The sequence below is a fragment of the Coregonus clupeaformis genome, chromosome 27 (assembly GCF_020615455.1).
Source record: "Coregonus clupeaformis isolate EN_2021a chromosome 27, ASM2061545v1, whole genome shotgun sequence".
Lineage (NCBI taxonomy): Eukaryota > Metazoa > Chordata > Actinopteri > Salmoniformes > Salmonidae > Coregonus > Coregonus clupeaformis.
In genome coordinates, this window is record NC_059218.1 from 11,707,477 (window position 1) to 11,779,565 (window position 72,089).

General features: G+C 41.7%; 4 protein-coding genes across 6 annotated transcripts in view; 2 read left to right on the forward strand and 2 right to left on the reverse strand.

Moving 5' to 3' along the window:
• arhgef28a (Rho guanine nucleotide exchange factor (GEF) 28a) overlaps positions 1 to 653 on the reverse strand; it is a 118,902-nt gene extending 118,249 nt beyond the window's left edge. The window contains exon 1 of the mRNA XM_041850502.2: positions 391 to 653. The gene's annotated coding sequence lies outside the window, so the exon portion shown is untranslated. The remainder of the gene's footprint in view (positions 1 to 390) is intronic.
• A 13,529-nt stretch (positions 654 to 14,182) lies between these two features.
• Positions 14,183 to 19,791, forward strand: ankra2 (ankyrin repeat, family A (RFXANK-like), 2). The gene is made up of 8 exons (XM_041850501.1): positions 14,183 to 14,423; positions 15,171 to 15,329; positions 15,586 to 15,651; positions 16,982 to 17,079; positions 17,306 to 17,431; positions 17,614 to 17,680; positions 17,869 to 17,937; positions 19,283 to 19,791. Exons 1-8 carry the CDS (start codon positions 14,189 to 14,191, stop codon positions 19,336 to 19,338), a joined length of 876 nt encoding a protein of 291 aa, XP_041706435.1. The 5' UTR covers positions 14,183 to 14,188; the 3' UTR covers positions 19,339 to 19,791.
• Positions 19,792 to 20,812: 1,021 nt separating this feature from the next.
• Positions 20,813 to 26,256, reverse strand: btf3 (basic transcription factor 3). 3 transcript variants are annotated; one of them, XM_041850497.2, is made up of 6 exons: positions 26,151 to 26,256; positions 25,048 to 25,116; positions 24,733 to 24,846; positions 24,296 to 24,497; positions 23,822 to 23,878; positions 20,813 to 21,154 (listed from the first exon to the last, which is right to left on the reverse strand). In XM_041850497.2, exons 2-6 carry the CDS (start codon positions 25,114 to 25,116, stop codon positions 21,108 to 21,110), a joined length of 489 nt encoding a protein of 162 aa, XP_041706431.1. In that variant the 5' UTR covers positions 26,151 to 26,256; the 3' UTR covers positions 20,813 to 21,107. The 3 variants fall into 3 exon arrangements, with proteins under 3 accessions (XP_041706431.1, XP_041706433.1, XP_041706432.1); XM_041850499.2 differs by having other exon boundaries at positions 26,086 to 26,177; XM_041850498.2 differs by lacking the exon at positions 26,151 to 26,256 and adding an exon at positions 25,998 to 26,071.
• Positions 26,257 to 35,182: 8,926 nt separating this feature from the next.
• Positions 35,183 to 37,327, forward strand: LOC121541465 (forkhead box protein D1). The gene has a single exon (XM_041850496.2). It carries the CDS (start codon positions 35,496 to 35,498, stop codon positions 36,513 to 36,515), a length of 1,020 nt encoding a protein of 339 aa, XP_041706430.1. The 5' UTR covers positions 35,183 to 35,495; the 3' UTR covers positions 36,516 to 37,327.
• Positions 37,328 to 72,089: the final 34,762 nt, after the last annotated feature.

The window sequence follows — 72,089 nt, forward strand, 5'->3', positions numbered from 1 at the left end:
AATACATTAGGAACTAACACTGCAGCACATCTTGTCATTGTATTGCATTTGTCACAAAGTGTTTAACAAAAACCTGGCTGGACTCAAGTGCCCAGAAAGAAAAGCTCAGGGTGTCAGTGGCAAATAACAGCAAAGGTATGGAAGAAACCTTGAGAGGAACTAGACTCTAGAGAGCCCAACCTCAGCAGTACACCGTGTTATATGTATTTATAACGCATTGTATCATCATCTGCCTAAAGAGTCAGCTAAACTATGCCAATTTACTATTGGAAGAGCGCTGGCATACAACTGCTTGAATTTTGAGTGGGGTTATATTTCACAAATTGTCTGTCTATAATTTTGCAAGACTAGATGCAAAGCGCTACATTGTGTTGTCGGATTTCACATTACCTGAGTCGTCCGCGCTCTGTTCACTAGACCTGTTGAAAGCGCTTCCTGTGTAGAAAATTGAGCGATCACTTTCCAACGTCCTATCTATCTCCTAAAAGTCTGAACGTTTACTAATTTCCCCAATAGGCAATAGTAAAAACGATAAATAACACCACAGTTTGCGAATCTATTCTGTGAAGTCCTCAGTTCGGCACGAAGAGTCTAGGCAAACTTTCTTTTTGGAAAACTGGGTTTCCCAAAGCACTGCTGCCAGCCTCGTTCTGTCGGCCCTCTCCTCCACCCCGCGTGGTTGTCCAGCCCCTCCTCCATCAGCGATAACCCAGTCTCTCATTAATGATGTACTATATGTACAAATAAGCACAATGTTTTTATGTACTAATAGCACAAACCCATGGCGCATCGAACTCCATCAATGCCACGCCCTTCTGAATCCCTTAACTCGATGCTCTCGGAGTTTGCTGCTGATTTGGATGTAGTTGGCTATTTTACAGTGAAAGCAAGGTAAATTCTCGGATAAGAGATTAACAATAATCTAGTATTTTCTGTATTGACTGGGGGCCTGTTGCACAAAAGTAGAATTAAGACATCCGGGATAAATGACTCAGCTGAGCTCAATGAAGCCAAAACATGTGCGTCCAGGCTTAATTGGTTGCACAAAGACCAAGCCAGGATGAGCAGACACGGATTCATTAAGCCAGGTGAAACCAATCCTGGATAGGTGCGCGCTCACGGCTCACTCAAATAGACCCCGCCACAGATCACAGATTAACTGATTTACCATGGCAACTAGAGCCGCGTACTTTTCCCCGTCGGAAGCACAAATCCTCATGGAGGCATACGAGGAGGTAAAAGATATAATTAAGAAGAAAGGCAACACCGCCACAGTGATAAAGCAAAGAGAAAAAGCGTGGCAAAGTATTGCAGACCGCCTGAATGCGTAAGTAGTGCACAATTACACACTCACCGCTCCGCTGAAACATCACAATTACAATTCAAATATTTAATTCACATCTCCAAAAATGCAGTTGTACTGTAATTATGAAACGGTTAAATTTTTAATTGAAATGCACTGCAGATATGAGTGAAATTGTGTAAAGTAACTCCATCACACTGTATAAAGCTATGATAAATTTTTTGATATTTTTACTGAAAACAAGACAAAAATACCAAGTAATTTTTTGCAGTGTGACTCCATTAAATGTGTGTGTATGTGTGTGTGTGTGTGTGTGTGTGTGTGTAGATTAAACATGAACGGGCCAAAACGGACATGGCAGCAGGTCAAAATCAAATACAAGAACATTCTGCAGAATGGTATGGTCCCTGACTAATATTTAACAAAGCACAAGCATATATTGTACCCAGAAGGTGCCTGCTCACACATTGTCTGTACTGTTTTAGCAGTGAAAAAGAATACCCACAGACAAGGCACGGGTGGTGGGTCACCAAAGGCTGACCTTACCCCAGCAGAGGACATGGCCTTGGAGCTAAATAAAGGCAGGCCCGTCTTAGAGGGGATCCCTGGGGGAAAGAGACGAGCATAGGTTCCTCCCAAGATGCCACCCGCTTCATTCAAGGTATGTCCTTCCATCTCTACATGGGATACAACCACATTCATATTGAATCAATTTGGACTGTCTGACTTTGGTTTACCTATTGCCTTGCAGTGTCTGGCAGCACTGTGTTCCTGTTAGAGCCACCAGCACAAGCACCAGACGATGCTGATCCAGTGAGTACTCCATCAAAGGCATACTGTAGGCCTGGCATGTCTTGTCTACTAGCTTCAATATGAATCCGATTAAATGTGATAGGGTGAAGGCCCCAGTGCAGCAGCAACAGCACATGATGGAGACGATGATGAGGAGGAGACCATCTCTCTGGATTCCAGAAGGCATGAGGTATCATGTTAAGACTGTGAAAGTACTATTTACTCTACAATGGTGAGGAGTCCTCATCAAAATCAAAAAATCTAATTTCTTTTACAGGACCCAGATGCTATACAGTGGGAAAACCAGCCTGGCAACATAGTGCGTATTAATAAAAGGACACCACATCCTGCCAAATTCCAGCTGCGCTAATTGTATTGTTCACAGAGCTCACAAGCTATCAGAAAGTTGTATGGCAACCACCTCCGGCGCCAAATAGAACTGGCAGACATAGACATTCAGTACAAGAAGAAAAAGATGGAAAATCTTGCACTGGAGTCCGAAATAAAAAAGAGGACAATTAGGAAACTGGACCTTGAAATAAAAAAACTTGAGAGGGAGGTGAGATATGCCTTCAATGTACACTGTATGCTAACTGTAACACAAAATGTATTAATCATTATTTTTCTTTCCTCCCCCAGCTCCAAGAAGATGACACAGCTCAAAATAAAAATTAGGTATATTCTCGTAAAGTCAAGTGAGCCATGACATATGAGCTCTTATTGTGAGCACACAGGACGGTGGCATCTTTCTAAGGTTTTTTTATTTTCCCAGCAATCAGTACAACCAAGTCATCGTTATAAGGCATCGCCCTCTTTTGCCCACCCCCAGCACCAGGTGTGGCCACTAGCCTATATGAAGGCCCAAAATTGTGTGTTCCTTTCTGCTCTGACAATGGCATGCCCATTCGTGCCGAGATGTGGTGGATGAAGAAGCACTTGTGCTGAGGGAGAGCCTTCAGGCGAGAAAGGGTCTTCAGGGACCGGTTGGACCCACTGGCCTTCCCTGATGACCATCTATATGAAAGATACAGGTTTTCTGCAGATGGCATCAGGTATCTATGCAGACTACTGGGTCCCAGGATTAAGCACCGCACTGCACGGAGCCATGCACTGAGTGTGGAGCAAATGGTTTGTGTGGCCTTGCGCTTTTTTGCTAGTGGAGCCTTCCTGTACTCAGTGGGGGATGCAGAACAGCTGAACAAGGCCACAATTTGCCGCACAATAAGGAGTGTGTGTCTGGCTATCAAAGCATTAGCAGATGTCTTCATCTCCTTCCCTGGCCACAGAAGACTCTGTGACATCAAAGAGGAGTTCTATAGGATTGCAGGTAAGAGGATCTACAAATTACAGGACAACTGTTAACACATAGTAGGATACTCATTACTTTGTGTGACAGGTTTCCCCAATGTCATTGGTGCAGTGGACTGCACACACATAAGGATAAAGCCCCTCAGGTGCCCATGAGGCCGATTTTGTGAATAGGAAATCCTTTCACAGCATTAATGTTCAGGTGAACATAACTTTTTGATATTGTCCATTGTCGAACACTCTGCATTGCCAGTGATGTGCATTGATTGGTGTAATATTCCTCATCTTATGATTTCAGATGGTCTGCAATGCTGACTGTGTGATCAGCAATGTTGTGGCAAAATGGCCTGGCTCAGTCCATGACTCCAGAATCTTTCGGGCCTCTGAAATCTATCAGTGCCTATCACAAGGTAAGCCACACAACCCCTATTTATAACCATCATGGCTGTGTCAAGAATATCACTGTGTTTATGAGGTAGTAATGGTGAGATTTTGTGTTGACAGGTGAATTCTCTGGTGTGTTGCTGGGAGACAGGGGGTATGGCTGCCAGCCTTTTCTCCTGACACCTTTCACAGACCCCCAGGAAGCACAGCAGGCCTACAACCATGCCCATGCCAGGACCAGGGCCAGAGTTGAAATGACCTTTGGCCTCCTGAAGGCACGCTTTCACTGCCTTCACAAATTAAGGGTCAGCCCTGTTAGGGCATGTGATATTACTGTGGCTTGTGCTGTCCTCCACAATGTGGCCTGCCTGAGGAAGGAGAGGGCCCCCAGAGTGCCACCAGCCATGGACTGGGACAATCCGGCAATCTTCCCTGATGACGACAGTGGTCGGCTGCTGAGGGACCAATATGTGTTGAATTATTTTAGTTAGTATGTGTGCTTTCAATTTTGGTTAAATATGTCCTGCGGTGGCAGAGGAATTTGGTTTTTTTTGGGTTCGTTTTTTACGAATTTGGCCTCTTATGATGTTTGTGCGGTATACTGTGTGTAATACAAGGCTGCAGGGAGGCTACTGCATCCATTCATTTGTCTGTTCAGTTGATGTGTATGGATTTGTCCTGCATTTATTTTAGTGTGCAGACATGCAGGGTGTGTTATATACAGACCTTTGAATGTGTATGTATCATTTTGTATAATATGCTTGGATTCTGTGCTTTCCATCTTGTAGAGTCACTGTGACTTCAGTTTCGAAAAGGAGCTGATGGTTTACCTGCTTTGTTTTGTCCTTATTCAATAAAGGAACATAATGTTACACATTGTGTTTTTATATTCATATGGAATGTGTATTTGTTTATATGACAGAGTACTAGGGCCACACTGAAGAAAAAGGATAAAGTCATAAATTTATGAGGCTGGTTCTTTCTGCAGAAAAGCTACATATTGTTTTTACAGTTTTGATACTTATGACAATGTGATACTTAATATTCTGGCACATCAGCATGTCTTTGTTTATGAAACCATACTGAAGTACAATTTCACGAAATGCCCCACATCTGTCATTTTAACAACTGTCCTCCTTTAAAACAACTGGTTACAATATTATGACTTGTGTTTTTTTCCCCTCTGTGGCCCTAATATTCTATCATTTTATATATAGCCTTATAGTCTATGGGAAACTGTAAATTATCTAATGATAGCAACATCATCTAAAAATCATTTTTTATCCAAAATCATTGAAATTAATGATCACAAACGTTTAAATAATGACAGTGGGTCTAGTTATATGTGATAACAATGTATAGTGAGCAGTGAAATAACTATTGGTTTCCATTTGTGGTGACTGCTGACTGACATTAGGGATGAGATTAAATAGATCCTGGAATTTAGCCTGGTCTGGAGCAGGCTAGCTCCACAGAATAAATCTCCATGGTAATTTATACCATAACATATCCTCCTGCCCCCTATCCATCTTTAGTGCAACCGGATTACGGATCAATTGAGCCAGGATCACCAAGATATCCTGGCTTAATCCCTTATCCTAGTTTTGTGCAACAGGCCCTGGGTTGATCAGTGAAGCTGCAGGTCTCCCCTCTACCGGTCACACGGAGAGCCACAATAACACCGTCACGTGTCCACAAACCTGGATGAGATGGGAGACATGCCACTTGATGTACCCTCTTAATGCACAGGTGAGGTTGTGGTGAGTGGGAGTCGGTTTGCTATGTACAAACAGTCTCTTCAGAAAGTTTTCATGCCCCTTGACTTATTCCACATTTTGTTGTGTTACAGCCTGAACTCAAAATAGATTACATCTTATTTTAAATCACCCATCTACACACAATACCCCATAATGACAACGTGAACATGTTTTCACTTTGTCATTATGGGGTATTGTGTGTAGATGGGTGAGAGAGAAAAACGATTGAATCCATTTTGAATTCAGGCTGTAACACAACAAAATGTGGAATAAGTCAAGGGGCATGAAAACTTTCTGAAGGCACTGTAGAATAGAAAATAAAATAATATGTTCCCTTATCAGTGCCTCCTGAAGAGACAGTAGGCATAGTATTTTTTGTCTTTTTTTTACAGCAGCCTGTTACATGTTAGAAAGGTAGCCTAATTATAAAGTAATAAAATAAGAATGAATCCGTACGGAACAGTTTATTTCCATGGGGAGTTGGATTTGTATGCCATCCAAAACACTTAATTTGCATGGGTAGGCTAGTGAGTGTTGTCCTTTCTATTGCACTGCTTGCCCTCCCATATGGTCTACCATAGGTGACCCAACCCCTTCCCATACTGAAAACATATCTCGCTGTTCTCCACTAACTTGTTGCTGCACTTGTGTATACAAGGTCATTACTCATACTAGTGCCCATAGCAACGGGAGGAAATGAGAGGGAGTCCAAATGGAGTCTGCCCTTCCTGCTTTACCCATTAACTCAAATTGAGCAAACATGGAGTGGAGAACTAGTTTAGGCTACAGCTCATTGGCAGCAACAACAGCAGTTGCAGTACAACCAGTATGAAAAATGTATGCACTCACTAACTGTAAGTTGCTCTGGATAAGAGCGTCTGCTAAATGACTAAAATGTAAAAATGTAACCATAAACAAATATAAAAGCTATGAGTAGGCCTATATTGCATGCAGGTTCTGGGGAAACAGTTGAATACCAGACCACTACAGATGTAGCATTGAGTACAGCTTGTAACCCAAATTCCCTGCAGCAATTATTCAGCTAAAGGAATCGAGAAATGTATGAAATGTAGACCAGAGGACTCAGCCCCTCGGATGAACACTTCATTCATCAAGGTTATTGGACTGAACCAGTTCTGCCATCTGCAGTCAAAATCACTAATCCCACATGTGCAACTGGACACAATAGATGACATGACTGCATATACTGTATGACACATTGTTTTCTCAAATGCATCTCTTATACTCAGTACATGAAAAATACACTTTTAAATATTATTATTTTATAAAGAACATTAAAAAAACACTTGCTGGTGCTTTAAGTACAATCAGACTTGCCAACTCATTGTATGAGTCACATTCAATAGCAACAATTTCAGTTCAGTCACTCATCATGAACTTCATTCGTTACAAGTCAAGTGCTGGTGTGTCAGATTGGTCTATACTGCCCCCATGTGTTTATTAGATTTCATCACATACTGGGATAAAATTATAACAAGATTGGGGTAGGTGGGCCCTAGGTGCAGATCTAGTCCCAGTTACCCAACACCAATTGAGTAAAGAGCTTGGGTGAAAACTGAAACTTAGATCCGTTTAACTTCCTCTTACACATCTATTGACGTTTATTTTTTATGTTATCCACATATATGTGTCATACATGCACTGTTTAAACAACACTATGGTTCTCTATTGGCCTGGTTGCCAGTCTGTTTCTGCTTTAGCAACATTTTGGGGTTTGGTTGCCACATCAATTTTTTTTTTATAAAGTCAAGAATGTATGATGATATATTATCATTCTGATTACATTTACTCACATAGATTACATGTGAAAGACATTAGAATAGATTGTGGTTGTGGCATTTTCCAGACCCATAAATGAGTATGCACCAATAATCAGATTTAACATAGTTCAGCCAGGGTTGAGGTCAGCTCGGCATCATTCTTTCAATAGCTGAGTGTTAGTTGAGTTAACAGTCAACTCACTAGGCTATCCTGTAGATGCAGTGAGGAGTATGAGTTATGGTCACAGCAAGAGAGCAGACCTATCACGCGACTGCCCTTCGCATGCTGGGGGAATAAAGCCACTATGGCCGGAGTTGCGTGTGATAACTGACAAAGATATTCGAGCGAGACGATTTGCTCCATGCTATTGACCTGGAAGCTTTTTATTCTCCAGACCCCCTGGTGTCCCTACTGTGGCAATGATGGACCACAACCCGTGGCCTTCTTCATTAGAAACTCTGAAAACAAACAAACAAACAAAACAATAACAACAGCACAAAAGAGGGTCCCGGGACAAAACCCCCTCTCTTTCTGCTGTGGCTGGTTGTGTTCTGTGAAATCACGTCATGGGCTACGGTCATCCAGCACCAAACAGCAGGAGGCAGAGGACCAGAGACGGGAGGCACAAAGGACCCAGAAGGAACCAGGCGCTGTGAGCAGGCCTGTTGGCACTGCTGGCAACAAGGCCCCAGAGAAGCCTGCTCATAGGGTTTTATGGACTGGAAGAAGCAGGTGTACCATCCAGCAGCATCCCAGATCACCCCATGCACCATTGCATGGTCTATGACTAGTTTCAAGTTTCAGTTTGAAGTTTTATTAGTCGTATGTACAGTATACGCATAGTATACTTCTAACCTGTACCCCCGCACATTGACTTGTACCGGTACCCCTGTATATAGCCTCATCATTGTTATTTTATTGTGTTACTTTTTTTTATTTGTTCATTTTTTACTTTAGTTTATTTAGTAAATATTTTCTTAACTCTATTTTCTTAAAACTGCATTGTTGGTTAAGAGCTAGTAAGTAAGCATTTAACAGTAAGGTCTACACCTGTTGTATTTGACGCATGTGACAAATACAATTTGATTTGATTTGATACATCGTCCAACAAAAGGATTATTGCAGGTTCGTTCTCGACAATGCAACAACAATAAGATTAACATGGTCAACCCTTGTTCCTGCCTGATCACTGCCTTGTTACCAGCCCTACTCCAGCCCCCTCTCCAACCCCTTTGTAAACTAAAAGCCCCCAACCCTTGACCACTACAGCTAGGCCATCCCCTGACCCTGTACGACCCCCATACCCCATCCTCGCTCCTCGACATCCCTGCCTCTTATTTCTACAAGGACATCATTACATTTGCCTTCCAAGAACAACAGCTTATGGTTATTTTTACTTGAGCAAATTCAGTTCCTACTTGAGCAAATTCAGTTCCTAAAGCTCTTCTTAACCTCTCAAAAACACATGGCTGGAAAGTCACACAAAACGTGTTTGGTTTGAGATGGTGGCCTGCTATTTAAGTTGATTCATTACCTCAACTTAAAGAGTGTAAAAGCTATCCCTGTCTCTCTTGGGGTGCTGTACATTTTTATTCATAGAAGAGGGAAAATAACATTTCCCTCCTCAACTTTAATTGTTCAGACTTATTATTGACCTATAAGGCTTTTCTCTTTGATCAGACAGCATGGTATAAGTGTATGAAATATATTGATGGTAACCAGTTGACCTCTGACCTAAAGGTCACGTGTTTCATTCATGCCCCTCAAGTGGTGGTAATCCCAACTGTAGACATGCACAATATACCTTGGCTGAATAGTGTTATTCACTTTGATACGCAATGATACATTATTATGAAAACATAATATTTGCTTTATTTGTGTGTAAGCATGCAGAAAGAGAGATTATGCACACACAGCAAACAGGTTAGAGGTTATTTAGGCTGCGTTCACACAGGCAGCCCATTCTGATCTTTGTTCCACTAATTGGTATTTTGGCCAATCACATATCTTTTAACATCATATCTTTTTCAGAGCTGATCTGATTGGTCAAAAGATAAATTAGTGAAAAAAAGATGAGAATTGGGCTGCCTGTCCAAACGCTGCTATGTCAAGTGTATGTCAATAGTGGAGGTTATGGGACTAATTAACTGCATAAATACTCCAGGGCAGGGGCTGAACAACTGTTTTCATCCAGGCAACATAAGCCTAATCACATACTTAGGAAATCCCCACTTTGCAGCAGCTTTGTAGACATGTGTCGATTAGCCTCACAGTCACCTCAAAATAAACAAACTTTGAAAGCCAAGGCCACATAAGAAAGTAAAGTTAACCAACAAACAATAGAAGGTGAAACAGATCTATTAACTCTACCAACGCCACAGTCATGGGTTACTTTCCAACAGGATAATCTTCTGGTAGAGGAAATTATGTAGCATAATGAATGTGACATTCACGTCTTATGATTTGCATTGCATACAGTTAGTTTCAGGAAGGAGTAATACCCAGAAATTATTGTGATGTCACAAAAGACCTGACTAGAATGGGTCGGTGTTCACAAACTATTCAGTCAACAATTCAAAAACAAACTATTTACCATGACCATACAAAAAAGTCCCTATTACTCAGGTATAAACAACCCAAAGAAAGAAAGCTGTGGTGAGATAATTGTTGATAGCAGGTTGGTTTTTCTTTTGATCCTTTGTATCAGATCAGATTTCCAGACAGAAAAATCGAATAATATCTATTGCTTGGCCAATTGATCCCTGACCAAAATATTAAGTTATTAATACGTTTTATGAGCTAAATTAGTGGCATTTGAAAATGACCTAGCCACATAAATACTAGCGGTTGGGATAGAGAGGTCTGACCCTAATTTCCTGATCTGGACAAGGGTTTAGCTGTGAAAACACTCAGACAAATAAACAAAAGCTAATTAATTTAGGACTACACTCCTCTATGGCAGGACTTGACAGATTACGGAGAAATATTTGGCATATCCCCCTAAATCAGATTAACATGTTGCAACTTTGACCAGTGAAGGGGAAAACCTCTGACCGCTCAAACTAATGAGTAATTCCAGATTATTCGAGCAGAAGTAACATGCTTCAAATGGTGACTTTGCAGCACAAAGGAAACACTTAAGATACAGTGGGGGGAAAAAGTATTTAGTCAGCCACCAATTGTGCAAGTTCTCCCACTTAAAAAGATGAGAGAGGCCTGTAATTTTCATCATAGGTACACGCCAACTATGACAGACAAAATGAGAAAAAAAAATCCAGAAAATCACATTGTAGGATTTTTAATGAATTTATTTGCAAATGATGGTGGAAAATAAGTATTTGGTCAATAACAAAAGTTTCTCAATACTTTGTTATATACCATTTGTTGGCAATGACACAGGTCAAACATTTTCTGTAAGTCTTCACAAGGTTTTCACACACTGTTGCTGGTATTTTGGCCCATTCCTCCATGCAGATCTCCTCTAGAGCAGTGATGTTTTGGGGCTGTCGCTGGGCAACACGGACTTTCAACTCCCTCCAAAGATTTTCTATGGGGTTGAGATCTGGAGACTGGCTAGGCCACTCCAGGACCTTGAAATGCTTCTTACGAAGCCACTCCTTCGTTGTCCAGGTGGTGTGTTTGGGATCATTGTCATGCTGAAAGACCCAGCCACGTTTCATCTTCAATGCCCTTGCTGATGGAAGGAGGTTTTCACTCAAAATCTCACGATACATGGCCCCATTCATTCTTTCCTTTACTTGGATCAGTCATCCTGGTCTCTTTGCAGAAAACAGCCCCAAAGCATGATGTTTCCACCCCCATGCTTCACAGTAGGTATGGTGTTCTTTGGATGCAACTCAGCATTCTTTGTCCTCCAAACACGACGAGTTGAGTTTTTACCAAAAAGTTCTATTTTGGTTTCATCTGACCATATGACATTCTCCCAATCCTCTTCTGGATCATCCAAATGCACTCTAGCAAACTTCAGACGGGCCTGGACATGTACTGGCTTAAGCAGGGGACACGTCTGGCACTGCAGGATTTGAGTCCCTGGCGGCGTAGTGTGTTACTGATGGTAGGCTTTGTTACTTTGGTCCCAGCTCTCTGCAGGTCATTCACTAGGTCCCCCCGTGTGGTTCTGTGATTTTTGCTCACCGTTCTTGTGATCATTTTGACCCCACAGGGTGAGATCTTGCGTGGAGCCCCAGATCGAGGGAGATTATCAGTGGTCTTGTATGTCTTCCATTTCCTAATAATTGCTCCCACAGTTGATTTCTTCAAACCAAGCTGCTTACCTATTGCAGATCCAGTCTTCCCAGCCTGGTGCAGGTCTACGATTTTGTTTCTGGTGTCCTTTGACAGCTCTTTGGTCTTGGCCATAGTGGAGTTTGGAGTGTGACTGTTTGAGGTTGTGGACAGGTGTATTTTATACTGATAACAAGTTCAAACAGGTGCCATTAACGAGTGGAGGACAGAGGAGCCTCTTAAAGAAGAAGTTACAGGTCTGTGAGAGCCAGAAATCTTGCTTGTTTGTAGGTGACCAAATACTTATTTTCCACCATAATTTGCAAATAAATTCATTAAAAATCCTACAATGTGATTTTCTGGATTTTATTTTCTCAATTTGTCTGTCATAGTTGACGTGTACCTATGATGAAAATTACAGGCCTCTCTCATCTTTTTAAGTGGGAGAACTTGCACAATTGGTGGCTGACTAAATACTTTTTTTCCCCACTGCTAGCTGGGTCAATAAATGTTTTTAATTTCATCTGAAGGGTACCATATACATTTCTACATACTGTACCAACCTACATACTCATTTACATTTACATTTTAGTCATTTAGCAGACGCTCTTATCCAGAGCGACTTACAGTTAGTGAGTGCATACATTTTCATACTGGCCCCAAGGAATAAACTGAAGTCACTGTGTGCGAGTGTGAAGTCACTGTGTGCGAGTGTGTGTCTGTTGCCTGTGAGGAAACAACTGGGAACACTTTGCCATTTTGAACCATTACGATGATAACGGCTATGTATGAGAGGGGATCTAGAGAGGAGTCCCTGCTATTGGGAGAAACTGCTTAGTGTTAGGGAGACGACACTGCATGGGGCCACATGGGGAGAGCAGTGGTGGGGAGCCTGCTGGAAATCCCACCACGCAGTGAATGAACAGAGCATTAATCATAGGGAGTGCATGAAGGAACGAGGCTGGCAGATATACAGTCAACTGGGGAGTGATGCCGTTGTGTTTCTCAATGGGTAGGTCTGGATGTGGGAATGCTTGTAGATGCATTCGATAAAACGTATGTCGTTCTTCCCAGTGAGTTCCACTCCGAAGCCCACTAGGTGTTCAGCAAGGTGTGGTGAATAGGAGATAAATGCATAACTCACTATGGGGAGAACGGCAGAAGGATCCCCTTTGGCCAAGCTATATTCTACTGCTCTATCACGTTAAGTTGAGAATGAAAATAATTAACTTAAAACATGTTTATGAGAGAAAATCATCATAGATTGGATAAACACCTAGCACACTTCTAATCTGCCTGTTTCTATCTTCTTTGATTTGGTTTACAAATGAGACATTTCATTTGATATACTGTATGTCATTCAAGGAAAATAGAGCAATTGTTCTAAAGAACCTGTGGTAACAAAAAACAAACATTGCATAAACCAACTTTTAGCATTTGACCAAACTGTGATCTTTGTGCTTCAGAAGGTAATCTCACAGCAGAGTAACCAGTGTAGCCTAATCTATTATCCAAGCTTTCGTATTAAAAGGGATTAACAAAAACATTGCAAAATGTCATGGTAAAACTTTAATTCACCCAGATTAGGTTTTTGGAGCTGACACACAAGTAAAACACAGGTCCCCAAGGCCTCAAAGATTTGTATGCGATAGGCGTACATTGATACAGGCCTCCACAACCAGAATATGGACAAAAAAAGAGGCCTGGTTATTAATAGTGTCATTCATTGTTAAATGTGCTAAAATACAAGAGTTTTCAACATTTTTTCAATAATTTTAGGTCTCGCACTAGAATAAAGCATTTTTTCGAATGTTTTATTGTTCACCCATACATGCTTTTACAATCTGGCACATTCTGAAAAAAAAACATTCTTAGTGCTCATGCGCGAAAAACAAATTCCTTGCACCACTGGTGGACATTACACAAAATGTGTTAGCTATTTAGTAAGAAATTATGTATTATTTTTATTATTAATGTAAATCACTAACAACGGTGTTAGGTTGCTTGTAATGGATTCTGCTGGGTCTGTTAGCTAGCCATGCTAGCTAGCATGCTCTTGTTCACCCAAGAGAGTTGGCCCATCTAAATTGGGCTAGCTAACACTAACATTAGTTAGTCAGTTGGGTCTCGTCTTTATTATGTATTTGAAAGTATTAGCTAACTATCAGTAATGGTAAGTCAGACAGCATTTGGTAGTCGCTAGCTAGGCCCTAGAATTGAACGACTAGCTATGTTGACAGTTACTGAAGCTAGCTAGCCTGCTAGTATCTTGATGATGAGGAATGCAAGCCTCTGGACTGATTTGATCCGATGTTTTTGCATGCATGTTGTTAATGAGGAATTATCCTTGTCTGTTTTCTTACAACCCACTCTCTCCTGTGGGATTTATGCATATTAGCGCTAACGTTCGGCCTACCCAATTCTGATGTTAAGTTTTAATCAATTCTAGGCTTTCACTGACTTCTATTATCCTATGGGACACCAGTGATGTGGTGAACAAAGCCTTATTAACCAGACAGTCCACATCACACTGAGTTGACCCTCTGACTCATTGTGTCACTACATAGTCATGGACAAAGGTTTCGTACCAGGTAGAACCAGTTCGGTCACAGAGGAGATGGAGGGGATATGTGTGATGCCAGATATGAGTAGCATCAAGTCGGAACACCTAGGTGGGAGTGCGGACAACACAGGTGCGCAGAACGTGGCCATGGGGATCAAGTTCATCCCGCCCAACCGCTTCGATATGAACGTGTGCTCAAGATTCGTCAAGTCACTCAACGAGGAGGACAGCAAAAACATCCAGGACCAGGTCAACTCCGACTTGGAGGTGGCTTATGTTTTATTTAAAGGTGCCAACTAACTACCAACTGTTGACACACTCATTCGTATTACAATGTGATTTCCATATTTTACCTTAGCCCAAAATGTACTCTTACGGTGCCTACCGTTACTCCTGAAGGTCCAAGGACCTTTTGTTATTTTCAGAGGTAGACTGGCTCTGGCAGCCAAAATCTCCATCTAAACGTGAATCGATTCTCAATCACGATACGGTTCTAGAAACATAAAGCCCTTTACTTTAATATCACATTAAAATAATTTCACAACTGCTAAATATAACCGGCTTTATCAGTTACAGCCAACAGTACTTTTCACTGACACGACGTTTCTGGCGGCATTCTTCCGTTACACACAGGTGTTGGGAGCATGCTAGAATCTAGATAGCTAATTAGCACAGGTGGTCCCTCGGTCTTCCGCAAACACGCGCTGTAACTTGGAGAAATGGCCATGTGGGAACAAACTCTATAAAGGTATTTATGAATGTACAATTTTTTACAATTCTTATTTCTCACTGATATGAAAGGTAAGGTTCAAATGCTTACAAAACCTTAGCGCAAGTGATGCGTGTTAATGTTCAGGCCGAGCGTTGGGGCTCTTAACAAAACTCCCCTGAAGAAGATGCCTTCGCGTCGTCCAATGATTTATGTGTAATGTAATGGAACTAAGAGTCATGATCAAGGGAAAATTTGACCCCAGATAAATCAGGAGGTATTTTACTGCTCAATTGTTTGATGCTGTGTCTCTTTTCCCTCTTTCAGCCGAGTGTAATATTCAGACGTCGCCCTCACCGGGAATACAAGTGCGTCATGTTTATACCCCGTCCACCACCAAACACTTCTCCCCCATCAAACAGTCGACAACACTCACCAACAAGCACCGTGGTAACGAGGTGTCCTCCACTCCTCTTCTGGTCCACTGTAAGTACCTGAGCTCACCCTAAGCTAAAGAATGTGCTTTCTTTATTGTTCAATGTACACAGACTTCTAACATGTCTTCTGCTTTATTCCAACCCCTCTGAAAGATAGAGGTCGGAGCAGTGGGCATCTATATGACAGCTTCCATCCTAGATTTGTCACTCATCACTTAGCCTCAAACATAACTACCACACAAAACGTACCTGAATCAAACATTGAATGATGGCTGCTTGACGTCTGACCTATGCGGCCTTTCCAGCCCTGTCCATTCACCAGCTGGCAGCACAGGGAGAAATGGTTTTCCTGGCCAGCAGGATTGAACAAGGTGAGGATGTCCTCAGGGTGGAGTTGTATTGGTTTGTTTGTTGTTATATTGATGTTGTCGGGTTCCTTAGAACCATGCAGTCAAACATACAGTGCCTTCGGAAAGTATTCAGACACCTTGATTTTCCCCACATTTTGTTAGGTTACAGCCTTATTCTAAAATTGATTCAATAGTTCCCTCATCAAATCTACACACAATACCCCATAATCACAAAGCAAAAACAGGTTAAGAAATTGTTGCTAATTTATAAAATAAAAACTGAAATACTACATTTACATAAGTATTCAGACCCTTTACTCAGTACTTTGTTGAAGCACATTTGGCAGCGATTACAGACTTGAGTCTTCTTGGGTATGACGCTACAAGCTTGGCACACCTGTATTTGCTGCACAGCTATTTTCAGGTCTCTCCAGAGATGTTCGATCGGGTTCAAGTCCGGGCTCAGGCTGGGCCACTCAAGGACATTCAGAGACTTGTCCCGAAGCCACTCCTGCGTTGTCTTGGCTGTGTGCTTAGGGTCGTTGTCCTGTTGGAAGGTGAACCTTCGCCACAGTCTGAGGTCCTGAGCGCTCTGGAGCAGGTTTTCATCAAGGACCTCTCTGTACTTTGTTCCGTTCATCTTTGCCTCGATCCTGACTAGTCTCCCAGTCCCTGCCGCTGAAAAACATCCCCACAGCATGATGCTGCCACCACCATGCTTCACCGTAGGGATGGTGCCAGGTTTCCTCCAGACGTGACGCTTGGCATTCAGGCCAAAGACACAATCCTGTCTCAGAGCTCTACGGACAATTCCTTTGACCTCATGGCTTGGTTTTTGCTCTGACATGCACGATCAGCTGTGGGACCTTATATAGACCGGTGTGTGCCTTTCCAAATCATGTCCAATCAATTGAATTTACCACAGGTGGACTCCAATCAAGTTGTAGAAACGTCTCAAGGATAATCAATGGAAACAGGATGCATCTGAGCTCAATTTCAAGTCTCATAGCAAAGGGTCTGAATACTTATGTAAATAAGGTATCTGTTTTCTATTTTGAATACATTTGCAAACATTTCAAAAATCCTGTTTTCGCTTTGTCATTAGGGGTACTGTGTGTAGATTGCAGTTTTCATAAAAAAAAAAAAAAACAATTTTAGGTTAAGTCTGTAACGTAACAAAATGTGGCAAAAGTCAAGGGGTATGAATACTTTCCGAAGGCACTGTAATTAACAGTCGTTAAGATAAGAACAATATGCACTCAAGAATGTCTATATAGGGCTTCACTGGTTGACTAGAAAGATGTGGAACATGTTACTGATTGCTTTGATGTTGTTGTTTGTATGGCTTTAGAGACAGTGATTAACCTGCAGGATGAGGAAGGCTTCACCCCCCTGATGTGGGCCGCAGCACACGGACAGATAGCAGTCGTAGAGTTCCTGCTTCAGAACGTAAGCACAATGACGTGTTGAGACAAATAACTCAGCAAACTACTTCATTCATTTGAACAACATGGTACAGAGATATGCAGCAAAATACAGTCAGATATTGTTTCAAAATGCACATACTACATAAAACACCACAAATTGTTGAAATCATGTTTCGACTATTAGCAATGGGCCGTTTAGACCCGACTTTTTTCTCACTTATGGTCTCTTCTATGTTCTCTTCCTTTAGGGAGCGGACCCCAACCGGTTGGCTAAAGGCAGAGAGAGCGCTCTGTCTCTGGCATGCAATAAGGGATACACAGACATCGTTAAGATGCTCATCGGCTGTGGGGTGAACGTCAATGAATATGACTGGGTAGGAAAGTTAGCTGATTCAGGATTTTAACCTGTATTCTTGTGTATGGCTTTATGTAGACAAATGGATATGCATCCCCTAAATCAGTGATGTGAATGTGGTGACGGTGGTGAGCTTCCCTTTCTGGGGGAGGCTGCCAGTTGTTGCCTGAATGTAATGCAGTGTTTGTGGGTTGGTTTCAGAACGGAGGGGCTCCCGTGCTCTACGCTGTCCATGGGAACCATGTACCCTGTGTGGAAATCCTCCTGGGTAAGGACTGACTGGCTGGCTGACTGACAGACCTTCCACTCAGCTGATAGACTGTACTTATCAACAGCAGTGGCGGTTATCTGAAACTGACTTTTTTTATGTTAAATTATGTTTAGATGTAGGCTGTATTTTGGTGTAGACAGGTCTGTAATCTGTCATCTGATGAATTCAAACCTTTCCTGTCACAGAAAGTGGAGCCGACCCCACCATCGAGTCCGACTCTGGCTTCAACGCTGTGGCAATGGGCCATAGGAATGGTATACAAATATGCATCTCATACATATCATATTTAGGCTATATACTTCTCATCATGAAGAACAGGTTCAAATATCATGACTATATTTTCACTAAAGGGGTATTATACTCTATGCATACATAGGCTACGTAAAGCAGAAATATAGCAGTTCATTACGTCTTATGCCCGGTCTACTTTCATAAAGATAGATGGTGCAGACAGACTATTCTATTAACTACATATTGGAATATTTTTCAAGAAACACAAGGGTATATGGTGACAGAGTTCCTTCTAGTCAGTGTATAACAGTAGGCAGGTTTCACTGCGACATGTGTAATGGAAACAGCAGCTATAGGAGAAATGTTCTAAAGACCAACATTTATCTGTTCGACTGCTTGCTAAATAAAAATGTAACTACTGAACAAATATAAACACAACATGTAAAGTGTTGGGCCGTTGTTTCATGAGCTGAAAGCACAAAAAGCTTATTTCTTGCATTCTATTCATGCTGGCTTTCCCGGGCTACCTGAGACAGAGCCTGTATGCCCTCCCACCACCTGTCAGCAATTTGTTAATGCACAATTTGCCTAAATGGATAATGGAAACATTCCAACCACTTCATTTTTATTAGACACTAGATTTTTGCGAGTGTTATTTTTAGGTGTGGCATTACGTCCAGCTGTTTTTAATCGACACAAGACCGTTACATGGAAATGCACCGTATCAGGCAATTGTCACATCTATTTTCTATGTTGAAATTTTCACACAAAAATAATCGCTGGACAAGTTAATGGACACATGGCTAGTAACCCCCGCTCTCCCCTACCACATCCTCTTACACAATCAGACTTTGTGGTTTGATACAATTATGCAAATGTAGCCAGCTAAGAATGATCACCTTCTGATTCTAACAGGATTCCGGTTCTGTTCCACTAGACCTGACTAGGATCAGTCAAACCAGGAAGTCAACTGTTTATGGTGTATGCCAAGGCTAGACATGTCATCTGTTATGGAAACAGATCCCACCCATTCAAGTCATGCTCAAACTAAACCCAGTAGCTGTCTTGGATATTTGTACTCTGGTATTAACAGAGACTTCATGTTTAAAATGGGTGTAATTCAATTATCTCCCAGCTTGAGGATAGCGTTCCTATGTCCTTTTCTTTGTCAATTCAGATTAAGTAACCTAGCTTTCCTATTGACCTTTAACCAACTCTACCAGATACTTGCCTTTTTGTTTTCATACAATACTAAAACTTTCAGATAGTTCCTTTTTTTTTTTTTTTTATTACTTCCACATCTCCATCTTGCATGATTTCTCTGTGAAGTGGTAGGTGATGGCTGAAATGCCTCTATTCTCTGATCAGTTCAACAGGTGATGGAGGCCCACCTACTGAAGCTGCTGATGGGGGTGCGAGAATGACCAGAGCCCAGGGAAAAGCCACTAACCTGGGGAACACAAGGAGGGACTGCCTGGGAATGGAAATACAGCAGACGCCATAATGAAGAAAGAAATATGGCTGAGGACAATCGTGAGGCATGTCTATGAGACTGTCTCATCTGTTAAGCTCATGAAGCATGTGGGAGTATTTATGGATAGACAGGCATCCCAAATGTCTGTTTTGGGTAGACTCCCTATTGTGTTTGGTTTGTTACAATGTAAATAACTTCTGAGCTAAATGTAAAACTAGTGCATAAACCCAAACGTTTGCACTAATCATGCATAGATAATGGGAGATGTTTGTGAAAGTCTTGAGTTAAGTGCACACTTCATTTGAGAATTCTGCCCCTCATGAAAAGGGTATTTTCATAATATGCCATTTAACAGACGCTTTTATCCAAAGCGACTTAGTCATGTGTGCATACTTTTTTTATGTATGGGTGGTCCCGGGGATCGAACCCACTACCCCTGGCGTTACAAGCGCCATGCTCTACCAATTGAGCTACAGAGGACCAGCATAGTGGGTCAATTTCCGCAACAACTAAGAGCATTGAAGCGCCAGGCTCAACTTCTATGCTGTTTTGGTGCCCTTGCTACCACGTAAACGGCATGCAGCGAACCCGTGCACGTACTGTGTGTGACAGAGCAAAGTCTCGCATCTCAATATCAATAATTTCGCACTCTAACACTGCAGTTGTGGTGAAATGAAGTACATTGAACAAAAATATAAAACGCAACATGTAAAGTGTTGGTCCCATGTTTCATGAGCTGAAATAAATCTCAAATTTTCCATACGCACAAAAAGCTTTTCTCAACTTCTTGTGCAGAAAGAAACCTGCACACTGCTCTTTATGAAGCTTTACGTATCGGCCTCAAGGCCTTCGTCAGAGCTTTTTCAAAAAATACGTAAAGCTTAAAGTAGCAGTTATGCTAGCAAGAGCAGTGTGCGGATTCTTTTTTTCTCATCTTAAACTGTTACCATGCACCTGCAACAAAGATAGCTCAGATGTGCGAGTGCCTTTTGAATTCTCAACTTGTGCACACATTTATTTACATCCCTATTAGTGAGCGTTTCTCCTGCACAGTCATGTGAAAACCATAGATTAGGGCCTAATGAATTTATTTTAATTGACTGATTTCCTTATATGAACTAACTTGCTGGTGCTGCCTTTTTGTTACTGTAAATGAACCGTGTAAACCATCTTAACCAAATTTAGTGCACAGATCATGTCCCATTTATCTGTACAAGTCAAAGTAAATGCTGTGCATGTCGGCTCTAGCGTAAATTACCTTCAAGTCACATTGTCGGCAGTCCAGCGCACTGCTGTATAACATGCCTTAGGATGAATCCCGACCATAGGGTGCAATTAAATGTTACATGAGATTTGTGTTAGTTTAAAGTACACATTAACTGATGAGGATAATCACCCATGTCCCCATAAAGTAAGAGATAATATTAATAATTGACAATAGCAAATGTTTATTCCAGGTATGATTGTTTCAGCCAGACTGCAAAGAAATCAGGTTTAGTAACATAGTAGAAACAGCTGAAGAGAATATGAAGAGCACGAACCTCAGACACTTCGTACAATCTCTCACTGACTCAAACTGGACACGGACACCACAGTGCACAAAATAGCATTTGGAGAATCGGTGGCAAGAACTAGAACTAAAAAAATTTAAAGAACGCCTAGTGCCCCCATCCAAACAAGTCAAGTCCTGTTGAGACTCCTGAAGGTCTGTTGATTTCTTTAGTTTGCCTCATCCTTGGAAGCCTCATCGAAATTCTCCACCAGATCTAAAAACAACACAAGAGCCAACGGTGGGTAAGGGACATGTCAGTCAGGTTAAGAAACAGGCCTAAATCCAAACATGCATGCCTCTTTCTACTGATCTCAGACCACTTAAGAAAAAAATGACAGTTTATCTGAAATGTGATCCCAGGTACAAGCTCTCCCTTTACACTCAGAACTCAAGAAAACAGATGTAAAAATCATGGCACTGAGGATCACAAGGAGGGTCCCATTTGTTCAATGAAATCTGTCGGGTCCATATTTGTCCCAGAGGGGTTGAGGGTTCAAATGGAAACAATTCCAAAGGTCTGAATATATTTTTTTGTGGGGGGAACACAAAGGGAAACTAAACTCCAGTAATAACATGATGGCATAGACCATTAACCCCGTGTCATCGGGCTTCAACCGTTTGTTACGTTTGAGAAAACGTTGGGTTACGGGAAAAGGATAGCCCTGGGAAACGCTGTGGGTAATTGTAATGGCAACCTCATGTGTTTGGACCCATTTTCTCCACAAAGAAAAGCAAACTGCTTTCAGAACTCATAAACAACGAACAATGTTTCTAACACTAAAGCCACCAACCATCACCATTTACTCTAGTCATTGTTTGATCCCCTGAGCATGACCCCCTTCACTTCCCAAAAGTAAGCAAACCTGCCAAGGTTTTATTATCAGAGGGAAAGTAAAAGCCCAGATGTAACTTATTCTGGAGTAAGACTTCAGGGAAAGTATAACATGAATACTAACTAGACATGTGGGTGATGTTGAGACATAGGAGCGCGACACTGAGCAAACTTACAAGAGGCTAAGAACAAGGTCCATTATTGAAGATACCTACACAATCCCTATGGTCAAGTACAAATAAGCAGAGAGGAAAAATAATGTGTCCATCCATGCCAAGAGGGTGGGAGTGGGACAGCATCAAATTTACTGCAAGAGGCTGGTGTGATTCTCTCACACCATTGCTGCACTTCCACCTAAAGTGCTCCACACAGTCTATGCTGTACGTAGCTCGCCACGTAGTTCTACGTACTTTTGTGCAGCTGAATTTTTGGGAACGCGCCGTAGCTCCATTTGCGTAGACTGAAATCACTGTGGAGAGCTCTTAAAAGGAATGGTTCACCTATTTTGAATGTTAGATTGTTTTTGTGCATCTGAGTGATGTTCTATCGATTCCCTGGGTCATTTCATGTTTATCTGAGTTATTGGCGTTCAAGCAGGCAGAAATCCGGCTGGTATGATGTAGCACTGTGATAAAGTCACTCTCACTACACTAGGAAGTTAATAGGAATACGACATTTAGATTGTGAAAACGTCTATCATACATGTCAGATTTCAATACTGGCCGATGTCATAACTCAGGAGGATGTCTTCTCTTGAATGAGCCATTGATCATATTTTTGCAATATTCCTACCTCAAGAAATGTGTAATTTAACAGAGGGTCTAGCACAATTTTCCTATTTGTCTGCCTCTTCAGTCCAGGGTGCATATCATGGTGCAGTTGCCAGAGATATTAGAGAAAGGAGATAGGAATCCAATGAATGAACGTATAACGCCCCACCCAGCCAACTTGCGTTCATGTTGACATGCTGCGTCACACAGTTGCAAAGCTAATCGTCATATAAACTGATTTTGAGAAGGGATTACATGTCGAGACACGTGCCCATTTTCCTCGAGAGTACGCAACGACACGATTCCAAAGTTACACGATATTACAGATAGCAAGTTAATTCTCACATCTTGGAAAAGATTTGTAATGTTCTACTTTTTGTTGACGAAATTCATGCCAATGTTGGGTTTTTGAGCTTGCGCCCAATGAACACCCATTCACTCCTTGAAGGAGAGCGCACCTTGTCCCAGAATCGCCAAGAACGCACCGCTCGGCCCATTGACGTAGCATGGGCAACATTTCCCCATCTCCTCAAAAGTATATCTGCCGTTGCGAATGTCAGACTCCACTCTGAGGCACATCGATCTGCAGGTTGAACATGGTGAGATTGTAGACTCCTAAATTGATAGTGCAGTTTGTTTAGGCGATTTTACAGCTAACTAGCTACTTTACATGCTGATATTGTTTTTGATATTATTGTGTGTAGCTACGTTTGCTAGCTAACTAGCTAGATACCTACCTAGCTAGCCAGCCCATAGAGAGCATTGTATTGTGGATTTTGTAGTCGACCTGAGCTGCAACAGACTTCCACAACGATTTCCCATGTTGCTACCAACCTTATTATAAAGCCAAAATGAAACATCTGTTCACAAAAATATTGTTCTCACAGTGTTAACACTGTAAATTAAAGGAATTTGTGGTTTTGGATCTTTCCTTTAAGACTTACCCCACGCCAGTGTGTCACTAGTGTAATTGTGTTTCCATCAGGTGTGACTAAAGACTTGGGGTGAGCAGAATCAACAACTTTTGCATCAAGACAGTTGCTTTGTGAGAAATGGTTAAAGTTCAGTTAGCCATTTTTATGTAAATGCCAGCTGAAAAGTACCAGTGGCCTGACCTTGGCCCAAAGTCAGAGCAGGTTTGCCAGAGCCATGGTGCCGGCCCACATGGATGGAAACAGAAAAGTCTGAGCCTTTTGGGTAAAACACTGGGGTAAACCTCAGATTGAAACTCAAACAATCATGACCTCAGCACTTTGAGACTACTCTTCATATGACTCACCTGGAACATCATCATCCTCTTCCTCTATGGGGGCGATTGGTGCTTTTCCATCTCCAGCTGTGAGGAAGACATAAGAGATGTTACAAACTTCTTGCAGAGCAATGTACAAATGCCTCTGGTCTTCAGGAAGTTGTATCCAATCATGATGAATAACAAATAGTATTTCTAAACAAATGGCATTTCTATTACAATGTCAGTGCCTGAACAGTGCTCAAAATCCATCCAACAACCTCCAGCCCTACTTCAACTCCCAAGTGCAAAAACTTTCAAATTATTACTGTGCATTTCTGTCGGTTTCTATTACCAATCCGCCTCCTCATACACTAACACTAGAGAAGTCTAGTACCTGCGGCCAAATCAAACAGATGAGGTGAAGCCTATTTTGTAATGTCCCCCAGACACATGTACCCTGTTTGGGAAGAGCCTCGGCCAGTACCCCCTCGCCATCCAGCTACCTCCCCCAGGAACACGTACCCTGTTTGGGTAGAGCCTCGGCCAGTCTCCGGAGGCTCGTCAGGCTGTCTGCTCCTAGTTGGTTGAGGATGCTGGGCAGCATCTCTGTCAGTTGCTTGGTCTCAGCGTGGCCAGTGATTGTGAAGGTGTTGGCTGCCAGGGAGGCCTGCACTTTGGGGTTGTTGAAGTGGATCACTGTCCCCTGGTTCGTAAACATGTTCACCTGTGAGGAATGAGAATAGTTACTCCATGTTCCTTGCAGTCACACTAGACATCTCTATTTCTGCAAACTCACACAGATGGCGGCTAGCTAAGTTGTGATTTGAAAATAACCCTCTGCTCTCAATGAGATCAGCATGTTCCAATTTAACACCAATTCAAGTACTCTGGCGTCCATTTTATAAGAGATGGTTACAGAGAGCAAAAGGGCCAGTCTTTAACCATGGACCAGACCTTACCTCTTCGATACCAGAGATGTTGTTGACGCCTAGTTTCTTTAGGGAGAACTGAAGTTTCTTATCATCTGCTGTTGCGGTTCTGTGCACAACCTTCTTCTTTCTGCGAGCGGTGCCCTGTAAAACAGAACTGACAGTTTTAAGTGCATGCTGTTTTAATGCCAGGTGTGAGATGAGCTTCACAATGACATGTTATTTTTCTAAACATGTTGACTCTGTTTTAAATAGTTGTGTTACTAGGTGAAAAACATGATCAGGAGCCTAATAAGGAAAACAGGAAGAAATTGATTGATTGGTGTAAATGGCTTATTTTCTTACCTTGCCGCCGATGCGGACTTGTGCCTGAAGTTTGGCAAGTTTTTCTTGGTTCATTATTATTTCTTTCATCTGCAATAGACAGTATTTAGGTTACCGGTATTATATCATTATGATTATTTATTTATGGTTAACTAACGTTACATTTATAATAATTTTACAAGTCCTGCCTCAGTTAGGCCTGTATTTTTCTTACTGGAAATATTTGCTACAAACATCACTGACTACACCAGTAACGTTACATATAGCCTAACTTAATTTGATCATAAAACACAAGTTGAAGGCACACCCCCACACAAGTGAGTCTACAGTTGATGTACTGTAAATTAGCAAACATCCCAAAAACAGCAAATCAAGATAATGGTTGAGAAGTTTGAAAGGCAACACTGCGATATGTTACGTTAGCTACCTAACTGCCTGCTGAGCAGTATCAGATAGCAAACGTAATAGAACATCAAAAAGCTAGATACTTCATTGCTTGCCAACGTCGTTAGACAGACCTGCAACCAAAAGAAGCAAAGACGCCACGGCTTAAATCAATGAACTGTAGCTTGCTAGCAACGTTACCTACATGTTGTCTCAGTCTAGCAGACAAATTATCAATCAACTTACCAGTAGTTAGTTAGTTATTTCTGTTTAGATATGAGACCTAACGTTTGTTAGCTGGCTAATAAACGGCACTGTGGTGGCTAGCTAATAGGCCGTTATAACTGTTGATGTTAGCGAACTTGAATATGGCGAGAAAATGCTAAACCATTGCCATCTACACCGCTGCTAGCTAATTATCTACATACATTTTAGTTATGTCGACGATGACCACTGAAAAGTTAAAGCCAGATAACGATGTATCGGGCTTTTTGCCTCTGGCTAGCAACCAAGTTAACATGCTAGCTTAGCAAGATTGCTAAATTCGATTAGCTACAGCGGTATGGGGCCTGTCACTCGGACCTCACCTCCCAGCTCTCTACACTCTATTACCAAGTCCACTTGTGTTCAAACTCCACGATTTTCACCGGTCTGATAACCAAGGACATTGTTTACCGTGTGCAGTTGGAGAATGGCAGAAACAGTGCAGGAAATAAGGTATTTTAGAGCTCCTAACTGACCTGCACACTAGCAGCGAGCACACGCGGGGAGCAAGATGGAAACGAGAGAGGCTGGAGGAAATGACGTACGGGCAGAGGTGCAACCGCAAGAGTGCCTGATATCGTTCATATACCTCAGTCGCAGATGGGCCAGTTCATTCATGGGAATGAGGAATGGCCCTATCTGTAATAACCCATGGAACTCTTTATGCCTTGGAAGAAATAAGGGAGTAGCTCTTTATAAACTGATTACTTTATTACTAACCCGGAGCATAGTGTCACAGGCAGACAGTCGCAGCTGCACTCACCGTGTGTATTGGTGCGCCCCAGTACTCTAACAATGACTATATGTACTCATCTTAAATTCTACACCTCCTGGTGGCGTGTATGTGTAATGACGTGTTAATACCACATTACCACATTTCTCTCGTCTTATTAAGATTTCAATTTAAAATCTTCCCCCCCAAAAAACTTTTTTTGGGATATACAACATAGTAAGACATTCCCTATGCTCTTCTATTGCGTTAATGCGCTAATGCTGAAATAAAGTTCCTTTAACTGAAACAGCATTATTTTTAACTTGTTATGTACTCTACTGAACTAAACAAGTCAGTGTAAACAATAAACATGACAATAGATATTACATTTCACATGTTCACAAGTATTTTAGTTGACCCTGTTCACAGTTCAAAGTCTTTTAAGAGGCTTGGAAGCTTTGTCTGCCTCTTTGAACGACGAACACTAGGGGCAGTGTCCATTCTCAATGGTGGAGGAGCCACCAGCTGTTTCTGAGCTGGGCTCAGAGTATCTGACTCTGTTACTGGGTTCTCCTCTTCTTGAACTGTTTCCTTTGTTACAGTCTCTGTCTGTGGGACGTGCACCACAGAAGCACTTGGATAGCTACAGAACAGCCTGTCCTCTGCCAAGTAACTCACTTGTTGTTCCCTCATGTCTGGTAAGGATCTGATCAACATGTCTGCGAACCACTTTACCATCTCCCACCATTACCTTGTAGGAGACAGGACCAGTCACTGAGTCTATGAATCCAGAAATCCATTTTGGCCCATGACTGACATTTCTGGTAAGGATCCCCCTCTCCAAAACCATTGGCCCTTGGTACGTTTGTCATGGTTCTCTTTCTGTCTGTTTTGCTTGCGTTCAACTTTCCTTTTCAGGTCTGAATGGACTAGGTCCAGTGTGGAGCGTAGTCTACAACCTAATAACAACTCAGCAGGAGAAAGTCCTGTTGTGGATTGAGGTGTTATTCTGTAGATGAACAGAACACGTGACACTTATGCTACTATGCTCCCTTCTGCACTTTTCTTCATAATTTCTTTGAATGTCTGTACTGCGCGTTCCGCCAGACTATTTGAAGATGGTTGATATCGAGCTGATATCACATGCACAATACCATTGTTTCTAAAGAATTCTTGTGTTTCAGTGCTCACGAAACAGGTTGTGTTGTCACTCACCACCATCTCCAGTATCCTTTGGTTACTGAAGCTCTGTCGTAGGCAATCTATAGTAGTAGTGGATGTAGCAGAACTCATAGGATACACATCCACTCATTTAGAATGCGCATCAATCAATATCAGAAACATTTCCCCCATGAATGGTCCTGCGTAATCTATGTGCAATCATCTCCAGGGTTTTTCTGGGAGCTCCCAGGTGTGGAGCGGGGCTGCTGCAGGTGCCTTTCTGTGTTCCTGACACGTGTTACATGTCTTGACTAGATTCTCTATCTCATCATCTAGTTTTGGCCACCATAAGTAACTCCTAGCCAATGCTTTCATACGCGAGACCCCAGGGTGAGTCTGATGTAGTTGCAGTAGGATAGCCTGGCGTGCTGGCTGTGGAATAATCCCTCGTGCTCCCCACAAAACACAACCATCCTGTACACTCAACTCTGTTTCCCTGACACTGTATGGTGTGAATTCAGTCCCTTCTGTTTGTTGTGACCATCCCCTTAGCACATCTTCTCTAACTCTAGACAGTACTGGATCTTTACCTGTCCAGGTTCTCACTTGCCCTGCAGTCCCGTGTGTGGTGTCTGTGTCCTCGACCATCAGCACTCTGTCCTCTTGAGCTGTTATGATGGGTGTGTACGGCAGTGGAAGACGGCTCAAGGCATCTGCGTTCCCGTGGTACTTTCCTGCCTTGAAGACGATGACATACTTGTACGCCCTCACTGTCACTGCCCACCTCTGTATTCTCGGAGACACCATCTGTGGAACTGCCTTTATTTCATTGAAAATATACCTTTTTTTCATTGAAAAGAGAGGTTTATGGTCTGTACAGGTCTTGCTTTGTCCTCCTTGTCTACATAGATTTGAAACACATTCTCATGTTTTGTCAACACATCTTCCAATGTCCACTGTTGACCTGCAACAATCTGATTTACTGTTCCCCAATCTAACTTCAGTTATTTTATCCAGCCCCGACCTAGCAGGTTTGGTCCAGTGCCTGATACGACTACTACAGGTAGCTGAGTCACTGTGTCTCTGTGCTGCACAGTTACATTAGCTGCACCTAATGTGTCTGCTCTCTCACCTGTGTACGGTTTGAGATGCAGAGAACAAGTCTTTAAGTCTGGAACTTTTGTACTGTTCCACAACTTTGAGTACTCTGACCTGTTCATTATGGTTACACTGCACCATGTATCCACTTCAAACTTCACATCTGACTCATTCAATTTGAATGTGATAGGAGCCACTTTTGGAATGTTCTCTGACATGCTGTACATTGTAAACATATCCTCTTCTTTCTCTTTGTTTTGTTCAGCTTCCCCGCTGATGTGAAGTGTCCCATGTTTATTTACTCCTTTATCTTGTTTTTGCTTTCATCCCCCTTTTGGATTGGAACTCTCTGCAGGTGATTTAGCCCTACACGGTCATTTAATGTGTCCCTGTTTACCACACTTTTTATCCTGAAAATGGCACTCACTTGCCATGTGATCACCTTTACATCTGTAACAGGTTTTCATGTGCTCACCTCGTGCTGGTTTCTCTCTCTGACGCATACTTAGCTTGTGCACACTTCCTCTAACTGAAAGACCAAGGGAGTGCCCTGCCCTCGCCAAGACAGCGCTTGTTTCAGTGAAATTATATTATTCTTATGACTAGATTGAATAGCAAGCCTTTCTAACCGGCAGGTAGCCTAGTGGTTAGAGAGGCGAGCCAGCAACCGGAGGGTTGCCAGTTTGAATCCCAGATCCGACTGGAAAAATCTAGTGGGAAGTGAGCTGGCAACTGGAGGGTTGCCGTTGTGCCCTTGAGCAAGGCACAACAGCGCCCAGTGTGGCAGCCCCCCACACCTCTCCAAAACATCTGTATATAGGCCTATGTGTCCTTCGGAGGGGTTGGCTTAAAAGCGGAAGTCACATTTTGGTTGGACCTTGTGTGCAATTGGCCAATAAAGTGATCTGTAGTTACTCATCAGTAATATAATTAAACTCAGCTAATTATTCTGTTGAGTAGACCTACCTCCCACTTGTTTATCTTTATGTTTTAGAAGTAATGGCTATGAGGTGATAAACTGCATTACATCCTGCATTATCAGTCATAATGTAATATTGAAGGCCCTCTCATTCTGTGTGTGAGAACAAGGTGGAAAGTGCCACCGTAGCCTAGATCTAGACCAAGCCTAGCCTATACAGCCTAAACATTGGATTCCATACCTAAAGCCTGTTACAATGCAATAACAGTCAGCCTATATGTAACCTGCACACACTGGCAAACTTGTATACCTGTTTGTGGAATGTTACTTTTCAAAGCATTACAACAACAACAACATCCAGTCCAGTACAAAACTCCCATGGTAATGAGAGCACAAAAATGTAGCCTAATGTAGACTAAAGCAAACAAAGCAAACAATGGTAGCCTACCCATTTTGGCCAAAGTGTATCTTTGTCCAGATTTGAATAGAACTGCCTAACATAACCCTTCACAGGCATCATGGATCTTCATGTGATGAAAACTCTGTTCACCTTACCTGTAGAATCCATTTTGGCCTGCTTAAATGCTAATTGAATCTGTTGTGTATATGCTGTCTGGCTAGGAATGTTTGAACTAGGTTTTGTACAGCAGTGACACTCTCACATGGGGTTATAGGTCACTATTACACACTATGTAGCCTATACAGATACACAGGTCAGGTGATCAGGAGACCAGGAAGTGTTAGCACAGGTGAGAGGAGAGAGCATACGGTTCTTATCATCTCACTGGAAGAGCAATACACTTCTCTGCATCTTTGTATGGTAAATCAAATGTATTGGAACTCTGCATTTGATAATCTGCCATAGGCCTAAATGCAACCAACCAAAGCTCTAAATTAGGAAAGTAAATTCAAAACCCATTTGATACATCTTCAGAGAGTGTCAGTGCAGATTAAAATGATTCATTAAAATACATTATTGCCATTTTTATCAACTTTCACCTATTAACTTTTAAGTGTCACTTACCAGAGACCGGCTGATAATTTATTGAGCTCAAAGTCTATCCATAGCCTTCTCCAAGACTAGGTTATTGCAAATCAAAAATAGTAATTTAAAAAAGGAATAGGACTATAACGAACTGCTGGTCAAAACTTTTTGAACACCTACTAATTCAAGGGTTTTTCTTTAGTTTTACTATTTTCTACATTGTAGAATAATAGTGAAGACATCAACACTATGAAATAACACATATGGAATCATGTAGTAACCAAAAAAGTGTTAAACAAATCAAAATATATTTTAGATTTGAGATTCTTCAAATAGCCACCCTTTGCCTTGATGACAGCTTTGCACACTCTTGGCATTCTCTCACCAGCTTCACATGGAATGCTTTTCCAACAGTCTTGAAGGAGTTCCCACATATGCTGAGCACTTGTTGGCTGCTTTTCCTTCACCCTGCGGTCCGATTCATCCCAAACCATCTCAATTTGGTTGAGGTCGGGGGATTGTGGAGACCAGTTCATCTGATGCAGCACTCCATCACTCTCCTTCTTGGTACAATAGCCCTTACACAGCCTGTGTTGGGTCATTGTCCTATTGAAAAACAAATGATAGTCCCACTAAGCCCAATCCAGATGGGATGGCGTATCGCTGCAGAATGCTTTGGTAGCCATGCTGGTTAAGTGTGCCTTGAATTCTAAATAAATCACAGACAGTGTCACCAGCAAAGCACCCCCACACCATAACACCTCCTCCATGCTTTACAGTGGGAAATACACATGCGGAGATCATCCGTTCACCCACACCGTGTCTCACAAAGACAAGGCGGTTGGAACCATAAATCTCCAATTTGGACTCCAGACCAAAGGACACATTTCCACTGGTCTAATGTCCATTGCTCGTGTTTCTTGGCCCAAGCAGGTCTCTTCTTTTGATTGGTGTCCTTTAGTAGTGGTTTCTTTGCAGCAATTTGACCATGAAGGCCTGATTCACACAGTCTCCTCTGAACAATTGATGTTGAGATGTGTATGTTACTTGAACTCTGTGAAGCATTTATTTGGGCTGCAATTTCTGAGGCTGTTAACTCTAATGAACTTATCCTCTGCAGCAGAGGTAACTCTGGGTATTTTATTCCTGTGGTGGTCCTCATGAGAGCCAGTTTCATCATAGCACTTGATGGTTTTTGCGACTGCACTTGAAGAAACTTTCAAAGTTCTTGAAATGTTCTGTGTTGACTGACCTTCATGTTTTAAAGTAATGATGGACTGTCGTTTCTCTTTGCTTATTTGAGCTGTTCTTGCCATAATATGGACTTGGTCTTTTACCAAATAGGGCTATCTTCTGTATACACCCCCCCACCTTGTCACAACACAACTGATTGGCTCAAACGCATTAAGAAGGAAAGAAATTCCACAAATTAACTTTTAAGAAGGCACACCTGTTAATTGAAATGCATTCCAGGTGACTACCTAATGAAGCTGGTTGAGAGAATGCCAAGAGTGTACAAAGCTGTCATGAAGGCAAAGGGTGGTTATTTGAAGAATCTCAAATATAAAATATATTTTGATTTGTTTAACACTTTTTTGGTTACTACATGATTCCATATGTGTTATTTCATAGTTTTGATGTCTTCACTACTATTCTACAATGTAGAAAATAGTAAAACTAAAGAAAAACCCTTGAATGAGTAGGTGTTCTAAAACTTTTGACCGGTAGTGTATTTATTATTATTTTAAATCTCCACTGTTCAACAAGGCTTCGTTTCCATATGGTGTCAATTCAGTTGCCAGAAACGGTCAGCATCAACTGAGATTCTTTATAAGCCTAATATTTTCTTACAGGAATAAAACATGTCATATTCAATCCACGTAGGCTTACCTTGCTATTTTACTACCTAAAACTGCTTTGTATCCATATAATGTAGTGCATGTGGCAAAACGTATGCCTAATTGTGGTCAATCTTATCTATTTTCCAATAAAGACAGTTTAATATCCCTCTTAGGACAATGGCTATTAGGGTATATGTTTGGCATTTAGCACAAACAAACTAATAAACAAACACTAGTGATATACAAATAATTAAAAAATGTTTGTAGGCATGACTGAAAAACTATTTTATATCACTGTTGTGTTCATTTTGAAGAGTTAAATCGAAAGACCATTATTTCGATAGTCATCAAAAATGGTATTAATACCTGTCTGAGAGAGATGTGTATTTGAGAGAGTTCTATGGCCCTTTGGCGAGGTTAAGAGCCAATTGTCAGCCAACAACTGGTAATTTGTGAGACTGCAAAGGCTTGCATGTAAATGATAAACTGTTACTGGAATATAAATATTATGCAAATTACATAGAAAATAACGAAAGGGAAAACAAAAGTGCTGTCAATGTCACATTTTTGAAAGCTGAACTTGTCAAAGTAGTCGTCTGTTGAAAGAGTGATGACTTTTTATCCGCTAGATGGTGCTGGTCCAACGGAAACGCTGCAGTAGATAGGCCAGAGTAAAATAAACATAAATCGTCATACAACTGAATCATCCATGGGGTAGCTATTATATGGTCATCAAAAAGCACCAGATATTTTCTTATTGACATAAAGTGACCCTAAACCCATTCATTATCATCCCTACAATACAACAGATGGGCGGCAGGTAGCTTAGTGGGTAAGAGCGTTTCGCCAGTAACCGAAAGGTCGCTGGTTCTAATCCCCGAGCCGACTAGGTGAAAAATCTGTCGATGTGCCCTTAAGCAAGGCACTTAACCCTAATTGCTCATGTAAGTCGCTCTGGATAAGAGCGTCTGATAAATAATGTAATTTTTATTTTTATTTATTATAGGCCTACAGCCTCTATTGTTTTAGTACTTTGGTAGGCTATTGTTTTTCTGAACTTACCAACATAACTTAGTGGGGGACATAGAAGGAAAAATTATAATAACAACATTAATTAATATCCTATTTGCATTGAAATATACTTTTACTTGTACTTTATTGTTGCAAAAAGGCACGCTCTTTATCAACAGATAATGATGTTTAGTAGGTTTTCAGCGCTTTGAAAAAGTATTTTATATCATGGCAAGTTTTATTTCCTACTGATTTATTTTCATGCACCCCACATTGGTATGATATATTAGATATGATCATCTTTCACCTGCGTCAAGAGATATGTCTTACATTTCTCTAGTTTTGCGTGAAATACATGCATAATTTAGGCTAGCCTATATGATTTTAGTGCCAATACAAAGTGAGTCCCAGCTTAGACTGCTATTGTTACATTTTTGTAAATTCACAAAAGTAAACAAATGAACCAAGTTCACTCAACAAAAAAATTGGGATTTTTTCACAGTTGCACAACTTCATGAAAGTAACTGTCTCCAAGTTGTTAAAGGGGATTCTGTAGAATGAAATATATAACCATAGCCTTTAATTAAAAATTGATTGGTGAGCAGAAATCATAACGTATATCCTACTTCTCGTGCAAAGGCAATGAAAAGGAAAACCACAATGGGGAAGATGTTTTGAAACATTACATTTACATTTTACATTTTAGTCATTTAGCAGACGCTCTTATCCAGAGCGACTTACAGTTAGTGAGTGCATACATTTTCCATACTTTTTCCATGCAAACATCAGTTCAGATCATGAAAAGTTCTGTTTTACAATATAATTATAAATGATATATTCTCTTGGACTATATATTTCAAATTAATTAATCAAAAAGCATCATATAGGCCTATGTTGGTGTAGCTTCAAAATATATTAAAGCAATTACGCACATTCAGATTGTAACGCTTTTAGAGATATGCTCTACACACTCTTTTGCCAGAGCCGTATCACGGAAGAAAGTTTCACACTGCTACATGCAGGCAATTACAATATATTACAGCAGATAACATGATCGAGATAACCCAAATAAATGATTTTGTACCATGCCTAAACATCACGATCTCATCAAACAATTATATAAACTCATAAAAACAGATTTATTCGATTTTCTTTCCAAATTATTTTGAAAATCTTCACTCAATGCTATAAAGTCTGTGCATGGGAGATAGAGGCCCTTATTTTTCGAGCTGCTCGCATGCTCTGCGTGACCCGTGACTGATGCAAGTTAACAGCTGACTTTTTTCCATTACAAATGGCTCGCGGATAATCTAGATAACTACCGGATCACGCAAACTATGATGCGTGGAGAGTGGGACATGAAATGCCGTCTGTAACAATTTATTTTAAAAACGCACATAATTTAGTTTGATGCAGGCTATAAATCATTAATTATCTCAACTATTACTTTTTTTTAATGATGAAACGGAATTTCTAAAATGCCCTAACTTTATAAATATGTCTACTTTTTTCAAAAATACAATTCCACTATCATGTTAGAGCTTTTTATCACAATAAATTAGTATCTAAACGGGATAGACCTGCATGGGCTTTGTGCTGCATGCAGAAATGAAAACTGAAATGAAAGCTTTAGACGAACCATATGTGTAGCCTATACCAAGATGACCACCAAAAAGAGAATCAAACTTTTTAAATCGTCCACGGTTCTTTTTAAAATAACCATTTTTTGCTATTTTTTTCCTCTATTCATTTGCCTTGGTGACGTCCCTTCGCCATGTGATCAGAGCTCTGGTATAAAGCGCGATGGAAGATCCGCCCTCTTTAGGATTCAGGTTCGGCCTTTTTCAGGTCTTTACACACACTTCAAACTACCATCCGAATGGTGCGCTACTGAACAACGAAAAAATCCCTAAAACATATGAAAGTGGTTGGAAAAAGGGACATCTCTTACCGCCGGCGTGCTCCTCTCATCCCCTCATATGAGTTGTCTTGAAAGAGGGCAGAGTAGCACGGGCAGCATCTCCTCTTCCTATCCGCCGTAGCATCTGGGAGCGCACAGCACAGTGCAGCGCTCTGCATAGCCAGCCGTGAGCCATGACTCTGAGCTCCGAGATGTCGGATGCCTCCATCCTTTCGGAAGAGACCGATATCGACGTGGTCGGCGAGGGGGAGGATGGGGACAGCCAGACGCGCTCCTACGTAGACGAGGTGGCGCAGATGCACGATGATCTCCTGTCTGGCTCCCCGCCATGCCTGGACAGCTCCTCATCCCGGGATCCGTACAAACCAGCCAGTAAGAACATCCTGGTGAAGCCCCCATACTCCTACATCGCCTTAATCACCATGTCCATTCTCCAGAGCCCCAAGAAGCGGCTCACCCTCAGCGAGATCTGCGATTTCATTAGCAATCGTTTCCCGTATTACCGGGAAAAGTTCCCGGCGTGGCAGAACTCCATCCGACACAACTTGTCCCTAAACGACTGTTTCGTCAAGATACCGAGGGAACCCGGGAACCCCGGGAAGGGGAACTACTGGACCCTAGACCCAGAGTCCGCCGATATGTTCGACAACGGTAGCTTTCTGAGACGACGGAAACGCTTCAAACGGCAGCAGCAGCAGGACTTGCTGCGGGAGCATAACAGTTTTATCCCGGCTGCTGCGTATGGCTATGGACCTTACGGCTGCGGCTACGGTATCCAGCTGCAGTCCTACCACACACACTCTGCGCTTTTCGCGTTTCAGCAGCAGCAACAGTCCAGGCATTCACACACTGGGACCATTATCCCGGCACCGTCCTTGCCCACCTCCAGTGACTTAGCCAGGAGCATGTTCTTTCCCCAGCTCAGTCCCAGCCTGGTTTCACCCATACACACTGCAGCCAAGTCCAGCTCGCCTGTCCAGCGCTCTCCCTTCTCCATAGAGAGTATCATTGGGAGGTCGCTGAGCCCTGCGCACTCTCACTGTGCCTCGCGGACTTCTCCTGTTGTTCCAATGTTATCGTCTTCCCTCGCGCCACAGTCGCCCAACCAGCCGCCGAGTATGCACCCAGGAACTGTTTTACACACGGTCGAGAACTTTCCCAACAGAATTCTGAACGGTACTAGTGGCTGTTAATTTCTATAAACTAACTTCAAAGTTTTCAAGAAACACAAACTAAAACGCCCCCTCTTTGAAGGTAGGATTATTTTTGTATGTTGTTTTGGTAACAAGCAGCTGAATGATGGACATTAACACTATTCGTGCCTATTCATGCTGTAAAAAGATATTAGGCTATATTTATGTTAATAACATTTTAGTGTCAATCTCATTTTCTCTCCACGAACTTTTCGTTGTTTATGAAGTGATTCGTTTAAGTCTAGGGCGTATCAGGATATCGACTTAATGAAAGGTTATAAATGATCACATGTCTAAAACAATGTATATGTGTCAAACACACACATGTTTTTTAGTTTGGCAAATTCAAACATTTTTACTGTTTTGATTTGTGCTTTGTATTTAAAAGACACAAAGATGAAGGTCATTCATTTATATGCAGTGTGTGCTTATTTCAGTAATAAAACGTTGTACATTCTTTGGAAAGTATTGTATAATCCGAGTGTGATATTTTTTACACGGTTTGTTTTTCAATAAGAATAAATATTGTTTTACAAAAAAATACATTTGCCTGGAAAGTAATTGATTGAGTAAGTAATAATCTCAGTCTAGAAATTAGCCTAATGTAGGCCCACAGTAGATCACGTGGATGAAGTGTTGTTGTTTTTAAAAGACCTATCATTTTCATTTTTGTTAAGAATTATATTCCCAGAAAGTAAAAGACAATGTAGGCTATTACTTATTGAGTGGAAAATGTAAAAATAGGCCTGAACAACAGTGCACATAATACTAATATCAGTACTGCTAGGCTACTACCTTTATAATAATACATGAATAGTTCTACTACAACTACTCGAATGCTGCTGTTTATAATAATAATAATAATAATAATAATAATAATAATAATAATAATAATAATATAAATACATCTAGGAATTGCTGTTACAATTACCCATTTTATTTGGTTCCCATATACAAAGCAACAACAGAGTGTATTCCTCTGTTACATCTTTTCCAACTTTTACTGGTGGTTTTAGCACAAATACTGAAAGATATTAGTGAGAATCAGCTGTAAGAACATTCAATAATAATTCACTTTCAGTGTAACATTGCCCAAACCAACACCATTACTTTCAACAGGCCCTGGGGTGCAGGATCAACTTCCCACCTATAGGCCTAAATAAGAAACTTTGCTATGTTCTATACTGTGTGTGTTTGTGCGTGTGTGTGTGACTTTTAGAACATGTACAACTCTACGATTAACATTCTGAATCAATATTATGTTCAAGCTTTTCAACATCTATCTTTACGCAAATAAAGCAGCCAAAGTTTAGGCATCTTGTGAGTGGCCTATGTGTGTGAATGTAATTCCATGCTCCATGCACGGGTTAGATGATAAACCTTGGGCCTACAAGTCCATTTGCCCTCTCATACATTTATCCTCGTAATTACTCGTGGTGGACAGGCCGAGGTCACTTGGGTGACAGAGACTGTATTTTGCAGTACGGTGATTATCACGGGTGATCAGAGGCAGCTGGCTCGGGCTCTTGAGTAAACACTCCTCCTCGACCGTTTCATTATCTCCTCATAGGCCTACTTCTCACAGTTGCCATGAGAAAGCGAGACGTATTGGTCAGAAAGGCTATAGCCTACTCCTTCACATCCATAGCCCACAGCTATAGTATACAGACATGCGCCATGGCGTGGCTTTTTATAAAAAAGCAAATAAGATTATTTAATGAGAATTAGGAGACATGGGGACATATGTGAATAAAAAAGGACTAGCCTATATATTAAAACGCGCCTCATGGGCACAACGTAATTATCATGCAATTATGCATCATTAGAAATTAGGCCTAGCACATATCTCATAGCAGAAGAAGCCATATCATTAGATCCATGAGCCACTGTTCACAATTATGAGCCTATGGATAATAATGGGATCATGATGTTTACGTTTTGGCTATATGATCTTAATTTGGATGATGCTAAAACAAAAGACCAGCATCTCTTTACTAAATATGCCAGTCAATGTTCGAAGCAGGTGTTTGTGAGGAAAGGCTGGGAAGCTGTTTTTTAGAAGGCCTCATCCTCACAGCATCAATGCTGTGGCGTGATGGGCGGGCGGCAAGCGGAGAGAAAGGTCTCCTCTCTCTCTCGGATGGAAGGACCACTGTTTGGCGTGCGTGATCCATCTGTGACTACAAATGCGCATCCCCGTTGCCCGGCCGCGTGTTATGGCGCCACGACTTGCTTCCCCTGACGCAGAGGAAATGCGTGTAGTTGAGCTAGAACCACTCCGCGCAGCGCACGGCTCAGAGACAGTTCACTGGGCCACCGGAGGACAGCAGCATGCGTGATGATGTAACACGCAAGCCAGGCAGCCAATGCAGAGCCATCGCAGAGCCATCGCCGACGGCACTACACTCACACAACCCCGGGTCGCATCCTGCTTATTGGAGGCTGAGGTCACATATTTTATTGTACTAAATTATACAAATAATTCCTTTAAAAAAGGGTCAAGCAGGGGCGGGAACATGACTAATTCTGACTATTGCCATTTCACAGGCGATAAATATATGCAGAGGGAGCCGCCCGACAGACTGAGATAGGCTATATTAATTTGATTGGCTGTAAAAGGTGTCAATTTACTTTTTATTAAAGTCAAATATGGCTATGCAATGCCATACAAACTCAGAGTGCTAAAATGAAAGAAATTGACCATATAGCCCTGCAATTGTTAATATAGAACATGTATACAGGTGTGTTAATATGTGCCACATCTATGTTTTTATTACTTTGCAATGTAAATCTTTTCACCCCACGGGTCGCGTGCGTAATAATGATCTTGTTTGAAATAGCCTTATTATCTTGTAAATGTTGAGTGCTTTCATCTCACACACACACACACACACACACACACACAGTTTATGTTTTCTGGTATAAATATGGGCAACTCAAATGCACAAATATATATTCCACTTTTATTGGATTTCAGAAAATATCTAACTTTTCGTTTGTCTTTGTATCATTGAAAACATTTGGTTGGTAGGCCTACATGTCCTGAAAATTAGAGAGAGACTGTACGGCCTAACCAGGCATATAGCATAGCCTACTTTTGAACATCGTTGGATTGTAATAAAGTGAGACTAAAATGGTGAACGAAAATTAGTTCAAGAATAGAATAGATTACAAATATCTGAAAAACACGAAAGGTCTGGAGAAAAGTCTGCAGACATTAGACATATTTACAGCAAATCAATTCACCAGTGTAAAACGTAGGCTACTACGTTCAAAAAGCCACATGGGACACATAGGACACAAAAATAAATAGGCCTATATGAATGGAATGGATACATATTTATTTATGCTGAATCCTTTGGAATATGTTACATTATTTCCTCCAAATTTTGTTTTGCAATTGCCATTCTATTGGTCTTTATTAGGCCTAGCTTTATTAGGCCTAGCTTTATTAGGCCTAGCAGTGTTCCGATGTCAATCTTACCAAATTAAACCATTTACAAAAGTTGTGTGTTATACAATAGACCTTCCTCTTTCCACCAAACCTAATATAGACCATCAGTCAGTCTGCCCACAAAAGTAGAGTGAAGTACAGCCGACAGCCTACCACAAATACAAAATTAGATCAAATTCATTTCTACAACGAACACGAGTTCGTTGTAGCCTATACGTCCCACCATCTCATAAATAATTGGATCTGTCTGTATGCATGGGCATGAAACCCCACTAGCCTACTCTTTCATTTTCTTTCATCCGTCAAAGTATGATGCAAATAAATACATCTGTAAGTGGATTGATTCATTGATTCATTTTATGTCATGTTTCATGTTTTGTGTGGACCCCAGGAAGTGTAGCTGCTGCTTGAGCAACAGCTAATGGGGATCCTAATAAAATACAACAACAAAAAATAATAGGATTCACACTGAACTCCCTTTATAAAAAACTTCACAACCGAAAATGCTTAAAACTCAATCAGTAAATAAACTTAATTTTATAGGCTAAATCCCTTTTTACAGTTTTCACAAAGTGCTTTAGAGGGGCAATCTACAGTTGCTAACTCCATTTTTTGACTTTTAAATTAATGATATATCCATTGATTGTTGAATAATATACCTTATAAATTCCTCATGAGCTTAGTTCTAATGTCACACCCCCTCAGAACCCCACAAATAACCTTGTTTTACTCTAATGTTTCTAAACACTGTAAATGTAAACACTGTATAGGTGTACAGGTCCCCTGTAGCTCACTTGGTAGAGCATGGCGCTTGCAACGCCAGGGTTGTGGGTTCGATTCCCACGGGGGGCCAGTATGAAAAATGTATGCACTCACTAACTTCAAGTCGCTCTAGATAAGAGCGTCTGCTAAATGACTAAATATTTAAAAAATGTATAGCCTCAAAACATGAATTAAACGATCATTTTGAAAGCATGAATGCAGTCCTTGCATCCATAGCTCTGTCTATGAATTTGAGAGGGTTGCATTTCTTAAGGCACTCCCTCTGCTTTTTTTCCAAAACAGAGGAGGGTATCCGCTTTGATATTGCTTCAACTGCGGATTGGCCCTTTAAAGATACCCAGCCTAAAATTAACAAATTATGCTAAATTGATGTTATTAACTTGGGTAAGTGATCACAAGAGTTACCGCACATCTGCATGTTCTTAATGACGTGCTTTCTACTATTGATATAGCCGGGCTGCTTGGGTGCTTGGTTAGGTAGGACTTCTATGTCTATAGCCTGGTTGTTCCGTGTTGTTATTACACCTGCACCACATAACTGATCAACGTTTTTTATTTATTGTCATGCTTCGATATAATCCATTGTTAGCTTTCTTACGTGATTTACCCTTTCTACAAAGTTTAGCCTATAACCAGCCATAGGCCTGTTCACTTTGAAAATGTTTGAAGTTTGACGCATTATATTCTCACCCCAATTTATATTGATGTTGATTGAGTAGGCTATAGTCTATTGGAAAAATATTAACCAAAATAAAAGTAAGCTAACTTGAGAACGGATCACTAGGCCTAAACTGACATCTTTGAAATTAATCTGTCCAGTTTTTTATTTATTTATTTAAATAAAATAAATAAATAAAATAGTATAAAATAGTAATCTACCACAGCGATGAAGTAGAAATCCCAAAAGATGGTGCAATGTCGAGTAGGCTTTCTGTCGATTAGCCCAAAGGCTATTGAGTAATAGGCTGCTTTAGCCTACTATCTCTATTTAAAAAATGTGTGAGAGTGTGTTTGATAATGGATGTCCACAAAATGAACCTATAGGCTACAATAAAAGAAGGTGAAGTCAGGAAAAAATAAGAAGGAAAGTTTATGGTTATAGGCCTAGTTAGGTGACTGAGCGGTTAACAAGCGCTTTTCAGAAAATGTCACGGATCATGTGGGCATCAGCCTCCTTGAGCATGACTGAAGCTCTGCAGTTAACAGTTTATTCTTGGCGGGTCACACAGGTCACGAGGAACGGGGCTAAAACCAAAACACTCACAGCTCACAAAGCAACCCGAAGGCGCCGATTGTGCAAGGTGTGTTATCGCAAACACTAGACTAGAGAATGAGCAAAGTTAGTTTTCGCTAACCCTAAATTAATTTCAGGAACAAAGGCATTTATTCAAAGTGGTTATTTTAGTCACACTTCAGTTAAAATAAATGTTGCTGTGAAACATGTATGCATAGCCTAAACCTCACATTTAGCCAGTCCATTGAAAACAAAAGTTATGCATTATGGACTTATGCTGTGCAGCTGGAAATACAACAAAGAGGTTTACAAAGACAAATGATTGATGAACAACCATTAGATAAAAATCAAACTATCTAAAATAAAATCCACCTTATTGACTCAGTGTGGGAAAAAGTGTTGTGCTGCATGGGCTCAGTGGGGTGCATGGGGGATGAATTCACACAGTCTCTTACTATTGCATGAGATGTCAAGCTATATATTTCCAATTAAAAGAGTGGTAGCCTACACATACCACAATGGGTTGTAGAGCTAAAGTGCAATCGGAAAGTATTCAGAACCCTTCATATTTTCCACATTTTGTTACATTACAGCCTTATTCTAAAATGGATTTTAAAAAAATACCCCTCATCAATCTACACATACTGACAAAGTGAAAACAGGTTTTTAGAAAATGTAGAAACAGAAATACAGTGTTTACATAAATATTCAGACCCTTTGCTATGAAACTCGAAATTGAGCACAGGTGCATCCTGTTTCCATTGATCATCCTTGAGATGTTTCTACAACTTGATTGGAGTCCACCTGTGGTAAATTCAATTGATTGGACATGATTTGGAAAGGCACACACCTGTCTATATAAGGTCACACAGTTGACAGTGCATGTCAGAGCAAAAACCAAGCCATAAGGTCGAAAGAATTGTCCGTAGAGCTCTGAGACAGGATTGTGTCGAGGCACAGATCTGGGGAAGGGCACCAAAACATTTATGCAGCATTGAAGGTCCCCAAGAACACAGTGGCCTCCATCATTCTTAAATGGAAGAAGTTTGGAACCACCAATACTTTTCCTAGAGCTGGCCGCCCGGCCAAACTGAGCAATCGGGGGAGAAGGGCCTTGGTCACGGAGGTGACCAAGAACCTGATGGCCACTCTGACAGAGCTCTAGAGTTCCTCTGTAGAGATGGGAGAACCTTCCAGAAAGACAACCATCTCTGCAGCAGTCCACCAATCAGGCCTTTATGGTATAGTGGCCAGACGGAAACCACTCCTCAGTAAAAGGCACATGACAGCCCGCTTGGAGTTTGCCAAAAGGCACCTAAAGGACTCTCAGACCATGAGAAACAAGAATCTCTGCACTGATGAAACCAAGATTGAACTCTTTGGCTTGAATGCCAAGCATCACGTCTGGAGGAAACCAGGCACCGCTCATCACCTGGCCAACACCATCCCTACGCTGAAGCATGGTGATGGCAGCATCATGCTGTGGGGATGTTTTTCAGCGGCAGGGACTGGGAGACTAGTCAGGATTGAGGGAAAGATGAATGGAGCAAAGTACAGAGAGATCCTTGATGAAAACCTGCTCCAGAGCGCTCAGGACCTCAAACTGGGGCGAAGGTTCACCTTCCAACAGGACAACGACCCTAAGCACACAGCCAAGACAACGCAGGAGTGGCTTTGGGACAAGTCTCTGAATATCCTTAAGTGGCCCAGCCAGAGCCCAGACTTGAACCCAATCGAGCATCTCTGGAGAGACCTGAAAATAGCTGTGCAGCAATGCTCCCCATCCAACCTGACAGAGCTTGAGAGGATCTGCAGAGAAGAATGGGAGAAACTCTCCAAATACAGGTGTGCCAAGCTTGTAGCGTCATACCCAAGAAGACTCGAGGCTGTAATCGCTGCCAAATGTGCTTCAACAAAGTACTGAGTAAAGGGTCTGAGTATGTAAATGTGATATTTCATTATTATAATTTTTTATAACCTGTTTTTGCTTTGTCATCATGGGGTATTGTGTGTAGATTGATGAAGGGAAAAAACAATTTAATACATTTTAGAATAAGGCTGTAACGTAACAAAATGTGGAAAAAGTGAAGGGGTCTGAATACTTTCCGAATGCACTATACATGGAACATTTAGGGCCTAGGGGCACACCCTCAGTTACTTAGTCTCCTGGTGTCTCAGACCCTGGCCTCATCTTTGCACCACCACTACCATCACTTAAACCCCAAAGACAATACTGTCTCAATAACTTTGACTCCAACATTGTATGATAATATAGCACTATACTGGATGTGATAAAAGCAATGTTATGTTTTTTTTATTGTCAATGGATGTGCTTCGCTCATGATATCTCAGTTTAATGTTTATAATTATAGAGAGTTATAGAGAGACAATATAGTTCAAACCTGTTTTGAAAAGTTTGTATTTTAAATGACTTGCTCAACATTCTTGACTTGTATACTAACTTAGTTTATTGAGACATAAACCTTGAATGTCATTTTCACAACTATATTTGCTATAATGTACACTGAAACTAGAGTAACTATTTACATAATCTATAAAGAATTCATAACAGATCCATAAACAACAAATAGACATGACGTTAAAGTGTATTTTCCATCCATAGTTCCATCTGACAAACTATTAGATGCATTGTAAAATACGTTGTAAACTTTTAGTAGTGCTCTGAAGTGTATAACTATTACATCATGTTTATTTAGTGCTCACGGGTGTGTTATGTATGCTTTACGTAGATTAATACATGTAAATCGCTACCAAATAAACCATAGGAAAAAGGAATGATTGGAGTCAGTGTGTAATCCTTTTTCCTTCCATTCAACCTCATCATAGAGTTAATCAATCATTTGTGAATTATAGCTTTTAAGAGAAAGTTCTTGGTTGGTCTGACACTTGAGCTGGAAAAATGATCTTATTTTATGTACATGGTTTGAATCAATGGTTTCTATTACTTTCCATACTTCTAATTTCCATGGTACTCTCTCTAACTCTCTCTCTCTAATACTATTAAGCACAAAACCTCATCAGTCCCTACTGCAATAGTCAAGAAACATTCCTCCACAAATATGAAACTATAAAACGTATGTTTTTCGCAGATATACACTTCTGTCACATTCATACAGGTGCCCAAAGATTATTATTACGCTAAATCTCAAATTCAAAACCATCATCTAGGGTCACTCCAACGACCAGAATCCAAACCTCCCTTAGTAAGTCAAAACATATCTAAATAAGTTGTTGCTCAATTTAGATTGGAATGGAACATCATCTGAAAGTATGTTGGCTCTTCTCTGTGCATCGCAATTCCTGTTATAATGAGTCTAATTAGAGAAACATGTAGAGATGTGTACTCTGTTTAACATGATTTGTTGCGTTTTTTGTTGGAGTGAAGAAAAAGCATTCTGTGTGTGTGTGTGTGTGTGTGTGCGCATACATGCCTCCGTGCGTGTGTGTGTGTACAAAATCTAAAATACACAGGGGAAAGAGAGAGGAGAGGAGGGGGAGGCAAAGATAGAAATGAGAAAAAGCTGAAAAAGAGAGAGAAAGAGAGAAAGAGAGGAGTAAAAAGAAGGGAATACCTCCCAGGGAGGCGTAGAATCCCCCCATCTGCTATTCAGCGTATAGAACACTCCCTACCCTTATCCCCTCTCTCTAAAAGGAGCTCCGCTTTCCGCCCCATTAAAACGTTTAGAAAAAAATGCCACCCCTGAATACTAGTCTAATTAGAGTAGCCAGAGCTGCAAGGGCCCAGCTACACAAGAGGAGGCTGAGGCTCTGGGATGGATTCTTCCATTTCCCTTTTGTGGAACCCATCCTTTTTTGTGTTCTTTTTTGCTCTTTGTTCTTTCACGTTCCGACTCTCTTTCTTGATCTCTTTCTCTGCATTCTCTCTCTTCATCATGTGTATAGAGAGCAGGAATGAGGAATCCTACTACAACTGAACAGACCTTTCATCCCAAAGATACTTTTGATCTGGGAGACAGGTCCAGATGTACTATGAAAATATGAATGGTGTCGGTCTCCATGAGGCTACCCAGGATACCGTCACTGGCCTTTTGGGGGGTCAGTGAAGAGTAAGGTGTTTATTTTGAGAAGTATGAATAGAATGGAGTGACTACAAAAACAAGGAATTGTGATATTGTTGCTTTTCTTCTCTCAGGACCCTCTCTGGTGTGATCTAAGTCATGGGTTGAGTTTCTGCCCGACTAAATTGCAGACGCGTGGATAGGTGTAACCACTGCTAACCACATCATATAATATAGCAATCTGATGCACAGGCTATGTCCCAAATGGCACCCTATTCCCTATGGGCCTGGGTCAAAAGTAGTGCACTACATAGGGAATAAGGTGCTAATTGGGTCTCAGTCTGAATGCTTTGTTATGTAGAGGCAGACTGCTGATGTCAGGCCAGTTTGAGTAACGCATTAAAAACTCTATTCACTGTCTGGCTTAATCAACTTAATCACACACCCTAATATACTATACACAGTGGAGGCCTTTATTGATAATAACCCAAACAGTGTTGATTAAAGAACATTTTAATCCTAAAAGCTAATCTCCCTAGATTTCACATAATGGAGAGATTTCATGGAGAGAGAGAGAGAGAAGAAAATATGTACAGTTAGATCAACAACTCATTGAGAGAGAGGGAGAGAGAGAGATGTAGCGTTTGATGATAGGATGAAAGGTTGTGGCAGTCTGGCACGAGGCCTGGTTCTGTTTCTGGTTCCTCCAGCCAGGCCTTGGTCAAAAGTACTGCACAGGGAATAGGGTGGCATTTCAGACACAGTCACACTACTGGGCACACATTGGTTGAAGCAACGTTGTTTCCACATCATTTCACGGAAATTAGGTTGAATGAACGTGGAATAGAAGTTGAATTGATGTCTGTGCCCAGTAGGACGACCTTCACTGACTCCCCACGTAATCCACCTCCATCGTATCCATAATTTATTCTGATGAAGAGTTTGAGTTTGGGAGGGGGGGTTATTATTCCTACATCTTGGCTGTCTCACCTCGAGATGAACTTGTTCAATCTGAGATTCCGCTGCAGAATTATGTCTCTGCCTCTGACCGACCGACCGCACTTTCTTTCTTTCTTTCTTTCTTTCTTTCTTTTACTCTCTTTTTCTTTTTCCCCCTCTCCGTGCTTGTTTGCCTTGGCATGCTCAGTGCCCGTACAAACAACCCAGAGCCCGTAGCCCTATCCATCAGGCTTGCGCAGAATGTGATGATAAAATAACAGGCGGGCTGAAACAAACCATTTGTTACAACTCACAGATGTATTATTCTGTCCACTTGAAATGAAGCACAGAGGTTAGCGAGGCATCTCCTACTTAAGCTACAACAATAAATAGAACAAAAATGTGTTGCCGCCATTTACGCCGTTCGGGCCCTCGCCACATGGAAAGTACCGGAAAGTCTAGGGTCTTGGGTCCTAACTCTTGGTCACCCTAAAGAGTCCTGAACTGATGCCAACCGCCAGCAGCTGTCTGTTGTCACAGCTAGCAGCGAACAGCTTTTCCTGGCGGTTTGCATCCAACACATCATTTAGCATCCCGCGCTCTCCCCAGTGCACTCCCATTCAGGGGGGTTCTGGCAGAACGTGTAGCCGCTGTAGCTGGTGGACTGGAGCGGCTGGCGGCCAGTGCGAGACCTGCTTAGTTACATGCAACAACGCCACTGGGCTGTAAACACTTCATCAACCTCAAGCAGCCCGTTCATCATAGTGACACCCGGAGGTAATGCACACCGCCCAGTTACAGCCCAGCTCCAGGCCAGCTAACAGCGGACAGAAATCAGGACCCAGGACATTTCCTTTCAACCCCAGACCCTAGTTCTACTATCTAGTACCCAAACACTGTCCAATATTAACGGAGGACTGTCAGAGATCTGACCAAACCCATTTAAACATAAAGCTAACATATAATATGCATCCATATAAACATACAGTAAATACACTTTTGTGTCAAAGGTCAAATATAATTTATTTTCATGATATGGTGTCAGATTCATGTACTATACCATACATTAAATATATATTTACTGGATCAACACATCTTCATGGGAAAAGATATAGGCTCACATAATGATGTTGTTTGGGAATATTGTGTGTGTGTGTATGTGTGTGTGTGTGTGATTGTTTGTTTGTGTGTGCGTACACCCAGTGGGGAAAGTTCATGTTTGAAGTTTCTGCCTGCAGTCTCTGTACTATGTCATCCATTCCTTCTCTCTCCATGGCAACGCCCCTGTCACTCAAAAAGCAAAATAAAACATAAACACTGGAAGCCACCCATGAAGACACACTCCCACTCTCCCCGCTCTCTAATGTTTTTCCCTTAACTAGCTTTGGTAGCACTTTATTTATAATTGATTACTAAATAGTTTATAATTAGTTCATAATTTATTAATCAGTACTCCATTCATTAGATTTTTAATATAGGTCCTTATAAACCATTTACTAATAATTAGTTTAGTCTTTTTGTGTGGCCTCATCTAAAGTGTGGGCTATTTATATTTTATGAATACTTTATAAATGTTGTGAGTGACCAGTGTAATTTCTCACCAAAAAATATGAGAAATGCCATTGGTAGACATTCCATCAGAACATGATGCTCCTTGTGGTCTCAAAGCACTGGAGCGTCTGCTAAATGACGTAAATGTAAATATAAATATATAAATATATAAAGCAGCCGAGAACATAACAATGGTAAAATAATAAGCCCACAACAGAGGATGCTAAAGGAAATATATTGAACATTTCACAAACTGGAACTCCCAATTTCTAACACGTATGAACCCAGAACTTAATCACACAGCTGACCAAATGATGCGAGATTAGACTGCTCTAAGGAGTGACTGCAATCCACACTTTAAAGGCTTATGTTAGCATTTTCGGACTAAAACGCTATTTTTACTCAGCATAGAGTGTCTGAAGTTATATATCACACTATTAGAACAGTGTGACTGTTTTGGAATAAAATGTTCAATATTTCTTAAACATCCTCTGTATTGTGTGCTTATTGTTTAACCATTGATATGTTCTAAGGGCCATTTTGAGACCTCAAAGAGCACCAGGTACTGCTGGAATGTCTACCAATGGCACGTCCATCATTTTGTGGGAAATTGCAAAAGTCACTCAAAACATAAAGTATTTATAAAGTATAAATAGCCCACACTTTAGATGTGGCCGCACAAAAATATTTAACAAATGATTAGTAAATGGTTTATAAGGACCTATATTAAACAACTTATTATATTATTTTATGAATTGTTATTAAATACTTTAAAAGTTATTTATAAATGTGGGAGAAATGATTAATAAATTATGGATAAACTATTTACTAATCCCTTATAAATGCTTTATTACGTGGAGTTATTATAAAGTGCTAGCTTTCACTCGCCCTGTCTCACGTTCTCCCTGACTCCCACTCTCCACTCTCACTCTTTTCCCTCCCTCATTTCTCACTATCTCTTTTTCTCCCTCGTTCCCTGCCTCCCTGTCTCTCTCCATCTCTCTCTCTCTCTCTCCATCTCTCTCTCTCGTCTCTCTCTCTCTCTCTCTCTCTCTCTCTCTCTCTCTCTCTCTCTCTCTCTCTCTCTCTCTCTCTCTCTGTCTCTCTCCATCTCTCTCTCTCTCTCTCCATCTCTCTCTCTCTCTCTCTCTCTCTCTCTCTCTCTCTCTCTCTCTCTCTCTCTCTCTCTCTCTTTCTCTCACTCTCTCTCCGTCTTTCTCTCTCTCTCCATCTTTCTCTCTCTCTCTCTCTCTCTCTCTCTCTCTCTCTCTCTCTCTCTCTCTTGTGTCTCTCTGTCTCTCTTTCCTTCCCTCATCTATCACCATCTACTGTATCTCCCTCCCTCTTTCCCTCCCTTTCTCTCTTTCACAGCCTCTTTGAACGACAGTGTCTGCTGCAGATGCCCAGAGCTTCTAAAAGGACTAGCGAGACACCAGAGCTAAGCATTTAAGTGGGTAGATTCTGCTGCATACACCCCTGCCTCTATGCCTGTGTGTGTGTGTGTGTGTGTGTGTGTGTGTGTGTCTTCCCAGCTTGTTCCCAGTCTCTTGGAGGCATGCCCAAAACTCTCCCGACCCGGGGATCAGTATTTGAGAGACATGGTGTTCTCATAGCGGTAGATCGACACCACACCACAATTAGATCCAGAGGCTTTGTGATACACACAAGACCCCTGTCCTATGGCCCGCCCCCCTGCCAAAAAGTGAGCCACATCAGAGGCAGCACCACGACCTTCTGTAACACATTAGAAGGGCTCAGGGCTTTGATATTCTGCAAGATACTGATCTTAGACCATAGGTTATGTATGGGGTTTTTGAGGTGAAGGAAATCCCTCAGAACTATGTGTGCTTCAATGTTACGCCGGTTTATGCTGTATGACGGGCTAAGAGCTGCTATGTGAACTGGGTGACGTGCTTTAAAGCCCTGTAAAATAACCTCTTGATCTACAATAAAGATTACCCAAAAATGTGACAGTTCTTTTCACTGTGAAAGTCTTAGCATTCTAAGTGATAATCTCCTTTCAGAGAGGCTATTTCTTCTACTGATCCATTTTCTTAAATGATTGTAACACCAGTTATTTGAGCTGTGTGCCGTGTGTGTGTGTGTGTGTGTGTATGTGCGCATGCTTTTGATGTCTCTTAGATTGCAGATCCAATGAGCCCTGAAATAGAGCAAGCAAACATTGACGACAAGTTAGTATAGTTTTGCTGTATTTCATTCCACAAATCATGTAATTAAAAAAATTATGGCACTTTCATTGTTTAGTCCTTTCAATTTTTCATTCATTCATTCATTAACTAATTAAATCATGTGTTTACCATATGTTGAGTAAGATTCTATAACTTCTGTAAAAGCTCAAATTCAGTCAGTGAGAATGTTACTGAAAAATGTGTGTGTGTGTGTGTGTGTGTGTGTGTGTGTGTGCAGGACAGAAGTTCCACTTCACATCGTGTGTGGCTGCATCCAGCCAGGCAGTCCCATCGCCAGCACTTCTGCGGCAATATGAAGATTGTCTCAAATCAAGGAAGTCCTCTTTCCTTCTCCCCATCTCCCTCTCCCTCCCTCTGTCTACCCATTCTTCCATCCCTCTCTCTTCCCCTCCTGAGGTTGGATAAAATAATACAAAAAAACCATATACCTAGTGTGCAACATCAACATTGACTCTCTCAAAGGTCGGAAAAAATACTTACTTAAGTGTTTCCTATAGAAGGAGGCAGGCTGAAAGCCCCCTTTTCTTTGGGAGCAGAACACAGACAGACACACACACACAAATACACACAGCTCATCTCCCATTCCGACAGAGAATTTCACAAAGCCCAGGCAGAAAGCGTTTAACCAGAGAAGTCTCACCAAAGTGGAAAAAGATGCCGTTTGATTTGATACTTCCTCCCTCGGTGGTAGGAACTTCCTGTTCCCCGTCACAACTGTTTCTGGAAACCCCGTCAGAGTTTGGCTTCGGCTGGGGGGGTTCCAGTGTGTGTGTGTCACAGGAGGTTGGTGGCACCTTAATTGGGGAGGACGGACTCATGGTAATGGCTGGAGCGGAATCAGTGGAATGGTATCAAATATATCAAACACATGGTTTCCATGTGTTTGACACTATTCCATTCACTCCGTTCCAGCTATTATTATGAGCCGTCCTCCCCTCAGCAGCCTCCTGTGTGTGTGTGTGTGGGTGTGTGTGTGTGTGTGAGTGAGTGTGTGTGTGTACGTGTGTGTGTGCGTGTGTGTGTGTGTGCGTGTGTGTGAGTGAGTGTGTGTGTACGTGTCCGTGTGTGTGTGAGTGTACATGTGTGTGTGTGAGTGAGTGTGTGTGTACGTGTGCGTGTGTGTGTGTGTGTGCGTGCGCGTAGCGTGTTCCACACTTACAGCCTCCACTGTTAGCACAAAATTACATTTACCTCCATTCTGCTTTGCGTTACGGAGCACATAAGCTGCACTGAGCACTCACACTCGACTGATGCAGATAGCGAGTGGTGAAGAGGTAACCTACCCATCTCAAGTTTGTACCAATGCTGCCACCATGATCTGAACCCTATTCCACTCATTCCCAATTAATCATTGATCAGTCTGGTTGATTTTCATAGTTGTGTTTCTGCACCTAGCTTTTAGCGATTCACTTCAAGGTTTCATTCAGCCCCTCTCCTGCACAGCCAGCCTAGAGAAGAGGCTTTTACACACCCACACACAATCACTCTAATGCATGCATGCAGAGTCAAATTAGAGCACACTACCCTAATTGATAATTCAGCCACTATCCATACTATTACAAATGGCTTACCGATCTTCATAACACAGGGCTTGTCTTATGAGTATTGGTTTTACTGTATGTTGCTGATGTATGTTGCTGATGCTCTGAATTGTAAACTCCTTTTTTCCCCCTATTTTTTTTACATTAGTAGAACGTGCTTTAACTCAAATCTCCTCCTATTAGGAATAAAATGGCATAACAACACTGCATGGTTGGATGTGCAAATGATTTTGAATGTATGTAATTGAACCTTTTCTGATCCAGATTAGTCTCTTTGAGATCTGTTGTTTGAAGAGAGCGAAGCCTGGTTCAGACCTGGTGTGTATTAGAGAGATGAAAGAGAAACTTCTTTAAAGAGACTGAAGGGTCAGAGGTCATCTCCCATCATCCACTCTGTCCAGTGTTTGGTCAGGTGTTTACACATAGTCCTTAGGGGAACGTACTGTACTCTGTCTGTTGTGTCTCTTTCTGTTTGTGATTTAATTGTAAACCTCTGGGACTTTAGCACACACACAAATGTTTTCTTCTAAATCGTACCAGAAAGGGGTTATTTGGCTTGTAACCATAGCGGAACCCTTTTTGGTGCAATATATAACCCTATTTTGAACATTCAATAAAGAACCATGCTCATAAGGTTCTAAATGGAACCTGTATGGTACTTTAAAGAACCATTTCCTAATGTTCTATACATAACCATAAAAAAAGGTTCCGCTATGGTTACAACCCTTTTTGGGGGTACAATGCATTCGGAAAGTTACAGCCTTATTCTACAGTTAAACAGTTTTTTTCCCCTCATCAATCTACACACAATACCCCATAATGACAAAGCAAAAACAGTTTTTTTGAAATCGTTGCAAAGTTATTACAAATAAAAACAGAAATATTACATTTACATAAGTATTCAGACCCTTTACTCAGTACTTTGTTGAAGCACCTTTGGCAGCGATTACAGCCTCGAGTCTTCTTGGGTATGACGCTACAAGCATAGCACACCTGTATTTGGGGAGTTTCTCTCATTCTTCTCTGCAGATCCTCTCAAGCTCTGTCAGGTTGGATGGGGAGTGTGCTGCACAGCTATTTTCAGGTCTCTTCAGAGATGTTAGATTGGGTTCAAATCTGGCTGGGCCACTCAAGGAAATTCAGAGACTTGTCTCGAAGCCACTCCTGCGTTGTCTTGGCTGTGTGCTTCGGGTCATTGTCCTGTTGGAAGGTGAACCTTCGCCCCAGTCTGAGGTCCTGAGCGCTCTGGAGCAGGTTTTCAAGGATGTTCGAATTGGGTTGAGGTCAGGGCTCTGTGCAGGCCAGTCAATTCTTCCACACCGATCTTGACAAGCCATTTCTGTACGGACCTCGCTTTGTACATGGGGGCATTGTCATGCTGAAACAGGAAAGTGCCTTCCCCAAACTGTTGCCACAAAGTTGGAAGCAGAGATTCGTATAGAATGTAATTGTATGCTGTAGCGTTAAGAATTCCCTTCACTGGAACTAACGGGCATAACTCGAACCATGAAAAACAGCCCCAGACCATTATTCCTCCTCCACCAAACTTTACAGTTGGCACTATGCATTCGGGCAGGTAGCGTTCTCCTGGCATCTGCTAAACACAGATTTGTCCGTCAGACTGCCAGATGGTGAAGCGTGATTCATCACTCCAGAGAACGAGTTTCCACTGCTCCAGAGTCCAATGGTGGCGAGCTTTACACCACTCCAGCCGATGCCTGGCATTGATCTTAGGCTTGTGTGCGGCTGCTCGGCCATGGAATTCCATTTCATGAAACTCCTGATGAACAGTTATTGTGCTGACGTTTGTTCCAGAGGCAGTTTGGAACTCAGTAGTGAGTGTTGCAACCGAGAACAGACTATTTTTACAAGCTACGCTTCAGCACTCGGCGGTCCCGTTCTGTGAGCTTGTGTGGCCCATTAATTTGAAGGGGTGTCCACATATTTTTGTATACATAGTGTATTTTAACGAGCCACCCTCCCCTACATTTGAATTATCACTAAAATAGAAAATAACCCTTTTGTGAACTGTAAAGAACCATTGAAGAGCTCAAAAGGGTTATTTGAGTCACTATGGTTCCACATAGAACCATCACCCTTCCCTAAGAACCCTTGAGGAACCCTCATTTTCAAATTCATCTAGAAACTAGGGTAATATTTGGTTTCTGTATTTGACAGGTTTTGCTAAACATACGCTGTGCTTCTCCTAATTGTGGTCCGCAGTATCCGAAGCCTAAGACAACATTCCCTACATTTGTTTTAACTTTGTGTCAGTTAGCCTCTGCACACTCAACAAAGTCTCGGGTTGGACGATTGTAACTGGCTTTTCCTACAGATTCATGTACTCCAATTCATGCTGCCAAGTTAAACAAGGGAGAATAATACATTTGGAAACTTTCAACAAAGCTCTACAGGAAATAAAATGTGAGTTTAGTTTTCAATAAAAATGGATTTGATTAACTGAGCTGAGGTATCTATTTTTAACAGATATACTTTAGATGACTACAGTGCATTCGGAAAGTATTCAGACCCCTTCCCTTTTTCCACATTTTGTTACGTTACAGCCTTATTTTTAAATGGATGGTTGTTTCTTTTCATCAATCTACACACAATACCCCATAATGACAAAACAAAATTGAGCTCAGGTGATTCCTGTTTCCATTGATCATCCTTGAGATGTTTCTACAACTTGATCGGAGTCCACCTGTGGTAAATTCAATTGATTGGACATGATTTGGAAAGGCACACACCTGTCTATATAAGGTCCCACAGTTGATAGTGCATGTCAGAGCAAAAACCAAGCCATGAGGTCGAAGGAATTGTCCGTAGAGCTCCTAGACAGGATTGTGTCGAGGCACAGATCTAGGGAAGAGCACCAAAAATGTCTGCGGCATTGAAGGTCCCCAAGAAAACAGTGGCCTCCATCATTCTTAAATGGAAGAAGTTTGGAACCACCAAGACTTTTCCTAGAGCTGTCCGCCCGGCCAAACTGAGCACCCAGGGGAGAAGGGCCTTGGTCAGGGAGGTTACCAAGAACCCGATTGACTGACAGAGCTCCAGAGTTCCTCTGTGGAGATGGGAGAACCTTCCAGAAGGACAACCATCTCTGCAGCACTCCACCAATCAGGCCTTTATGGTAGATTGGCCAGACGGAAGCCACTCCTCAGTAAAAGGCACATGACAGCCCGCTTGGAGTTTGCCAAAAGACACCTAAAGGAATCTCAGACCATGAGAAACAAGATTCTCTGGTTTGATGAAACCAAGATTGAACTCTTTGGACTGAATGCCAAGCGTCACGTCCGGAGGAAACCAGGCACCATCACTACAGTGAAGCATGGTGGTGGCAGCATCATGCTTTGGGGAAGTTTTCATCACTAGGGACTGGGAGACCAATCAGGATCGAGGGAAAGATGAACGGAGCAAAGTAGAGAGAGATCCTTGATGAAAACCTGCTCCAGAGCGCTCAGGACCTCAGACTGGGGCGAAGGTTCACCTTCCAACAGGACAATGACACTAAGCACACAGCCAAGACAACGGAGGAGTGGCTTCGGAACAAGTATCTGTCCTTGAGTGGCCCAGCCAGAGCCCAGACTTGAACCAGATCGAAGAACTCTGGAGAGACCTGAAAATAGCTGTGCAGCAACGCTCCCCATCCAACCTGACAGAGCTTGAGGGGATCTGCAGAGAGGAATGGGAGAAACTCCCCAAATACAGGTGTGTCAAGCTTGTAGCGTCATACCCAATAAGACTCAAGGCTGTTATCGCTGCCAAAGGTGCTTCAACAAAGTACAGAGTAAAGGGTCTGAATACTTATGTAAATGTAATATTTCCGTTTTTAATTTTTTATAAATTTGCAAAAATGTCTAAAAACCTGTTTTTGCTTTGTCATTATGGGATATTGTATTTAGATTGATGAGGGGAAAAAAACAATTTGATCAATTGTAGAATAAGGCTGTAACAAAATGTGGGAAAAGTCAAGGGGTCTGAATACTTTCCGAATGCACTGTACATCAAAACATACACATGCACGTAGACAAACATACAAACAGACTGGATTTGACACAAACAAAGGCAAAAGCTCCAGTGCTCATGCAGGGTACACACTCATATTCATACGGACACACACACACACACACACACAGATGCACACGCGCACACGCACACACAATAAAATATATATGGCAATAAATACAATACACGTTCAATTAGAACAGGCAGGCCAGATGTAGGAAGCACAACCTGACCACAGAGGAAAAGGCTAATAGAAAGATTTCTCTGGAAAGAAGTGAAACGTGTGCCAGTACTTAGCAAGTGCACTCAGAAGAGACAGGAAGAAAGGCAGTAAGAGTCCAGGTACTTGTGGTTAGCCATACCTTATGTGAGTCAAAACTGCCTTGCCAGGGTTGGATGCCATATGTACTACTATGTATGGTATAGTGACAAGCCAGTTAGCTAAAAACTCCCTGTCTTATCCTTTCGTATTCCAGTGGAAGTCACAGATACTTACAATATATTTTTTTGTATTAGGTATTTTTGGGTGGCTTATATAGTAATAATACCGGTATGGTAGTATTTAGCATTTGTGCTACAGTAGCGGCAGTGGCACTTGTGTTTGTGTTGTGGTGAAATGTAACAAAGTATGGACTTTGAAATAGATAAACTCCCATCTCAATTACTTCTGCCTCCCTCTGTATTATTGAAAACATCCACCCGCCAAATTTGATTTCAGTCATAAACATTTGAGGAAAGTTGTGTGGAGATGTATCACTTATAATTTCCTGTTAGTGTAGCAGTAAACAAAATGCATTGTTTGAATGTGAGACATCTGTGATTTAGTGAAAGAAGGTAAAATTGATATAATTTTGACATAGGCCAGTGTAAAATGTACAATTTTGTTTTTCTTCATATAAATAAGAATGAGAGTGCAAAAAACGTTTACTTAGTGCTGAAACAGTGCAACAAACCCCCAACTCTGGTGGCAGAGTTGAGTTGGTGTAAGTGGCGTAGCATTGGACATTCTAGTGACACTGATCCTGATATAACTTCTCGTCCTGTCTGTCTGTGTGGGCCCCATTGTTTTTACACTGTAATTGATTCCTACGGCCTTCTTCCTTTCCTCTTGATCCCTCCATCCTCTCCTGTCACGTCTCACTCAGGTGGAACTGACTAGCAGGGGTCCAGCACCACTCTGTGTCCTGCCGTCCTCTCTTCTCCACATATGTTACACAGATCAGCGTGTTTCCTTCCTAACCCCCCTCCCCTCCCTCCCGGGTGCGTACGGATAGAGTTTCTGTGAGTCGACGAGGGAAGAGAAGTGAAATGTAGTGCTGGTCGGATGGCGCTAGGATGTCACAGAGCAAACAAATAAACCTGAACACCAACCCTTTGTTAGCTTTAGAGTTTTTTCCTCCCCTGGCTACATGAGCCCAGTGAGACATGGAGCGCCCCTCTCTCTTTCCCCATATTTGGAGACCATTGGTTGGTGTGCTGAGTTTCATCTTTGGAGTTGGTTTCACGGGTTGAGGAGGAGACTGCTCATTGAAAAAACACAACTTAATGATGATTATAGAGAAATAAACTTGGTAATTTACAGACATAAAGAAACAACACCACTGGCAAAACTTTTTAACACTTCAGTTGATCTTTAGTGTTTCCTCAGGGTCGATAGAAAAACCTTTTATGCACTTAACTAATTTTGCCTTATTATCATGAGTAGCATGCGCCAAATCGCCAACACATTTTCAAAGGCTTCTATAGATCAGGGTTTCCCAAACTCGGTCCTTTTTGCCCTAGCAATACACAGCTGATTCAAATAATCAAAGCTTGATGATGAGTTGGTTAAATACTACAGTAATGTCTGCAAAAACACTACAGTAAATACTACATTATACTACAGTCCGCAAAAACACTACAGTAAATGCTACAGCATAGTAGAGTCTGCAAAAACACTACATTCATTACTACAGTTTTATTTAACTAGAGTTTTTATACTATAGTTAACTGTAAATACTACAGTATACTACAGTAAAGACTTTAGTCCACAAAAACATTACAGTGAATATTACAGTAAAGTCCGCAAAAAAACTACAGTGAATACTATAGTATTTATACCATACTATACTATAATATTTGTTCATGTGGGCCTATGGCAATAGGGAACAGGGTACCATTTGGGACACATCCCAGAGGTTGGTTGGGCCGGGCTGGGCCTGACAGTGTAACAGCCTGTCAGATTGATGCTCTATCGTTAATGCTTAATGACTTTACCAGTCTAAACAAATAATCAGTCTCACAGAAGCTGAAGACAGGGATTCATAGGGCTATAAATTCACAGTCTATAGGGGTGGAGGATACAGAGGGAGGGATTAGGGAGAGACGGAGGGACTGCAGAGGTGGAGGAGGGAGGGAGGAGAGTGGAGGGAGGGAGGGATGGAGGGAGGATAGAGAAGAGAGAGTGGGTGAGTGAGTGAGTGAGTGAGTGAGTGAGTGAGTGAGTGTGAGTGAGTGAATGAGGAGTGGTGGAGACGAGAGAAAGAGGGTTACCAGGGAATTTATCCTTCTTGTCTTGGACTTTCTCCAGGGTGCTCCTGGGAGGCCACCAGGCTGGTCAGTGGGGTGACCTTTCCCCATGTAGGAGGGGTCTGGTGCTGACCCCTATATTCCCCCCTGTACACCCCTCCTCAGCCCCCGCACCCCTTCAACCCCGGGCTCAATGCAGGCCATTCATAGCTGTGTGTTTTTCCTTAGGATGTTCCGCAGGGACGCACAGCTATCCACTGGCATTTTATGGAGAGAGAGAGAGCGCGAGAGAGAGAGCACAAGAGAGAGAGAGAGAGAGAGAGAGAGAGAGAGAGAGAGAGAGAGAGAGAGAGAGAGAGAGAGAGAGAGAGAGAGAGAGAGAGAGAGAGAGAGAGAGAGAGAAAGAGAGAGAGAGAGAGAGAGAGAGAGAGAGACAAGCTGTTGGCAGAGACCGGCCTCCCAGCAGCCTCGGGACCTGGAGGAGGAAGTCAGAGAGGTTTAACTACCCTGGACACAAGTGTGCACGCACACACGCACACACACACACACACACACACACAAACAAATACCATTCTAACACTTCTGTCCTCCCCTTAACAGACTACTTCATATTATTTGCTTTTCTAGTTCTTGCTCTACCAAATAGTGTTATACGCTACATATGAATCCTGACATTGTGTTGCCAATAGGCTTTTTTCTAACTAGTGGGGTGGATGATGAAAAATGAAAGGAAGGATTGATATGCATTAAAGAATAACACACACTTTCTCTCCATCACACTCTTAAATAAACACACACACATACACAGAGAACTGTTGAAGTGTGTCCTAACACATAAAACCATCTAAACCCTGGAGGTATTTGGCTTGGTTCAACCCAAACTCCCACATCCCCATCCACAAATATCCAGGAGAGGTGCTCCTCGCTCCCCCACCACCCCACCCCAGGGACCCACGCCTGGATGGAGTGTGGATGAGGAGAGGGGTGGGTGCACCAGCAGTTTTCACAGCTGAGGTCATACTTAGAGAGTACATGCAGCATTAGCACACAGAGATACTGAGTTCAATCTCCAAACAAGGTTTGGGAAAAGTGTAATCTCTTGTGGACAACGCACGTAACATAAATGGTAATGTAGCGTCTGTCAACAGACTGTGGGATGTGATGACTGAAGAGGAACTTTGTTCAGGTAAACAGATTTTTCATCACTGATCCTTTAGACAAATCATGATTTCGCAGGTGCTCACATCTTTCTAATTCCGGAAGGGGAGGGGACGTTTACCTGAAACTTGCAGAGAGTTTCCATTTAGTGGGGCGGAGACTTCACAAGTCATGTTAGTATCTTTCTCTTACCATCTCCCCCAAGAACCTAATGCAGCATCTGTCGTAATTACACAAGATTTTAGTTCTGGGTTTCCGAGATTAGGAAAGGGGTGGGGTGGGGTGGGGTGGTGTGGTGTGGGGTGGGAGTTGATGTAGATGTAGAACTCCCATCCATGCATTTCTATTTCAAGCTAGCACATTTGGTTCCTTGGAAGTTGTGGGAACATATATTTTTGATTTCACATTGGTTGTGGGAAAGTTTTTGAAACGTTCTGAGAACAGAAGTGAACATTTTGCCTGTTCTGGGAATGTACCTTTTTAGGTTGCAGGGAGGTTCTGAGAACGTTTTACTCTGGTTCCCTGAAAGTTTTCCTGGGAGGTTTTTACTAACGCTCTGAGAACGGAAATTATAGGTTATTTGAAGGTAATTAAATAACATTCTGAGAACATTCTCTAAATGTGAAAGTTATGTTATGGTTATTATTGAACGTTTTCTTAACACTAAGAACAACATTTTAAGGTTATTTGGAAGTTTTTGAATAACTTCCTTAAAACTTTCACTGAATGTTTCAATAAGACTTCTAATTAACAATGCTAGGTTATTCTAGGTTAACTGTTTTGAACTCCAAGCACAGATACAACAGGACCCATAGAAATACATTTCCGTAGGCATTCATTTTGACAGCATGGGTGAGATTCAAAACGATGATCTTCTGTTCTCTATCCCTGGAATTAGTCCACTGCGCTAACAGGATGAAGCTAGCATGCCATGTTGTTTTTACCCATTCAAAGCTGTTCATTTTAGTCTATTCAACCAGACCTCATTTAAAAGGAAACAAGCGCTCATTCAGATCAGGTGTGCCAATTAGTGGGGGCGCGGCCAACACACCTGAACACACTTAACAAGATAGAGGATAGAGAGAGTTTTGTTGACGCTGAAACAGAATGTGTTTTTAAATAACATTCTTAGAACGTTTACTGAATGTTACTAAAGTTGTCTTGTGGTTTTTATGGAAAGTTTTCTTCATGTTCTGAGAACAGAATTTAGAGCTAATTGACGTTAATATGTCTTTTTTATTTTTTTTGCCAAGAACTGACATAAAAGAGAACCATACATTCTCTGAATGTTCTGAGAACATCACTTAAGCCACACCATTTGTAAGAACATTCCCAGAATGTAGTAAAAATATGACATTAAATAGAACCACATGGGAACTTGTGTGGAATGTTCTGTGGAAGTACTGAAATGTCCACAGAAGAATGTTGCTTCTTAAGGTTCTCGAAATAGTTTGAGAACATTACTTTAAATAGAAGCATTATGAAACCTGTAGGAAACGTTATGCTGAAGTACTGAAATTCCCAAATAAGAACATTGTTTCTAAACGTTCCCGTAACAATTTGAGAACACAACTTCAATAGAACCATCAGGAAACCTGTAGGAAACGTTATGCTGAAGTACTGAAATTCCTACAGAATAACGTTGTTTCTTAACATTCTCGTAACAATTTGAGAACATTCCCAATGTCAAACCAGTTGGAGAACGTTCCTAGACCATTACCAAAAATGAAGTAAATATGTTTGAACCTTTAGGAAGCGTTCTATTAAAGTAATAAAATACCAAGAAAATAATGTTTTTTTTTGTCAAGTTCCTTAAATGTGCTGAGAATGTTCCAAAGCCAAGCAACTATAGAGTTACACAGTATGAGTCATAATACCCATAAAACCTAGCGGTCAAACAAGGAAATGGTTCCAATAGTTTTTCCACCATTCATTTTCCCCTTAGGGACGTTTTTTTATAACTGACCTCTAGAACAAGGTCACTTTTATCAATATATTCACCTGTACTCACCCCCCAGAAATTAAATGCTAATTAGCTGCTAATGTGGCTATCATAAAGAACTACAAATGCCATGATGATCTGGACAAGACTGCAGAATCGAGGTAAGGTAAGAATCTTTGCATTGACTATCTAATGTTAGCTAAATTTAGTAATGAATAAATTGGCTGCATTTCATTAAATTGAAAATTCTGTGAAATGTCTTGTGCAAGTTTTACATTTACACAATACCTGTTAGCAAAGGTGTCAGCTAGAGATGACGTGCAGGAGCTTGCAGGGATTTCTAGTCTTGCATGATGTCTACTTTGATGCTAATTAGCATTTTCAAATAGAACCGAATATATTGATAAAAGTCACCTTGTCCGAGAGAGATTTACATGGTTATCAAAACGTCACACCAGGGTAAGCCTACACGAAACACAGCCCTTATTTTAAGTGTTTTAAAAGTCCCTATAGGAAAAATGAATGATGGAAAAACGATTGGAACCATTTCCCTGTTTGACCACTAGGTTTTATGGGTATTATGACACCCCCACTGTGGGGCTCTATCCTGCACCATTCCTAGAAAGTTGTGGGAAGGTTGTATGCTAAATAACCATAGAACAACTGCACTTTCACCAAGCTCTAAGAAACATACACCAAAAATGCTGGGTTAAAAACAATCACATTTGGGATATTTTGAACCAGCCAGTTGGGTTGTGTGAATAATCCAACATATTGGGTTGTTGGAATTAGCCAATCATGTGTTAATTTAACCATCAGTTGGGTATTTTTTGCTCTCATGCTAGCTGGGTGTTTTTTTAAACGTAATCCTTCGCTTATTTTCAGGAGGCGTGGCTTATTAGGGGTGTGTCTTTCAGCTAGATCTTATTGGCCACCCGTGAGAGTAAATGTCATTCCGGTTCATTATGTTAAGTTTACATACTGCAATTGTCCTATCTTTTTTTGTTGCATTTTACACATCCTTCTGTAATATTAAGATTATTTATTACATCTTATATTAAGGTATATATTTACTGTATCCCAACAATGGTGTAACATAAGCTTTTAGGAAACTCATGCATAACTGTAATCCTAACTGAAGCTACGAAAATACCAATGTTTGACCTTAACATGTGATAACTATACAACAGAACAGATGAAAAGGAATGACATTTACTCTCATGGGTGGCTAAAAATAACTATCTGAAAGTCACGCCCCACTAATCTATGCCTCCAGTCATATCCCAATAACCCGGCACTAATAACTCGGCACCAATAACCCGGCACCAATAACCCAGCACCCAGCCTCAATAACTCAGCATTTTTTAAGAAAGAAAACAACCCAACTAAGTGTCCCAGCGCCTGCAACCAAGCAGTTGGGTCAAGCAAACAACCCAGCATTGTTTTGAGTGTATGGTTCTCAGAACGTTATGTGCTAGCTAGGTTGGGAATTATTACACTCTGCAAAGTAATAATCATTAACTTGAATAAAGTCTGTAATGCAATTAATGGAGTTTATAATCTCACGTGCTAAAGTCAGTGTGCTGATAAAATCACAGAAAACCTCTTTCCAACATTTGACTGTATGATGAGTGATTTTGACCATTCAAATTTACACATTTACAGAGCAGACCAAGAGAGACTGGATTGTAACATTTTGACACCTCTACGCTGTATAAAGTTATTTCAATTCTGTGTGCATTCCTCTCTGACATGTTGGAAGTATAAATCCAGTCAGCTGAAGGCTCCCATTTTTCTTGGTGTAGCGCACACGCACACACACACACACACACACGCACACGCACACACGCGCACACACACGCACGCACACACACACACACACACACACACACACACACACACACACACACACACACACACACACACACACACACACACACACACACACACACACACACACACACACACTATTCCCTTTATAGTGCACTACCCCATAGGGCTATGGTTGAAAGTAGTGCACTGTATAGGGAATAAATATGGTGCCATTTCTCACACACTATGGAGGGAAGTCTCTCAAGCCCCATTTATACCTGATTCTAACATGCATCTTTTGTCCTAATCTTGTCCACATTCTGATTATGCCCACATTTAGACAGGTGTAGACGATTAAAAGACACATTGTCACCTGATTGTGATCAGATCTCCCTGACCACCTCCGGAGGTAGTCAGACACGCAATTGTGTCTGGATATCAAACAAGTGTAGACGGATCTGGACAGTGAAACAATTTAAATAATCATGATCCCGCCCTCTAAAATCATTGGCAGGTGACGCCATTGACTTATGGCATCAATATGTTACTTAAAATAAATAAATAAATAAATACTATTTTGAAGGAATATCTGTCAAATAATTGGTATACAGGGAGGGACCATATCTGGTGGTCGGGTAAAATAAGCATTTTACAGGTTTGTTCTGGCTGGCCTGGCCCATACTCATCTCTTCCTCTTCTCGTATGGTCTTCTGAATGTTCCACCAACTCTCTCCTGCCCTCAGAGAGAGAGAGAGAGAGAAAGATAGACAGACAGACAGAGACAGATAGATAGATAGAGAAATAGAGCGAGAGTGTGTGGCATGCATGCATTCCCTTGCGTGCATGTGTGGGTGTAGCATACATACAGTATGTTTATGTTTGTGTGTGCCTGTGGGTGTGTATGTAATGTATTAAAAACAAAAAACTATGTTTTAAGTGAGAATAGGCATTGGTCTGAAGCCGAAAAATTTAAGGACATTCACATGAGCATCACAATGTCTATTCCACCCATGCTCTACCAAGGTTTTCCAGCACACAGCTTTGACCTACTACAGTAGCTATGTTGGTCTATTGTACTTCAAACTGTGTGTATGCAGGTTGCTTAGGATTCAAACCTTCTCAAACAGCCTAATTCATACTCTTAGAGGAGGTGCTTCCACATTAATGTGAAGGTAAAGTATTGGATTCTTCACACACCACAGTAAGACATTATCCCATTATCCTACCTTTTCATGCTTTTTTTATTAAATGAATGCAAGCTTTGCTTTTATACTTACAAGACCATCAGGCTTGAGTGAGCTGTTGTCTTGTAGTAATGTGGTGCATGCCTGTATTTCCTTAAACCTTTATTTTAGCAAAACATGTAATTGAAATAAATATATCATAATAACATCCTTTTTTGGTAAGTAGGTGCCCAACATAAGAACAGGTGGTGGTGTGTTGGACACAGTAGCTCAGATAGATAGAGCCTGTCTGCATTCCTTGTTTCTGTAACTGTTACCTTACCTGTGTAATATTGAATTAAGTTCAGAACCCCTTTGATTTAAACATGCTCCTGTTTTATCAGTTGCTGTGCTGATCAATGGACAGTTCATTACCTCTGTCAAAATAATATGTAACTTAAAGTTATGTTTGTACTTGTATTTATTTTTGCAATAAAGATGGCGACGCAACAATAATACACATGTACAATAGGTCTATATCTAAAAATATATGTTTTTTTTATAGCAGGACACTGTAAAGTCCATTATCCCTATGAAGAGTATGAATTAGGCTGTTTGAGAAGGTTTGAATCCTAAGCAATCTGCCTACACACACAGGTAACTACTGTAGTAGGTCAAAGCTGTGTGATGGAAAACCTTGGTAGAGCATGGGTGGAATAGGCATTGTGGTGCTCATGTGAATTTCCTATCTTTTTCGGCTTCAGACCAATGCCTATTCTCACTTAAAACATAGTTTTTCATTTTTCATTTCCATGGTATTTACACCGGAGGTGGTTATGCATCATTATTATACAAGATTATAATACATCTTAACACATGCTTTCCTTGTAAACCCTCACAATGTTTTGTGTTTTATTTATTGATAAGACTTGTGACACACAAAGGGGACAGCCCTGGTGGTCTACTCTGTGGTCTACTCTGACATCAGACAGTGGAGGAGTTGGATGTTCCAGTGGGAGGAGGATATCAACAAGCGTGTAGAGATGGCCTGGTGCTCTGTCAACCAGCTGGTGTTTGCATTTCTCCGTGACAGGCGCATGCCCACTATTCGCCACTCTGCGATAAGGCACTGTATCCCTGGGCAGTATCGTAGGGATGGCGTGCATCTCACAGATGAGGGCAATGACCTCTTCCATGAGAGTCTCAGAGCTGGGCCCGTATCCACAAAAAGAGTAGAGTAGACAATTGGTCATAAGTGCTGAGCATAGAGACATTTTACTCCTACTCTGATGGGTAAAATTAAAGCTATGCATGAAGCCTCTTTACTCATAAGAGTCACACCTAGTCGAAAGATATTTAGGACACCTCATGAGCTGTCCTAACCAGTTAAGAGTTACCAGCAGGTGTCTTGATTATAGAAAAAGGCAGCGAGTTAGTGGTTCTTGCACCATAGACAGGCAATTGCTTTGGAGTTTAAAGAATGTTTTGATATTTCTATATGATCAAACCATAAATAATCTAAATAACAGTACCTCTTGCGCTTTTGACAATGATTTCACGAGGCCTAATTTACATGATATATGTCTAAATACTTATAACAATTAGGCTAACAAATAATCACATTTTTCTTTCGATTATTTCATTAACATACAGCATGTTATTTCAAGCAGAATATCACGCTGTTAAAAAAGATGCCTAACTTGGTCATGCCTATAAGTGGGCAATTGAAATCATTTAATTGTGTTCGGTAAAAATGATAGACCTTTCAAACGTTTTATGCAACAGTATCGGCAAGTACCTTGATGCCTACTGTGCCAAAGCGATTTAAAGTTGTTTAACAGGAGTGACGATTGTGTGGATATAACGGTAATATTGTAAAAATCCTGCTTTTAAACCATTATAATGTATGATTCAGTGCAAAATGACTATCACATTATTCAAAATATTGGAATTGGTAAAAAAGGCTATGCATGCTCAACATATTAGGCAAGAATTAAGAGTAAGCAAAGTGATTGTTTCAGGCTAAAATTATATCAAATAATACCATTGCAACATTTGATGTACAGTCACATTCACCGTGGTTGTCTGAGGAGTGCTATACATTTCACAGCTGGCGATGCCTCACCGCGATTGGTTATTATTCCCCATCATTTGCAACAATGTCAATGAGCTTTCCTTTGCGGTACCTCAAACTGTCGTGATTTTGTATTTGTATTTTGTATTTATAAGGATCCCCATTAGCTGCTACCAAGGCAGCAGCTACTCTTCCTGGGGTCCAGCAACATTAAGGCAGTTATATACAATTTAAAATATTACATGACATTACAATTCATAACACTTTTCACAACACATTAAGTGTGTTCCCTCAGGCCACTACTCTACTATCACATATCCACAATACAAAATCCATGTGTGTGCAGAGTGCGTGTCTTATCATGTGCATGTGTGTCTGTGCCTGTGTGTGTGCCTTTTCACAGTCCCGCTGTTCCATAAGGTGTATTTTGATCAGTTTTTTAAAAATCTGATTCTACTGCTTGCATAATATAAATAAAATCATATGCCATTTTGCAGACGCTTTTATCCAAAGCGACTTACAGTCATGCGTGCATGCATTTTTGTGTATGGGTGGTCCCGGGGATTGAACCCACTACCTTTGCGTTACAAGCGCTGGGCTCTACCAGCTGAGCTACAGAGGATGTGGAATAGAGTTCCATGTAGTCATGGCTCTATGTAGTACTGTGCGCCTCTCATAGTATGTTCTTGACTTGGGGATTGTGAAGAGGCCTTTGGTGGCATGTCTTGTAGGGTAAACATGGGTGTCCGAGTTGTGTGCTAGTAGTTTCAAATCCTCTGGAGAGCCTTGCGGTTGCAGGCGGTGCAGTTGCCGTACCAGGCGGTGATACAGCCCGACAGGATGCTCTCAATTGTGCATCTGTAAAAGTTTGTGAGGGTTTTAGGTGCCAAGCCAAATTTCTTCAGCCTCCTGACGTTGAAGAGGCTATGTTGCGCCTTCTTCACCACACTGTCTACGTGGGTGGACCATTTCAGTTTGTCAGTAATGTGTACGCCAAGGAACTTGAAGCTTTACACCTTCTCCACTGCGGTCCCGTCGATGTGGATAGGGGGGTGCACCCTCTGCTGTTTCCTGAAGTCCACAGTGTGAGAGGTAATTTTCCTGGCACCACACTCCCAGAGCTCTCACCTCCTACCTGTAGGCTGTCTCATCATTGTTGGTAATCAAGCCTACCACTGTTGTGTCGTCTGAAAACGTAATGATGGTGTTGGAGTCGTGCCTGGCCATGCAGTCATGGGTGAACAGGGAGCACAGGAGGGGACTGAGCACGCACCCCTGAGGGGCCCCCATGTTGAGGATCAGCATGGCAGATGTGTTGTTACCTACCCTTACCACCTGGGGGCAGCCCATCAGGAAGTTCAGAATCCAGTTGCAGAGGGAGGTGTTTGGTCCCAGGGTCCTTCGCTTAGTGATGAGCTTTGAGGGCACTGTGGTGTTGAACGCTGAGCTGTAGTCAATGAATAGCATTCTCACGTAGGTGTTCCTCTTGTCCAGGTGGGAAAGGGCAGTGTGGAGTGCAATAGAGATTGCATCATCTGTGGATTTGTTGGGGCGGTATACAAATTGGAGTGGGTCTAGGGTTTCCGAGATAATGGTGTTGATGTGAGCCATGACCAGCCTTTCAAAGCACTTCATGGCTACAGACATGAGTGCTACGGGTCTGTAGTCATTTAGGCAAATTATCTTAGTGTTCTTGGGAACAGGGACTATGGTGGTCTGCTTGAAACATCTTGGTATTACAGACTCAGTCAGGGACATGTTGAAAATGTCAGTGAAGACACTTGCCAGTTGATCAGTGCATGCTCGGAGTACATGTCCTGGTAATCCATCTGGCCCTGCTGCCTTGTGAATGTTGACCTGCTTAAAAGTCTTACTCACATCGGCTATGGAGAGCGCGATCACATAGTCATCCGGAACAGCTGATGCTCTCATGCATGCTTTAGTGTTGCTTGCCTCAACGCAAGCATAGAAGTGATTTAGCTCATCTGGTAGGCTCGTGTCACTGGGAAGCTCGCGGCTGTGCTTCCCTTTGTAGTCTGTAATAGTTTGCAAGCCCTGCCACATCCGACGAGCGTCGGAGCCTGTGTAGTACGATTCAATCTTAGTCCTGTATTGACTCTTTGCTTGTTTGATGGTTCGTCAGAGGGCATAGTGCGATTTCTCATAAGTGTCCGGGTTAGAGTCCCGCTCCTTGAAAATGGCAGCTCTACCCTTTAGCTCAGTGAGGATTTTGCCTGTAATCCATGGCTTCTGGTTGGGGTATGTACGTACGGTCACTGTGGGGACGACGTCATCGATGCACTTATTGATGAAGCCAGTGACTGATGTCATGTACTCCTCAATGCCATCGGAAGAATCCCGGAACATATTCCAGTCTGTGCTAATCAGGAGGATAGAATTAAGGTCAGATTTGCCAAATGGAGTGCGAGGGAGAGCTTTGTACGTGTCTCTGTGTGTGGAGTAAAGGTGGTCTAGAGTTTTTTTCCCTCTGGTTGCACATTTAACATACTGGTAGAAATGAGGTAAAACGGATTTAAGTTTCCCTGCATTAAAGTACCCGGCCACTAGGAGCGCTGCGTCTGAATGAGCGTTTTCCTGTTTGCTTATGGCCTTATACAGCTCATTGAGTGCAATCTTAGTGCCAGCATCAGTTTGTGGTGGTAAATAGACAGCTACGAAAAATATAGATCAAAACTCTTGGTAAATAGTGTGGTCTACAGCTTATCATGAAATACTCTACCTCAGGTGAGCAAAACCTTGAGACTTCCTTAGTATTAGATTTTATGCACCAGCTGTTGTTTACAAATATACACAGACCGCCACCCCTTGTCTTACCGGAGTCAGCCGTTCTATCCTGCCGATGTAGCGTATATCCCGTCAGCTGTATGTTATCCATGTCGTCGTTCAGCCACAACTCGGTGAAACATAACATATTACAGTTTTTAATGTCCTGTTGGTAGGATAACCTTGATCTTAGGTCGTCCATTTTGTTTTCAAATGATTGTACGTTGGCTAATAGGATTGATGAAAGAGGCAGTTTACTCACTCGCCGCCGGATCCTTATAAGGCACCCCGACCTATATCCACGATATCTCCGTCTCTTTCTTTTTTTTTTTTTTTTTTTTCACCTTTATTTAACCAGGTAAACCAGTTGAGAACAAGTTCTCATTTACAACTGCGACCTGGCCAAGATAAAGCAAAGCAGTGCGATAAAAACAACAACAGAGTTACATATGGGGTAAAACAAAACAAAGTAAAAATACAACAGAAATACATATATATACAGTGTGTGCAAATGTAGCAAGTTATGGAGGTAAGGCAATAAATAGGCTATAGTGCAAAATAATTACAATTAGTATTAACACTGGAATGATAGATGTGCAAGAGATGATGTGCAAATAGAGATACTGGGGTACAAATGAGCAAAAATAAATAACAATATAGGGATGAGGTAGTTGGGCGGGCTAATTTCAGATGGGCTGTGTACAGGTGCAGTGATCGGTAAGGTGCTCTGACAACTGATGCTTAAAGTTAGTGAGGGAGATAAGTGTCTCCAGCTTCAGAGATTTTTGCAATTTGTTCCAGTCATTGGCAGCAGAGAACTGGAAGGAATTGCGGCCAAAGGAGGTGTTGGCTTTGGGGATGACCAGTGAGATATACCTGCTGGAGCGCAGACTACGGGTGGGTGTTGCTATGGTGACCAATGAGCTAAGATAAGGCGGGATTTGCCTAGCAGTGATTTATAGATGGCCTGGAGCCAGTGGGTTTGGCGACGAATATGTAGTGAGGACCAGCCAACAAGAGCGTACAGGTCACAGTGGTGGGTATTATATGGGGCTTTGGAGACAAAACGGATGGCACTGTGATAGACTACATCCAATTTGCTGAGTAGAGTGTTGGAGGCTATTTTGTAAATGACATCGCCGAAGTCAAGGATCGGTAGGATAGTCAGTTTTACGAGGGCATGTTTGGCAGCATGAGTGAAGGAGGCTTTGTTGCGAAATAGGAAACCGATTCTAGATTTAACTTTGAATTGGAGATTCTTAATGTGAGTCTGGAAGGAGAGTTTACAGTCTAACCAGACACCTAGATATTTGTAGTTGTCCACATACTCTAGGTCAGACCCGTCGAGAGTGGTGATTCTAGTCGGGTGGGCGGGTGCAAGCAGCGTTCGGTTGAAGAGCATGCATTTAGTTTTACTAGTGTTTAAGAGCAGTTGGAGGCTACTGAAGGAGTGTTGTATGGCATTGAAGCTTGTTTGGAGGTTTGTTAACACAGTGTCCAATGAAGGGCCATATGTATACAAAATGGTGTCGTCTGCATAGAGGTGGATCTGAGAGTCACCAGCAGCAAGAGCGACATCATTGATATACACAGAGAAAAGAGTCGGCCCAAGAATTGAACACTGTGGCACCCCCATAGAGACTGCCATAGGTCCAGACAACAGTTCCTCCGATTTGACACATTGAACTCTATCTGAGAAGTAGTTGGTGAACCAGGCGAGGCAGTCATTTGAGAAACCAAGGCTATTTAGTCTGCCAATAAGAATGCGGTGGTTGACAGAGTCGAAAGCCTTGGCCAGGTCAATGAAAACGGCTGCACAGTACTGTCTATTATCGATCGCGGTTATAATATCGTTTAGGACCTTGAGCGTGGCTGAAGTGCACCCATGACCAGCTCGAAACCGGATTGCATAGCGGAGAAGGTACGGTGGGATTCGAAATGGTCGGGTGATCTGTTTGTTGACTTGGCTTTCAAAAACTTTTTGAAAGGCAGGGCAGGATGGATATGGGTCTGTAACAGTTTGGATCTAGAGTGTCACCCCCTTTGAAGAGGGGGATGACCGCGGCAGCTTTCCAATCTCTGGGGATCTCAGACGTTACGAAAGAGAGGTTGAACAGGCTAGTAATAGGGGTTGCGACAATTTCGGCGGCTAGTTTTAGAAAGAAAGGGTCCAGATTGTCTAGCCCAGATGATTTGTAGGGGTCCAGATTTTGCAGCTCTTTCAGAACATCAGCTGTCTGGATTTGTGTGAAGGAGAAGCGGGGGGGATGGGAAAGTTGCAGCGGAGGGTGCAGAGCTGGTGGCCAGGGTAGTGGTAGCCAGGTGGAAAGCATGGCCAGCCGTAGCAAAATGCTTGTTGAAATTCTCGAT

Excerpts from the sequence above, each read along its gene's own strand:
- LOC121541465 (XM_041850496.2), top strand. The coding sequence starts at position 35,496 with ATGACTCTGAGCTCCGAGATGTCGGATGCCTCCATCCTTTCGGAAGAG.
- btf3 (XM_041850497.2), bottom strand. The coding sequence starts at position 25,116 with ATGAAAGAAATAATAATGAACCAAGAAAAACTTGCCAAACTTCAGGCA. Across the intron at positions 23,879-24,295 it reads CGAGGCTCTACCCAAACAGG|CTGGAGATGGAAAAGCACCA; the intron begins GTACGTGTTCCT and ends TCTTCCTCACAG. Across the intron at positions 21,155-23,821 it reads AGAGGATGATGATGTTCCAG|ATCTGGTGGAGAATTTCGAT; the intron begins GTGAGTCATATG and ends TGTTGTTTTTAG.
- ankra2 (XM_041850501.1), top strand. The coding sequence starts at position 14,189 with ATGGAGGGGATATGTGTGATGCCAGATATGAGTAGCATCAAGTCGGAA. Across the intron at positions 15,652-16,981 it reads GGCCAGCAGGATTGAACAAG|AGACAGTGATTAACCTGCAG; the intron begins GTGAGGATGTCC and ends GTATGGCTTTAG. Across the intron at positions 17,080-17,305 it reads TAGAGTTCCTGCTTCAGAAC|GGAGCGGACCCCAACCGGTT; the intron begins GTAAGCACAATG and ends CTCTTCCTTTAG.